The following is a 60,948-nucleotide window of genomic DNA, read 5'->3' as shown; positions in this document are numbered from 1 at the left end:
GGTTGTAGTTTATTACATGCTTTTTATGCCTGTTTAAGTATTTTTCTTCAGTTGTTAAAGTGGTGAACTGCACTTTCCTCATGTTGACTCTTGTACTTGTGATACAAATCCAACTTGACAATGGTATGTCATTTTTAATTCTTGCCTATATATCACTCACTAGCTCATATATATATACATAAACTATTGAGTAAATTTGACTTTCATTACTTCTCATACCATTCTTCTCCGAGTTTTGGTATGCTTAAGCATGTGTTTTCTCTTTCTAAGGTCTTGGAAGAGTCTGTATATCCTTGAAAGGTATTTAATTCTCAGTTCAAGATAACCAGCAGAAAAATTCTGATCCTGTTGTTTCCTTTGCACTTAAAGAAAAGTCTTGTGATCACTAGTATATGGGAAGTTCAGCTAACATCTTCCTGTGTGCTTATTTCTTCCACTTACCTGGGCCTTCGTTCTCTGTTGCTTTTTTTTTTTTTTTTCCCTTATTTCAATTTTCCTCTACCAACTAGGTATAAACACCATTGATTTTTAGCTATTACAATAAAATTTTATTAGAAGTACTTAAATTTTTAAAAGTCATAATGCACCATTTGAATACAAGGACCTTGGGGACACTTTAATTTTGATTACCCTTCTAAATTTACTGGCTAATCTTGTTTAATATTTAATCTCTTAACTAAATTAGACATTGCTTAGCAATATGGTGTGTCACCTTTAAAAATATATCTGGAGTACAGTCTTTTCTAAAATCGACACCAATTATATTTTATGAATACACAGGCCAAACTTTAAAATTAAGTTTAATTAAATATATGAATTAACTTTTTCAAATTCTTTGTGGACGACAGAACATTACATTAAAAGAAGGGAAAAACACCTGCTGTTTCCTTTACAGAATGCCAGTCTTACAATTTTCATTTTTGGTTTTATACAATAACCATCCAGTCTATCACCTCTAATCCAATCTCCATGTTGCAGCCTAAGTGAGTTTCCTAAAGGGACTTTTAATAAATTTTCAAAATGCTGAATGTAGTACAAATTCCCAGTTCCTTTGTATGATTTATAAGGGGTTCTGTGATCACATCTCCCTTGCTTTTTATTTTTTTTTTTAGTTGCAGATGGACACAATTCCTTTATTTATTTTTATGGGTCGCTGAGGATTGAACCCAGTGCCTCACACGTGCTAGGCAAGCGCTCTGCCACTGAGTCACAATTCCAGCCCTTCTCCCTTGCTTTTAACTGTGAACTATAAACTGTGTTTCCTCACATGCTAGGCTATATACTCCAGTCTCTAGTATTTACTGTGAGTGTCCCAAAATGTTTTCTTCACTTTTGTATAAACCTTTGAGTGCCAAGTATGTGCAAGATGTCAGAAACACATCTAAGAGATGAACAGGATATATAGTTGCTCTGCTTAGGGGCTCACAGGTTAACAGAAATACACCTTGCAGTAGCAGCACACTACAAAGATCACTCGTTCAATAACTAATTTCTGAATGAAAGGTCAACATATACAAGCAATACAATATCTTAGAAAGTTTTATGAATGTAGACTTAAAAAATGTCAATTTCTGGCAACTGGTATCATTAACTATAGGAAATATTCTGTGTTCAAAGGCAATTCAAAGTATTTATCTGTTGGTAACAACTTTTTCATAAGATATTAAAAGGGTTGGGCAATCAGTAGTGTAAGTATGGTTTCAAATAAATTCAGACAAAAACCATTCAATATATTAGCTCAGCACACACTAAAAAAACCCCCAAACTCTATCCAAACATTTAATAAAACACTTATAAAATATTCATCATATCCATAAAGTTTATTTTAAAAAATTGTTAAAAACTAACCATACAGGAATATTTAATATACTTAAAAAGTTTGCTCCCCATGTTGAAGGAAAATACATTTGCAACATCTTCCAGACACCATCTTTATAAAAGTAAAACTTCTAGATGCTGAAATGTACTACAGTAGATTCTATAGTTTACAATTTTAATCACAGGATTGGAATTCATTCTTCCTACACCCCCCGCCCACAATGTGGCAGTTGTTATTCTTAAATTAATGACATTCAATCATGTTATACTACCACAGGTCCTTAAATAGAGTACACACTGCATTACTAACAGAGCAAGTCTTCTCTATTTGCTGTCACATAATTATTTCATGTATAAGCATTTGACTTTAAGTACAAATAGAAATACTACATCCCATGATTGTAAACATTCACCAAGAGCTTCCAGAGTACAATGAGTAATAGAGGTGGCCCAAGAGTCGGTCAAGTGTTCCTCACTCATTTGGATACTGCTGAGATTAAGAAAAATGTTTTGAAGGCAAATATTATCATAAGCCTTCCTTACTTATATTTCCGTAAGAAAGTAGTTCTGGATATATATTTTTAGTCGAAAACCTGAAAGTCATTCTAAAGACTACATTAAGCACCATTTTCACTTACCTGAAATATATTGAGTTAAATTCAGCAGTATGTATGATCATTAATATCAGAAATAAAAAATAACAGTGGGTCTCAAGTTCCCTTTTGTGTATACATATGGAGTATCGAGTTCCAACTGAAGCTAATAGGAACCACTCATGCATACCAAGGGTAGTAAGTCCCCCAGGGCCACATGCAACCCATAAGTCTGAGGCACAACTATTACTTCTGTCCGTGGATGCTATACAAGCAGATTTAAGGCTGTATTCGGCTATAAGGAGTTCAGTCTCCTGCTTAATATTCTTTCTATGTAGATCATATACATGATTCAAAATTTTGTAGAATGGGAGATGAAAAGTCCCCAAATACTTTTTAAATACTATTCTCCATACAATTTATTGTCAGCATATTTACATAAAGAAGTGGGGAGTATTCATACTTAAAACCATTTTAAAAAATGCAACCAGAATTTTCAAATTCTTGCCATGACTTCCCTCAGATTATCCTCATTTTCATATTCTGACTTTTGGCCAACTTCACATTTGTCAGATTGTTCACTGCAGTTCTTAAGAAAATCTCATGTTGCTCCCAAGAATAATAAAAATTTAAAAATATTCACTGCCACCCACTTTGGGACAGGCTTGGCTGCAAAGAAAATGGAGTTCCTGGTGTTGAAGGATAACTAGGAAACCCATCAGGCTGAGCTGGATAGCTTTCCAGAGCTGAAGCTGAATGGACCTGGAAGAGAGAACAACACACAGTTTAGCACAGGGCCAAGTTCTGTTAAGCTCGACTTGCTTTCACCTGTGCCACACTTCAGCTTTTCAGAATAGGAAGAACAAATTTGGGGCAAGAGAACATTTGCTCAGTTTTTTAAAGAAATATTCAAACTTCTTCGGGTGGAGGAAAGACATAGAAATGCCATTGAAATAAAAAATATTCTTGCAAAGAAAGATGTACAGGTTTTCTACAATTTGTTTTAAAACCCTATTATAATTTTGACAGTAGAAGACAAATTAAAATTTAATTTTCAGGAATAAAGAATACATTTTATTAAGTAAAATCCCCACACAGGTATTAAAAAAAAAAAAAAATCTGTGAGTGGGAACAACTACTCATGCGGATGGACTTTATCCAACCCTTTTGGTACCCTTCTGAAGGAAGACAATAATTTGCAACTCTGGGGATAACTAAACATTAAAACTCCAGGCATTTTGATAAGAGCCACTTGTTGCCAATACTGGGAAAGGATATCACAACATTAACACTACAGGTTACTATTACAGAGGTGACCATTTCATTCATGCCAGACATTGCCTGCCTACCTGCTGTAACAATGCTGACTGTGCCGCTGCTGCGTTATGTTGTAATTCTTGCAAGGATGACTGTGAAGGATTCTGGGAAAACCCAGGGATACCTGGGAGGGACAGGAGGCCTGGAAAGACAGAGCTGCCTGCAGCTTGAAGTCCAGACGATAAACTAAAACAATTGATAGAAAAACAGGTCAAACTGCACAAAAGATAGCAAAACTCTTTTTATATTTGTCAACTAGTATCTTAAGGTATGAAAAACAAAACAAAAACAGAATTTATTCTTCTGTTGGAAGGAACCACAAAAGTCATCCACTCACTAATATAAAACTTACTGTTATAGTGTGTTATTCTGAATTCATCAGTCTGTTTTATATATAATACTTCCTATTTTAAAATCAAGTTAAATTACCAAATATATATCTTACGATTTTGCTAATAAGTATTAATATTTATATATTTATCTAAACTAAAGATTGAAGAGCCTTAAAACATTTTTTGAGCACTGACATCTTGGCCCAGAAAGACATAATTCGGCACCACTGCACGACTGCACTGTGACTTTCATTTGAGTAACACAGGACAATGGACTACATGTTAGGTGAAGAACGATTCAATCCTGTTTGCAAACTATTCACATACCCAGCTTGTGCAACAAGAGCAGAGTTGAAATTAGAACTAAATGCCGAAGCGAATCCCGGGAGGACAGGAGCCGGTGATGGGGCCGTAGCCACAACAGGTAGTTGTGTGACAGCTGTGACTGTGGAGGGCGCCTGCAGCCCCGGGAACGAAGGGAGAGCAGGGGTAACACTTGGGGTGTTGGAGACAGAAAAGCCAGGATAGGAGGGATTTGAGGGGGGCAGAGGTCCTTGGGTAACTGAAAAAAGTGAGGGGACAGCAGTGGATAAGTTGAGGGGGAAAGGTGCTGCCGAGCCTGGAGCTGAGGCAGAGAGCCCTGAGAGAACAGCTGCTGTGGAGCTAGGAGGAGGCATGGCTGCGGAGGTGGCGGTGGCAGATGAGGTGGCTATTAAGGACCCTGGAAGAGACACTGATGGATTAAGAGACGGGTTGCCAGGTAAAGGAAAACTATTGGTCAGAGAAGTGAAAGGAGGAAGAGCCGTGAACACGGGAGCGATGGGCGTGGAGGAAGCGTGCGGCGGAAGGGAAATGGAAGAGAGGGGATTCGAGCCGTTCAGGGGAGTGCTCAAGCTGGAGAGACCTGATAGTGCAGGGTTAAGGCAAGTAGACAAACTGATGGGCACGGATGTTGAAGTGTACGCACGCCCCAATGTCCCTGACAAACCTAAAGTGCCATGAGAGGGAGTCACGGAATGAGATGGGCCTTTGAAGGCCGAGGGAGTAGGACTTGTGGGCTCGGTTTTGATCATAACGGGAATCGTTGTTACGGCTGGGGTAGGTGAAATATGCAGGTCTGAGGTACCTGGGTGGGGGCCGTGCAAAAGGGAGGCTGAGGAGCCACAGCTAATGGGCACTGATGTCGAAGAGGAAGTAGCAGTAGCCAAAGGGGACTGCACAGGGAGCGTAGGGGGAGTGGAAGTTGTGTTAGGGACAGGAGATGGCAGGCCTGGGAACATGGCCAGCCCAGGAGTGGAAGATCCCTGCGGGGTGGGGATGGCTGCGGGGGCATAGCACTTGCTAGGCGCTGAAGCAGGAGAATCAGAGTTTCGCTTAGTAAGAGAGGACAACGAAGCCAACCCACTCGTGACAGCAGATGACAAAGCAGAGGAGTTGATTAAATTGGTGTCATTTGATGTCAGAAAGCCTTTTAGAGCAGACAGAAGAGGATTATTTACACCGAGTGGACCAGCAGCACTGGGGGCAGAACCACCCGCAATTACAGGAGTTGGGTTGGATACACCTTGGGAGGCTGGTGTTAAGGGCAAAGGGAGACCTGCAAAAACTGATGACAATGAAGCAGAATTTGGATTGTTGGCAGAAGCAGCAGTAGAGTTGGCAGAAAAGGAGAGGCTAGTGAAAGGAGCAGAAGTAGAAGCAAATGATTCACTGGAAGCGAGAGTAGCCCGAGGTGTGGATGTGGCCTGAGGGGCTGGGGTAGGAGTAGCAGAAGGACCTGGCAGTGGCACTAGGCCAGAAAAAACAGAAGGAACAGGAGCAGATGTTGTACTGTGGATGGAAGTAATGGGTGCAGCAGGCAATGAAAGGGTCCTGATAACCGTTGGGTTTGGCGTTGATGGCTGAGGAGTATGAATGGCTGAGGAGACCTGCCCTGGGAATACAGGAAGGACAGTATTCGGCATGTTCATTCCAGAAACGGTGGCAGCTGCTGATGCTGATGAGTGATTTACTGTCTTGACTGGAGATGCAGTAGGAACGGGAGTTGCAGCAGGTGTTGAAGGATTAGAACCATGAGGAGAAAAGAGTTGACTTGCTGGGGTAGAAAATGCTGTGTGAGGAAGAGAAAGAGGCAAGAATTTATTGTTTTGAAATGCCCAATGTGAATTCAAAAGAAATGCATAACGATTTTTGTCACAAATATATGACAGCTATAATCAGCTCTTGTAATGTCTAAATTGCTAGATTCCATTATCCTGATATTCAATCTGGAGCCTCACACAGAATCAAGTGTCTTCCAGACGCTGCCCAGAACAGCTATCAAGTCACAGTGAGGAAGACTTGAGAAGCTCGGAAACTTTCATATGTTTCCACTTTTTTAAAATAAAAAAAAAATCATTTAATTGTGATTAGTGTTAGTACATTGACTTTATTTCTTTCAAACCGTTTACCTAGAGTAATAATCACAAACCAGTTCTCCTCTCAAGAGCTTTTGGGATATCACTTCCCTTTCAGGGATATACAAGGTCTTCCAGGATTCATGCCCCTCTCTCTCAGTACTGTTGCCACCCAGAGAGTTGAAATTAATATACATGTTATTAATATGTACAGTCCACCACCACTTGCTGCATCTGCTTATGCTGACCAATACTATACTCACTGTACTCATATTGTTTTACTGTAAACAGGGAATGTTCCTTCTGCAGTGATAATCAGCTAAAAGCATTTTTATGGACTAAAACAGACATTTAAATACCTAGCATATGTAAAACTTTTGATATGAGAAGCTGACATGGTCAATGAAATAATGCCATATGTTAATCATGGGACTAGGACATCCAGGAAAAATAGAGGTAAACAAATATACATGATTATTTGTACTAAGTAACGGTCAAAGAATGCACTGGGCTGAAGAATTATTGCAGTTGTTTTACAAAAGAAATCTGGAAGGAAAAATTCACAAACTATAATACATAAATGTATAAAACTGCAAACTCAAAAGGCCAGGTCTACACCATAGTCATGGGTGCTCTTTTGAGACTGCTTTGAGATTGAACCCATGGTGAGCACACACTCTACCACTGAACTATATCCCAGTCCCACCATATGCATGTTGTAAGCAGTAATTTAATTTCAAGAAAGCAAGACTACCATTTTAGAGTGCCTACGAAAATGGACTTATTCTTGTTTTATAAGAACTAGACACATAAAGAAATATATATACTTAATTTAGATTTTGCAAATTATGTATCAAAAAGTATTTAAGCCCCCAATGTTGGAAAAATTTGAAGAATCCACTATCCAATTTAATAACATGCTGAAGACTATATATAGTTAATGATAAATCTCAAGAGAAAATGAAGCTACCCTAAAGTGATCTTTATACCATTTCTACAGGTAATTATTTTAAATAATAAAGCATAAGCTATGCACGGTTAATAATTTTGTCTACATTAAAAACAAAACAAAAACCCATAAAATCCCAAGTGCATGCCATGATAAACATTACTTTTCTGTTATCTAATCTAGTTAATCACTAAAACACTATCACAACCCCTGCTAGTAATCTACAGCTATCATTTCATTTGTTCTTACATTAATCTTGAGATAGATAGTAACACTTCCATTTCACAGGCTTGGTGTGGCTAAGCAAGCTGTTAAAAGATCATGCAGCTATTAAGTGGTGGAGCCAAAATCTGAACCTAGTCCTGTGAGATATTTATTCTTAATTATTATGCTAGTTTGTCTTTATTACTGTTTCCTAATATGGTTTAAAAAGAAAAAAACTCTTAAATCATGTTCTCATAACACAGCATAGGAAATCAAAGGAGGCTACTCCTACTTATGGTATTTAATACAGCGTGGTTACATAAGAACTTATTCCAGTTACTGTCCCATATCTGAAAGCATCTTGAGCACTCATCCTCCAGGAGAGGAAGAAAGCAATGTTACCAGGCTGCTGCCATACGATGGCACTGTCCAGGCCTCACTTCAATTTTACTTCCTGCTTTGACATCACTTACTCTTTTCTACATTCAGTCATGCTTAGTAATACTGAAATAATTAAAAGTAGAAACTGAAATAGCATTTGTCAAAAAGAATTTTTATCATTCTATTTATTATCAAAAAAGAAATGAGGCTTTCAAAAATCAATGTAAATATGGACCCACATGCCACACAGCACTTAAGATTTCACTGCAAGTTTTGCAAATTAAGATTAAATTCATAGGGTTAATTTTAAATGCAGTTATTATGTGCATTTCATTAAGCCACCTTTAGCAAGTATTAATTACATCCTTTATCCGGAAGAACTTTTCTTAGAACATTCCAAATATAATCAATTCAAACTGTCCCAGTGAGTAACAAAGAGCAGACAATCATGACAGACATGTTATCTCTGGAACAAATATATGGTACTTACTTTGATTTTGTGTAGGTTTTGACTGATTGGAAAGGTCTTCATTTTCTATGTAAAATAAATAAAAGTTGATTTCAAACTTTAATTATTCACCACCATAACAATCAGAAATTGGTGTCAAAATGAGAAAAACAAAGGATATAAACATACAGAGTTAGAAAACACAATGAATACCTATGGAAAAATAAAGGAAATAAACAAGTCATAACTATATGAACGTGAGAGGGTTATAAGTAATTGCTCTTTCCTTTTTCTTTTTTTTTATTAAAAATCATAAATTTACATAGGGCAATGTTGTTTGATTCATTCTGTTATTTTTTTTCCCTTCCCCCCCACCTCTCCCACCCCTCTTTTCCCTCTATACAGTCCTTCCTTCCTCTATTCTTACCACCCTCCTTATCCCTAACCCTAATCTTTCCTTTTTCTTAACCTCTTATCCTCCCCTCCTGGTCTCCCCTTAACTTGTCAACGTTTAAACCCATATTGTTGTTTTACTTAATACTTTTTTGAAAAGAAGCCAGCCTGAGTGTAAATCCAGGAGAGAGTGTTGTCTGCAGCTAGAGTGCAGAGACCATTTTTATTAGCTGAGCTCCCAGCCAGCCCCTCCACACTGTTGCCTACAGGAGTGGAAGACTAGGAAGCAGGAGGTGGCCACTGGGTGACTGAGCACAGAATCCACTGCCATGTAAGTGGGCAAACAGATTAAGAGCTATGTATTTAAAAATCAATATTAATCTGAGAGAATATAAGGTATTTTCACACTTTTGGGTTGGGAAAGGGGGTCCTGATCGAGGCACAAAACATAGAGCTAAGTAAATAATAATTAATCCAAATACAAACTAAACTTTTATAAAACACACACACACACGTAAACTAAATCAGTCTATTAAATTGGCAAAGTTAGAAAATTGATAATCTACTATGTTGAAAAGGTGTGAAGAAATTGTACATTCCTATGTGTTCATGGGTACCTGCTTCAACTTAATACATTACTGAGTCAACAATGTCTAGTGAAACATGATACAAGCAGCTCACATTTATTTTAATGAGACTGGTTTGGATGCTCTTCCTGTGAGTTTCCACACCACCTGTACTTTGTCACAGTAACAATCATTCCTTCTATCTCAGAACCTGAGCTATAATTTGCTGTAAAGCACATCCTAATTTCAGAGAAATTAAACTACAAAAAATGTGCAATTTAGAACCAATGAAGTAAAATACACTGAAATTGAATTCTCCTTCCTTGTATTTCTCACTGATTGCAAACTCTTTGCAAACAGAACCTTGTTCACCTTTCTTTCACTAGCATATATAGCACACTGTAGATCATCTCTCTAATGTGGGCTGACTATTACTGAACAATAGTTTTTAAAGTAATATTCTGTATTTCAAATGGGGAGATGGAAGTCATTAAGATTATGAAAACTGCCCAATTTTACCAAGGATTCACACCCACATCTCTCAGGGTCTTGAGCTTGTGTTCCCATTGATAGGACATGCCATGCCAACAACTGCCCCTGACAAGTAAATGTCTGTAAATGACTACTTTATTTACTTTTATCACCCCAAATATCATGACTTTACCTGTTCCTACAGGATTCGGAGTATATGGAGACGGAGGGGGTATGCCTGGAGCTATCACATTGGCGAGTGGTACCAGACCTGCATTGTTGTAAGCACCTAAAGTAAACATAATAGAATAAATATAATTTAGTATTACTTTGTGGCTAGGAGTCCCAACTGTATTAATGCAGCTATCCCATTTATTTTTTTAAAACTTACATAATGCAGTTGCAACTTACGTGGAAGTTTGGGTCTAGAGTTAAATGAAAACTGAGACAATGAGATAACAGGAGATTCCTATTCCCATGACTTATTCATTGCAGGCATAAGCTCACTGAATAGCATGGCAGGTAGAACCTGCCACACTTAAAATCAAGTACCCATATTCGACAATATTTTAAGTTAAACACATTAATGACACCTCTGGACATCAATTCCTGCTATGGTGTTGCAGACCTGGATATTAGTAGCTGACTGTGAATAAACTCTCACAGAACTTCGTAAGTTCTGCAGGTTTCCTGATTACATAAATTAGAACTTACTCTCAAATTAATAAACAAAAAAATGGAAAAGGAGTAAAAATAAGAGAACTCCTTACTTGGTGCAATAGTTGCATGTGGCCGGCATGGAGGTATTGGATAAGGAACAGGTTTATGTGGATTGTATGTTGAAGGAGGCTAGACAGGACAAGAACAGCAGTTAGAAGAAAGCCAAGTAAGCTGTCTCCTGGTAAAACAAAACACAACCTGCCTTTTAAAATGTTTAGTCCTAACAGGCTGAAAATGTCCCAGCAGATCAAACGCTACTCTCCTAAGAAATGGCACAAATGAGAAAAATTTCTTTGCTTTAATAAAATGGTTCCTAGGTAAAAGTAAATTCTGCCAAAGACAGCAATGCATTTTTTATTTCACTACCCAATCATCTCCAATGAAGGGTGAGAACTTATCCTAAATAGCAAACTTCTCTCTGACCCAGTCTAAGTTAATCCAAGAATTCCTATTTCCTCTTATATTAATTAACTCCAGAAATCCACAAGGTTTTGGAATCTCAGTTACATAAAAACCCAATGGCAATACCTTTCTCAATTCATTAGGAATTCATCTGATCATTCCTACCCTCTTCTTTTCTTCTGAAAGATAAATGCACTGTTTGTTTTAGCATTTGGCATTCTGGCAACTCTCATACAAGGTACACTAGAATTAGGAATTGAGTATTTCAGTTTTCTTACTTTTTAAATTCATAAATCTACAAATACTTCCATAGTTGAAAGTACTACGTAAAAAACAAATATTCAAAGAATTGGTCTATAGAGAACCACAAGTACCTGAAGCTAAGTCAAATGCTGTACTTTTATCTAGAGAGAGTGAGCATGCATGCCTTTAGTGCAGAAGGGAACCACTGGGGGAAAGGGACCCAGCTTCTTTCTAGCTGTCAGAAAAAACAGCCACTGGCATTCTTGCCCTATGGATGAGCAGAGATTACAAGGTTGAGTGCAAGCCTCTAATGCTTCAATTCTAACAATCCTTTACCCACAGGGCTGTCTCTGCCTATCCAGTTTACATTGTGATCACCATAATCACACCCTTGAAAAGACTCTCAACCTCCTGGTTTCATTCTTGTTTCTCTAATATTAACACTAGTTTTGTCAAACCAGAATCTCAGTTAAAGCAAACATCACACTGCTGAATATGTCTAGAGAAAAATATAAAAATAATTTGATTCAACTCACTTTAAAATAAAATGCTAAACTTCAAAAGGGCTCTTAACATTGCTAACTGATTACACTATATTTCTCCAGGCTATTTTCTCTGACTCTTCTAACATTTCTAACATATTTAAACTTTGCAATACAAAAATTTAATAGAAAACTACGTGTAGGAGTTAAGAATTATTTTTCTCAACATACTGGCTTGGAAGGTCCAAGAATCCGTGCAGCTATTCCTTTGCCTTCATTAGTACATTCTTCACCATCCTTTTTCAAAGGAGTTCCCTGTGTTATTAAAAAATAAATAAATCAAAAATTAAAATTAGGCAAAAGAAGAAAGGTAACTGAGATTTCAACCAAATCCAAGCCAGAACAAAAAACCACCACACTGTATTATATTAAAAAACAATAACAAAACCAATAAGGTTGGTAGGAATAAGACTTGGATTCCAGACCCAGTTCTGCCTTGGTTAGCTGCAAGACCCTGATAAGGTTCTCAAGCTTCCTCTATGCATGCAAATTTTCCCAAAAGAACTTAACTGTGAAACTGAAAAATACTGGTTAGAGAAATTTTCCTTTACTAAACGTAAATCAATTCTTCTAAAATACACAAGAAAACAAAACAAAATCTCCTTTTTTGTTTGGCTTGAAGATTTTACACAAATGTTAATGGAGTTTATACATGATCTTTCAATCAATGATGAATTATGAATTATGCTAATGATATGAGGAAATTCCTTCCCTTTGCAAAAGCAAAGCTATTTTCCCTTAAATATCATTAACTTGGGTTACATTTCACATTAAGTCACGAGAAGTTTCATATACAGTCATAAAAGTATGCTTACTGGGAAAATTCCATTTATACGACTAGGTCTTCCTTTGGGATATGGATTTCCTGGGATTGTTCCACAAGAAGATATCATAGCATGAGGAGCTTTGCAGCCCCCCTTAAAAGCCTGTAATATAAAAAAAGAGTGTGGTTAAAAAAAAGGTCAAATCCATAAAATTAAATATTTAATTAAAAATTTTAATTTAATCCAGTTTAATTAAAAAATTAAATATTTTGGATGCTGGGAATCCCAGCTAAAAACCATCAATTAAGAAACAGTATCACATTTAATCTGTTAACACAGCAATCAGCACTTACAGTGATGAACATGTTCAACGGTAATAAGCAAAATCACTTATGTAAGTGAAATTATTAAAATGGTATCAGAATATTCTTAAAGTTGCAACTAACAGACTCAAAGAAATCTTCAGGATGCATTCTATAAATTATGTGCAAAAAAAGTCTATTTAGGAGCAAATCTGTTCCATTTCACCAATCAACAAGAAATAATACAGTCCACCAAGCTCATTAAAAGCAAGGTAAGAAGGACCCAGGGGTGAAAGAGGCTCAGTTCTTGGTCTGAAGAAGTTTACATCTTAGTGGAAAAAATGCAAACAAACAACAGGATGCTACTATCCAAAGAGCTGCACTGCCGAATATGCAAGAGTTACTTGGACACATAATGTCCAAAATAATGTTTCACCATTGAGACACAGTGGTGGAAGGAGTTTCTGCCTAGGCTTTTCATTACTGGATCTGTACCTTCTAAAATGATGCTTTGCATATGCTAAGTTTGTGCTCAATATTTATTAGGTGAATGATAAACACTGTATAAGGCAAATACATTCCAATGAGAATACTGTATTATAGGACTATTCAGTTATATATAGACATGTAGAATATAGTACATATGTGATTATATGGTTTTATGTATGTATAAAACATTTTACAAGTATACATGATATTACACACATTTTTGTAGTTATACTGGTTTTATAAATTCATTCACAACACATATAATCATATTGGCGATATAATCCAGCCCCTTACTGAACACTTTGGTCCTAAAAATCATCCTGATTTTTGGTTACTATAAATCTTATTGTATAAACACATTCAGTTAAGACTGTATATTTCTAGTTGTTCCACTGGAAAAAAATTCTTAGATGTGAAACTTTTCTGTCAAAAGGTATAAACATTTCAAAGGCTCTTCAAGTTTACCTTCTAGATAGGTTGCACTAATTTACATTAACTAGAAGGCCTACTCCACAGAACACTCAGTCCCAGAATATTTCTAAGAAAAGTGACGTCAACAAATGCTTTATAAGAAATAAAACTAGAGTGGCACAGGCATGATACCATAAAGATTTTAGTCAAGAAAAACAATGAGGAAATTAAAAAGTAAAAGAATTGTGGTCTCAGACTTTCTCTCCACTACAATAACAGAACTAAAGCAAAGTTGCCTGCCCTCCCTAAGCCCAGAGGAAGATTATGAGAATTAAACAGGACAAAGTTGCAAAAGTAATCTGCACCTTCCTCAAGGAGGTTCCTGTTATTAATTCCATTTATAGATATCATGGTCCCACGAATTTACTAATTTAGAGATGACATATCAAGTTTTCTAGGCTTAGACAGGGACTGCTTCTCCCACTTTGTTAGATTTAAATAAACGGGAACTTTGCTTTGGTATTAATCTCTTAACATAAATTTGAAAACAAAGCAAATTTGAAAAGTCAAGTTCCTGAATACATGAAATTAAAGACAAAAGCTTGGTGCCATGGCAAAGCTATCAAAGGACCAAGACATAACAGCTTCATGGGGCACAAGGTGATGCTTTTTCACTCTCAAGTCATCTCTACCTGCTCCAGCCTCCCCTTCAATCAGATCTATTTCTACTCCACAGACTGCAGGAATGTACACTCTTAACCCATCACATGTTATCAAAGTTAACATAGGAAAAAGACAGGTACATTTTCATCTGCCACCATTCAGATAAAATGGCACACCATTTTCACAGCAATCTTTAGAAAATTACCTGTTCAAGTACTCTTTTGCACCGTTTCTTCTCAGACATATTTATCCTGAATAAATCTTCAATGGGACGAGAATTCTGTGCATCAACAATGTTTCTACCAAGAAAACACAATTGAGTTCTTAACTTAAGAATCTGGACATACACACAGAGCTCAGCAGCTTTTGATTACCATGCGGACATATCTGAGTAAAGCTTCCCTGTGACACAGGAAGAAAATGTGATTATTTACTTTAAATAGGTCAATTTATATAACAAAGATAAATGTAATAACTGAACTGAGGTTTATCTTTCTAATTACTGGAAAATAACAAAGTAATACCATAAGTAAAAATAATTATTTTGAGAATCTTGAAAATACGCCCTCTCCAATGTGTTGAGTCTTATAGCAATAGAACCAAACCATGTATTAAATGCATAAAAATTATAGCTGATCTAAAAATGTACCACTTGCTTTAATTTTGTATATTCATGGGCATACATAAAGATACAAGGGACTGTAACATATATGCTCCATGAATAAACACACTTTTCAAACATGCAAAGAATTAGGTTAAGTCCTTTCCGTTTTCCTTCAGGCTCATGCTCACCATGATCACCTATCAAAAGCTGCACTAGGTAGAGACATTTTAAGGGCTCTTCAAGTTTACCCTCCAGATAAGTTGTACAAATTTACATTAACCAGAAGGCCTATTCCACAGAATACTTAAAATATTTATATATTGCTCATAGTGTTTAAAGTTCATTACCGGGGCTGGAGATACAGCTCAGTTGGTAGAGGGCTTGCCTTGTAAGCAAATTGTAAGCACAAGGCCCTGGGTTCAATCCCCAGCACCGCAAAAAAAAAAAAAAAAGAAAGTTCATTACCCTACGAAGTTGTTGAGGTGATTATTTTTATAGTTAAGGAAAATAAGTCTCAGAAAGTATAAGTATCCCAAAATATGTTGTTGGTGAGCAGTAGAACCTCTGCTAAGTTTATTCTACTGCCAACTCTTAAAGTCCTATGTCTTTACCAACTTGCCTGTTAAGTCGTTCAGAATAGGAAGGCAAAGCAAGTTACTGAAATGCAGAAAAATCCAATTAAATAATCTTGATAAGCCCCACTGTTTTCTAAGTTACAACCATGTGTGTAATAAATACATTGAATGTTTATCCACAGAAAGAAATCTGAATTCATCACTCTGCTTTCACAGACCATATGTTATAAGAGATTTGTTTACTTATATAATTCAGACACAGTAACATACATCGAGTTTAAAAAGTTAAAAGGCATCCAAATTTGAAGTAATTTACTTACGAAGCTAACAGTTCAAGAGCAACTAGCTTGTCTTTACTGAAGGTGAAACAGTTGAGTATATTGACCACTTCTGCTGGGTGAACAGCCACCATTTTCTATTAATATAAAAAATAATTTTATTTTCAATGAGATTTTTATGCTGGAAATTGCCCTATTTTTGAAATACAATTAAAACTCTTAGTATAAACATTTTAGGTGAAATATTTACATTTTAGATGAAACTACTTATGCAAAAGTAAGCTGCAGCAACTCAAATGAAAGTTCTGAAAATCTGTGCATTATTCTTGGGTTCATACAAATGTGATATTTGGAGTTAGAAAAAATTATGTTCCTGAGCAGGGCAGTGGGACTAGTTATGCCCCAGATCACTTCCCAAAAAACAGTTCATGGTGCTGGTGTTACACAGAAAAGGACAGAAAAGGGCACACTAGTTACAAAAGCTAGACAAAAACTGAGTTAAACTGAGCTCCCTCTGAACAGCTATTAAAAGAGTGATATGTTAATAATACACAGTGTGACAATCCAAGGTTGTGTGAGATGTTATGTAATTATTTGTCTAGAAGAAGAAGCATGAAGCGCATTCAAAAAATTTGGTTGATTGATAGAGTTAAGTTACATTAACAGTTACAGAAATTCAAATGCAAAATCAATGTATGAATTAAGATTGATTAGGATTAATACCCATTAGTTCCTAAAACTCAGAGCAGTGATTTTCAAACACTTTTATTAATGTACTACCAAATAATTGATTTTTGTACCCCTCTGAGTGTTTTTAAACTGACTCAGAAGTTTAAATACTCATAAAAATGTCAATTTTATTGTATCTTTATATATTTGTAAAAAGTGCAGAATTGCTAATTTTGCTCATTTAGTTTCTAGAAATGTTCATTATACAACCTTATTGGCAAAGTTAAGTCTTCCTTGTGAAAATAACCAGTAAAATCTGATTTGTTTTTATCTTTTATTTGTCAGAAAACATGAGATTTAATTTAAGTAAGTGTATTGAGTTGTCCATGCAACATACTTCTCACCTCTGAATCTTAACTGTAAAGTAGGTAGACAAGCAAGCAGGCCTCAAAGCTGTCATGGGTTTGTTGCCCTGATAAAACAAGGTAAAGCCCTCACAGCCATTTCTTGCTGAATAACTCTACTTTGCTTAACTTTTTTGGTTCACAAAGAAAGATTTTCACCCTTTCTTTTGTTAAGCAGAAAGCAAGCAGTTGTTAAAAGAGGCAGATAGTAGCAATAACAGACCTAAATACTTTCTTAGGCGGATCAGTTAAGGAAGTTAAGGTCTTGTAAACTGATTCTACTAAAGTTATTCACACCAATTACTTCTTGGAAAATCTTCAGCTATCACTGCATGATCTACAACTGTTGTTGATCTAGGCTTCAGGCTACGTTATCTCCTGCAGTCACCACAAAGCACACATGCCCATTTAAGCTAATTACAATAAAACTAGAACAGTTCCTCAGACTGACTATGCACACTAGGTGTTCAATAGCCACATGTGGCCAGCTGCTCCCAGAATGGACTGTGCAGATATAAAAATCTGTATCATCACTGAAAATTCATTTGGACAGTGCTGGTCTAAAGACTGTAAGTGTAACCTGATGACTCTTCTAACACTAAATATGAGCATGTAAAGATAAATATTGAACAACAGAAGGAAGTGCACAAAAATACTTAAAAATTCAAAACCTTTATTTTTTTTTGCCAATGAATACGTTTCCCCCTCCAAGATTTGCCACTAAGGACACTGTGGCATACAATTTAATAATACAGCATATGCAATTTAAATTTTACACTTTACAAATTTTTCTAACATAGTTTTGAATAACCAAAGTATAAAATTTAAGGCTAGTTTTTCTGATTCAAACAAACTACCAGTTGAGATGAATTCAAGAAAACAATTAAAAATAAACTCTGTATTCTAAACAAAAATAAGTTACTTACATGCTGTAATGCTTTCATTGCTTTCAATTGAGGCTCAGCCCAGGAAAAATATCTCAGTAAATCAACTACCTGAAAGCAGAGAATTAATTTAGCTTTAATTACAGTGTGGTTTACAAACATTTTCTTATCATTTATTTCAATATGTGAAATTCTATTCAACACAGCCCAAGTCTAGGGGATGAGCATGGCACCAGAGTCTCTACCTGCTGTCAAACAAAGTTGGGTGGCTATTCAAATTTAAATCACTTAAAAAATCAAAATTTAAAAATTCAGTTCTTGCCTGAGTGCAGGGGTCAGAACTATAATCCCAGTAACTGAAGAGGCAGATGCAGGAGGATCCCAAGTTCAAGGTCAATCTGAGCAACGCTGTCTTAGAATAAAATTAAAAAAGGGGCTGGGAGTGTAACTTAGTGATAGAACGCTGGTCTAGCATGGGTTTATACCCCAGTTCCCGCCACCACCACCACAAAATTCACTTCCTTTTTAGTACAAGACACATTTTAAGAGCTCAACAGCCATACAAAACTGATGGCTAACATAATGGACTGTAGCTAGAGAACACTGTGTCATTACAAAAGTTCTACTGGATAGCACTGGTCTAGAAAGAAAGGAAAATATTCAACTGGGGGGTGAGGGTGGGACTGTCCTAATAAGGACAAAAAATCTGAAAAGTACTTAGATGGAGATAAAAATGACAACTTATGAATACAAAAATATATTCCAATGGAAAACTTTAAAACAGTAATGGAGAATGGCATAGTTTTAACATTAACAAGGGTGTAATAGTATGATTCAGTGTAAGTCCACTAACTTCTACCTTTTTATTTGGATCCATAATACTCATAACATAGCTCTACTCCCTAACACGGTAAGAACCACCGAGATTTACTCTAGCAGTTTTTAAATGGTACATCATTTTCAGAGTTCAGAAAACCAGGCGTCTACCAGTTCCCACCACCACCACCAGAGAACTTCAAATGAATGAGGGGAGCATTGTGAGATGGCCAGTAAGAGGTGGGCAGGGCTTCCAGATCACAACTGTGAAGTCTCAGCATGTCAATGCCACCCTGGTCTACTGCCTCTGAGGACACTCCAATAGGGGGATGAATTAAATAGGAAGGGTCATAAAATCTGGTTATTTTACCATTCTTGAAAACGTGCTAGGGATTTAATTATTCCACAAGAAACGGTCAATGGTGTAAACTAGAGTGATTTGGGAAGAAAGTGAAAATACTTTTTATTGCTTATAAAGAGATGCACAGATATTATATTAGGCATTCCCACCAATTAATTTGGGAAGAATTTAAGCCTTGGTTTTATGGGAACAGTGTTCTTACTATGGTGAAGGCTGTACTTTACAAACCATAAAACTTAACTATCAATCTTCAATAAAGTAGACTCTGAATGTTTCATTTAGTGGTTTAATAAAGTTTTAAAGGATGTTAGCAAAGGCACCACTAAGGGAAGAAGTTTCCCACAAAATGTCACATGTATGTGTGTGGGGAAAAGAAGCTGTTAGCTGTAAAAATCATAAATCTTTCAAAACATTTAGATTTTAAAAAGGGCATAAGAACTTGTGAAGCAAAGGAAAAGCTAAAAAACTATCCTTAAAAAGGCAGTAACAGATGCAAATCCTAAGAAGCTTTTAAGAATTCAGCAGGGAGAACTTCTTCAAGCGTAAAGTTATTCAAGCAGACAAGTTTTCAAGCTCTGGAGAAATGAAAAGTTGGTACTATCTCAGAGTTTGTAGATTCATCCATGAATGACCTTTTCCCAGAACTGCTATCTAGATGTACATTTCTATGTCTGCCTGATTTTGCTACCAAAAATTTTCCTAGTGTCCTTCAGAAATTATTCTTCTGTGTTTATATATGTACACATATTTATTTTTCTTAAAATTGATCAAAGTCACCGGTACAGTGGCCGTACCTCTAATCCCAGTTACTCAGGAGCCTGAGGCAGAGGAATAATGAGCTTGAGCCCAGTCTGAGCAATATAGCGAGATACCATCTCAAAAAATATAAAAAGAAAAAAAGAAAGAAAGAAAATCAAATTCCCCTAATGTGGGGAATAGTTTTCAATAAACTATTATGCTTAAAACCCTAGTCTTCTGGCTATAACAAAAGTACTTATTAGACGCTGTTTTTTTTTTCCTTTATTGCTAACATTCAGTGGCTTCACATAAGAACACATTTCACCACTTATTCATGTTTCCTTTTGAATTTTGCCACTATTGTCATTATAGTTTAAATTTACAAATTTTTGATACTGTGTCCAGACTAATACACACTTTTTAACTACTTTTTGGCTCTGTCAAAACCACAAGCTTCCAAAGTTCCTAAATGAATACAGGAACAAAATAAAAGCAATTCAAGTTTGACCAGCAGGTAAATTGGCATTAACCAGAACAGTGGCATAAAAAGGTTTGTTTAAAAAAAAAAACAAAGAGTACCTGTTCACTAGAGAAGTATCCATGCACATATTCAATTGCTTTTAATTTATATTCTGTCAAAACAGCCTAAAAAATAGAAAAACAGCATTAATATACATAAGTGCACAGTAATATGCACATATCAAAACTGCCCAAGCAGCTCAATGGTGGCAGGGCCCCTTTAGCTCTGGCAAACAGCAGCAAAGGTGATATGGTGACAGAACAGTCTACCTTTCCAGGATCCACACTGTAACGGAGAGAGCAGGAAGGCCTCCCCACTCATTTCTACAAAGAAAGGGAATAAAATTGTAATAGATAGACTTCCACATTAGAGAAATTACATGGAGAATTTCTGAATATGTAATTAGAGTTTCAAAAACATCCAAATCCAAATTTTCATTTTTTAAGAGTAAATGTGTCATTTATCTATTATTTGTCGAGTACCTATTATGTGCTAAGTTACAGGGAAACAAGAAGACAAGGTATAGTGGAGGCTCAGTATTTTTCCAAGGAAATGAGAAAACAAAAAAACCCCAAATCCCTGAATTCAAGGTCTGTGCCTGCCACTAACTGTAGTGTGGCCTCTGAGAGGCATTTTAATTCCTTTAGGGCTTCCTAATTCACAAAAGGGAACAGAATTCACTACCTATCTCAAAGAGTCACTGTGAGGATTATAATAGTCAACATTAGACCTGACATATAATAGACATTTAGTTAATTGTTTCTTTCCTGCATAGAATCTATCAGTAGGTGAGAGAGATATTAGTGGCCCTGACCTGTACGATCTAGAGCCAAAAGAAATCAAATATGCTCCCCTTGCAGATATTTGCAAAGCTTAGAGATGAAAACACCAGGCTATCACAGCTTGGGGGCCACTAATTATTAAAAAGAACTAATCCTTTTGCTCTTACTACAAAACAATTATACCTGACACAGTGTGTCATCCAAAAACAGAAATCTGCAGACTATTTTCTCATAAGCAGTATTTACACATTAGCTCATGAACAAATTGTGACAAAATCTAAGTATATTAGCAAATTGGTATTTGTTTCAGATCTTATAGGGCAAACTGGATTTGCAAAAGTAGAAATTTGTATAAAACATAAAAAAATGAAACATGTCAATTGAAATTTAAAATAAAGGTTTTATAAAAAAACAAAAACAGCAGCTCCAGAAACAATTTCAGTAAAAACCTTATAAACTGATATAAATAATAAACATGGAAACACACAGTAACAATTCCTTTGGTGTCAGTTAAGGGGCACAAAAATATGGAAATATCAAATAATAATGCCCGGAAGGTTTAAGCAAGGCATTCTGTGTTACAAGAATAATGGTACCAGAAGTCCTCTCAGTTCTAAATAGGTAACTTATTTTTGAGCTTCAGATAACACTAGGCTCAAAACTACATTCCCAATTTTTTTGCTGTGCTCACTCCTAGAGGAAAGATACCCAACTGCCTAAAAGTGAAGCAAAATCATGGAAAATAAGAAAAACAAATTGAAATTCAAGTTATTGATGGCCAATTCCCAAAAACGTGTCTAAACCACACTTATCAGAACACTAAGTTTGTTCTGGACAAGGCAACAAATATATTCTGCCTATCTTTAGACTTGGGGGGAAAAATATAATTACCATAAAAGAAACTTTCTAAGTGGTACTTCTAGTTTTCAGTCACTTTTGTGTTAGGGGAAATGAAAAAATAGACGCAGAAAAATTAAATTACTCATCCGAAAATACACAGCTATTAAGAAGGATTTGCACAGCTGGCTTCACCACTGAGGACTGAATACAATTTCCACAATACCGCAGTGGCTCTCAAACTGGGGTAACATAACCTAATTTCTCTTTGTATCGTGAAATGTATCAAGATGCAAGCTCCTGCACTACACGTGAAAATCCAAACCGATTGGGCAATGCTCCGACTCTTACTTTGTGCAATCTTCACACAGTACCTCAACGAAACTAGAGCGTGATGACTCCTGTTACCCAGAAAAATTGAAGACATCAAGTGTAATTACCTTTCTAATTTCATCCAGCACCGTTTCGAAGGACTTTTTGTCCATCTTGCCTACTATTTCGACGTGGTTTTTAACAGTTATACACTTTCAATCACAAAACGTTCATCCTTGGTCTGCTCCACGGAGAGTAAAAATGTTCACAGCTGAGGAATAAAAGCGCTCCCGGAGCAGGAGAAAGGAGGCGAAGAGGTAGAGTGTAATGCAAACTCCGCGGAAATTTCTGAAGACGGAGACTTTAAAAACTTTATTATAAACAAAAAACCCTCCTGTCGGCTTCTCCTGCTGCTTCACACAAAGCTTTGGGGAACCTCGGGGAAGAGCCAGGTCCTCTGTATACCGCAGAGAAACCCGGGGGCTCGGGCCCGGGCTGCGCGCCGTTCCTTGGCAGCTGAGGGCCAGGAGCTGCCCGGAGAGGCCGGGAAGCCACTTTCCCCGGTGGAGCGGCCAGGAGAGTAGAGGCGCCAGCGCCCGGAGCGCCGGCCTCTCGGCCTGCACCAGCGCCTCGGCCGCCGGCCGCGCCCCTCACCGCAGCGATCTTGGACTCATGGCCCCGCTCGTGGTCATCCCCAGCCACTCCGCCTGACTTCTGGGTCCCCCAGCCCCGGCAGCAGGCGGCCCGGCAGGCTCTTTGTTAGCAGTTTCCGTGGCTTCCGGGAGCGGGCCAGCGGCCGGAGAGCACCAGGAGCCGGGCGAAGGGGGACACAGGCTCGCACAGGGGGGCTCGCGAAGAACGCAACACCTACAGCGCCAGGCGCCCTGCCAGATTACCCCTGTAGCCCCCACCAGCTCGTGGGGACCTTCAATACAGCCCGTCGCACCCAAGGAAACAACTCTGCGACGCCAGCATGGGCCGCATTTTCCTGAAAGCCAGCGGAAGGGTCCTGGTGTGGGAATGTAGGCATCCAGAGCGAATGCCTGTATATTTTGGAATCGGGTGCAGCTTAAATCTTTCTCAGAGCCTAAGAATCATTTTTTTTAGGGCGACTTCTCCCTTATCTCTCAGGTTTTCGATGTGACGCTTTTATCATTCAACCTTAACTAAAAGGAATCAACGACAAGTGGGTAAGGCATATCTAAGGGAGCCCCGATGTGGGTGGCTAGGAGAAGTCCGCTACACACACCATCCAGGAGGGTGGGGAAGGATGGTCACTGGTTTGGCCCTCTGGCCACCTGACATGGGGGCGGGAACCTGGAAAGTCTCTAGAAACCCGGAACTGATCTTCTGGGACTTACTTTCTTTCAAGTCTTTGTTCTTTTGTGCCTCTTGGAAGGGGATAGGAGATAAGGGTCTTCGCTGTGCAGCGACCAGGCTCTCAGGCCTAGGGTTTGTCCGGCCGCCTTCCCCTGTGGACCCTTCTGTCTCCGAGCTCTGGTCATGGCGAGATTTTGGGTCTGCGCGGCCGGTGCCGGCTTTTTTCTTGCAAGTCTGGTTTTGCATTCGCGTTTATGTGGCTCCCCGGTGAGTTGAGTAGTGAGGAAATGACTGTCGGTTTTGTGAATGGCACGGTTGGAATGAGGTCGTGGGCCCTGTCTCCCGCACCAGCTTGTCCCCAAACCTGCCCTTGAGGCTGAACCACTGACGAGTCACCTCGCCTCTAGGTGTTAAAAAGCTATGTGGATAGTATTTTTGCCTCCTCCCCAGCTCTAGAATAATTAAGTTTTATTGTGTTCGTTTTGGTCTTTAGATGTATAAGCGCATTTGTTTGGAATCTTTTTTTTTTTTTTTTTTAACCTGGAGGGCACACTGAATCTTCATCTTTATTTTACTTAAGGTTTTAAGAAATTTTGCTTTTCGAATTTCCTGGAAATCGGAGAAAGTTGCTTCTTACCGGTTGGATTTGAGTTGGCCTAAGTACTCAGACTACTTTACAGGAGCAACATTTTGTGTTGCAGTTGACTCACTCAACGGATTGGTTTATGTAGCCCAAGTAAGTGAGGATTTTTTTCTTTTTTTATGAAGACAAAGGAAACAGCAGACTTCCTGTTTTACTGTACTACGTATACATATACATTTATATTATTCTAGTTATGCAACTTTTTTGAGTTGGTTTAAGAAGATAATTTGGTTTAAATGTGATAGATATTAGTAATATTGGTAGGTTTTGAAATTGGTTTTTAAACATTACTAAATTTCTCAATTAACTTCATTTTTGTTTCTCTCTGACAAAATAAAGATTACCATTCCTTAAACCGATGCCGTCTAAGCAGTTATTTTTGTATACCTTCAGAGAGGGGATAACATCCCAAAGGTATTAGTGTTCACAGAGGATGGATATTTCCTACGAGCCTGGAATTTTACAGTTGACACACCACATGGTATGTTTGCAGCCAGTACACTACATGAACAATCCGTCTGGATCACAGATGTAGGAAGTGGTATGTGTAGTAATATCTATTAAATTGCCTTGCTGGAAATCACATCTTTGTCCATGTTCTTGCTTGTACATTTTAAAATCAGAGTTGCCAAGTCTAATCGTAATTTCTTTAATAATTCATTGAAATCACTGGTTCCTAAAAATCTTCATATTGTACTCCTGCAGAATCTAGAAATTAAACAAGGAAGTTGTATCATTATGATCTTTTAAACTTGTCAAGGTCTTTTCCTCTTTAAGTATTTGGTGGTTCTTCTCAGATTAAATGAGAGTACACCTCTTTAATAAAGCCAAATAAAATAGCGATCTTTTAAAAGGAATGAGTGAAGTTCTTAGTTCTTACTTTTCCATGCTAGATCTTTTTCAAAAGAGGTTGTTCTAAGAAACCATCGTTACTTTGTTGCCCAGAACACAGAGCTTTGCAGAAATTGGTGTTAATGGTTGTGGAATTCTGCTGACTGAAGTATGTCTGAAATCTTCTGTCTCAGATATTTTCAGTAGACAGTGCTGAAAAACAAAGTAAGCATAATTTAATTTGCAGCTATGAGGAGACTTTTCAGAGAAAGCAATTCACTTGTGCTGATAGCTAAGACAATACCAGAGATAGCCTGTCATTACCTGAAGAACTCAGGAAGACATGGGATCATAAATAGAATATTTGTAGTGATCCAAGGTCCAGTTATGTTCTTGACTTGAAGGATGTCCTACTGTTTCCCAGTTCTAGCTAGTTAAGATGTCATTTTTTTGGAATTAATGGGTTTTGTTTTTATAAATAGTGCCGTTATCACACTTGTTCTCAGAACCCAAAAAATCTCTGGACCTCAGATAATGGATAACTTATTTATTTTAAGCTGTATTTTGGATGGCAAAATTCTGGTTAAAACAAAAACTCTAGAATGCCTCTGAATTTGCTGTAAGACTTTAATGAGATTTTACTGTTTTTACTCTTCTTCCCCCCATTAATTCACTGTTAAAAATCTTTACTTTTTATTTATCCCATTCATGCCATTCCCCGCCCCCCCCGCCGCTTTTTTTTAACATGACTTCACTTGTTCTCGGAAATAAAAGAGTACAGATGAGCTTATATTTCCATGTTAATTTGTTTTTCCACCCACAAATCTGGAAAACAAGTTTTTATGTTTTTTTTTTCTCATTTTTCAAAGGAAAATACTTTTCTATTGAAAATGCAACTGCGAATGAGTCATTAAAAATTATTTATTAGTGTTCTATCTTCTTTGTCAATTTTTAAGAAACCTTGAGGTTTGCTTTCTCAAATGATACTGTTCTTATTGCTGCATACTTTGGCTCAAGGATCCAAAGCATGTATAATAATAAATACATTTTTTAAGATAGAATTGTAATGCAAACTGATTCACTTTATTTCTGGTAAGCTTAGGGTAACCAGTTAAGTTTTTTTGATTACCTATTAGTTGGGTCTTATATGCCTTTAAGTTGATTTCTGTTAAATGCTTTATGATTTTCCCTTGCTTATTAATGTTCTACATTTTTCTTTTGCTTAGATCATTTTAACTCAAATTTCAATGTATGTCAGAAAATAAGATGCCTTGCTTTGGAAAGAGTCTTCCTAGGAAAAAAATTAATGGGTTCAAATTTTTTAATTTGTTTCGATTAGGAGAAAATGTACTTTAAGAAGTTTGTGTTATAGAGAACTTTTTTCTTGACCTAATAAAATTTAAAATCTGTACGTTTATGCCTGAAATAACAGTTTCCCATATACATTATTCATTTTAAGTTCCTTCTGATTTTCTTTTATAAGCCATGCTTTTTCAAGGTCATAAGATTAAAAAAGAAAATGATACACAAATAATTTGTTAACATCATGAGCATTCTTTATAATGAGTCAGTTTTTTTATTTATTTGAATTTAGAATTCACTTATTTTGGAGTAACTAATTTAATTCATGAACAAATTTGTAACTTACCAAAAAGCATGGCAATTATAAAATTTAAGTATTTGAGCCATTCAACGTTGCATTGCTATTTAATTCTATCAGAGTTTTGCCCTCGGTTTATTTGAAAACTGAATGTTGTGCAGAAATTTAATAGTGAGACGTTTATGTCTATCTTTACAGGATCCTATGGTCATACTGTTAAAAAATACAATACCTTTGGTGATCTTGTTCAAGTTTTGGGTACGCCTGGGGAAAAAGGCACAGGTTTGAATCCCCTGCAGTTTGATAACCCTGCAGAACTATACGTAGATGACACAGGAGATATTTACATTGTGGATGGGGATGGAGGATTGAATAACAGATTGATCAAACTGTCCCAAGGTACATGGCTTATGTTTCTATGGCATTAAGATAATAATATTTTTTAAGTTGGATACTTGGTATAATGTTGTAACAGTGATTTGTAGGAAGCTGTTTGTAACGGGCTAAAATGTATTTCTGGGATAAAACTAGAAAACTGATGAGTGGCATTACCAACGAGAAATAATTCTACTATCAGGTCTACTTTTCTTCACCAAGGGTAGGATTTTCCTCCAAAAGGACCTGGAGGTGAAATGGGAATGTATCATAGGTTCAAGAGATAAGAGCAGCTGGGTGCAGTGTCACGTGCCTTTAATCCCAGTGGAAACTGAGGCAGGAGAATCACACATTCAAAGCCAGCCTCAGCAGTTAGTGAGACCCTGTCTCAAAATAAAAAATAAAAAATCAGACTGTGAATGTGGCTCAGTGGTTAAGCACCCCTGCATTCTTTCCCTGGTACCCCACAGAAATAAAGAGAGAGCTAAGTGGAAATCCTATCCAATTAAGAATGGAGAGTTAGGAGCCTGGAATGCCAGAATCTATTTTAATATACAATAAAAATTAGGAAATGGAGAAACTAAATTGGTGGCAGAACAAAATTTCAAGAAGTAGTTCATGAACTACACTGGTTTGGGTGGGAGGCAAAAAGAGGGATAGGCAGGGTGTTCTGGGAGACTTTATTTTGCAAGATCTCCAGGTGGTAGATCTTAGCAGGAAAGGAGCTTTGTGTCTCAAATCCCCACCTCCTTTCTCTTGCAAACTGTGAGAATACATTTCTGTTGGCCACCTGTTTGTACCCATTTTTAAAGGCAGCCACGGGAAACTAATACACCCATATTCAATCTGTCTCCTGAATTTGGTTGGTTGTTTTTTCATAGGATTTTTTAGATTTACCCCATCTTACCTTCCTTTAACTGTTACCAAATATATAAGTAAGTGATAAAATGATTATATACCCTCCAAATTATGGAACTCACTAGAAATATATCCTTATATAGTCCTACTCTAAATCCAGAATAATCTTATTTCAGTATCCTAACTTAATTGCATCTACAGCAGCCTTAAATTCAAAAAGGGTTACATTCACAGGTAGAAGAAGTAGGATCATGGTTAATCCCTGTAGAATTGATAATAAAGGAGTCAGACTATAAAACATAATGTCAATTTTTAAGCTCAGGGAAATGATAATACCAAATAAAAGATATATTGGGAAGGGGAACCAGTTTGAGAGAGAGAGAGAGAGAGAGAGAGAGAGAGAGAGATGAACCCTGAACAGTGATTTTGAAAACATCATAAAAAATTTGAATGGAGATAATGGTTAAAGTAGAGCCAAGTGTGGTGGCACATGCCTGTAATCCTGGTGACTCAGGAGGCTGAGAGTTCAAAGCCAGTCTCAGCAAAAACCAGGTGTTAAGCAACTCAGTGAGACCCTGTCTCTAAATAAAATACAAAATAGGGCTGAGGATATGCCTCAGTGGTAGAGCACTCCTGGGTTCAATTCCCTGTACCCAAAAAAGAAAAAAAGAAAAGTAGATAATTGCTTGAAGCATGGTAAAAATTAGGCAAATTGATGTATGGATAGAAAGCCAGGATAGCATAGTCAAGTCAATGAGGGTATATAATTTTGCAATTTTTATTACAAAATACAATACACAAATATATAAAGACATTCCATATATTACACTGACCACATATATTTACTGTTTATAGATTTCATGATCCTTTGGCTGCATGGAGAAAAAGGGACAGGGCCTGCTAAGTTCAACATACCTCACAGTGTTACACTTGATTCATCTGGTCGGGTAAAATACCGTGTCATTGTGTCTAGGACAATGTGTCTGCATATGTGTGTGTGTGGGCATGTGGATCTGTATGTTAGTAGGTATGTCTGGGTCAACTTCGGAGCCGGGTACGCACTCATACTCTCTTACAAATGTTGGGGTCCTTTACCAAGGGGGTTCCCCAAGTATTTAGAAATGAACACAGTAGATTAGAAGGAACAAATAATGGATCCTAACATAAAGTTAGGTGAGAAGAAATGTTGCCCTAGTGTTGAAAATAGAGGAAAACTTTTCAATTCTTGGGAAAAACATGTTGATCATAAAGGGGATGGGAGAGGTTAATCTTGAAAACTTGAAAGAGCCACATAGGCAGACTTTTTATCACTAGTTGCACTCTGAGGAACAGAAAGCTTTAACCAAAAAATGTCAGTCTGTTCCTGTCTTTTCTACCCTACCTATGACCACCTCCTTTAGCCTTTACTCACTTCTGATGTCACTTCTTTGGTGTTACCTTTCTACCATCAAACCTCCATCAAAAATTTTTGTATTTGTCTTTGTGTTTTCCTACAATAAGTAGCCTGTACTTCCTCATTTTAGTAACTATCCTGCTATATTATCATTATTTAATTGTTTCCCCTAATAGATTGTAGGCTGTGAAAGCACATATTGAATTTCTCTTGCTTTATATTTTACTGCCTAGCACACACTAGTCATACATACTTGTTAGATAGCTAAACATCTTGACTCATAGTGCATCAGCCTTTTTGCCTTCATGCCATTGGACATTTAGTCCATTTTCCATTTCTGATTCTGTGTGCAGTAAACAACCATCTAATTATAATTCCATTTTCCATGTTGATGAATGTTTCGATCATTAAATCTGTCTACCACAAGAACTTAACTGACCACATGAACTTTGAATATGAATTGAGAACTACAATGTTAGAACTCTAGTTTTATACATTATCTTCCTGAGCTTGGTTAATTTTCCCTTTGTGGGCTAAGAAAAAGGCCAAATTTCAGAGCATGCAAGACCTGGACCCATGTAAAGATGGTGAGGAATGTTCTAACAGACATAATGTTCAATGGGAGTACTCTGAACTGAGTGATAAGAAGTGAGTGTTAATTTCTACACACTTGTATTTTTATAACAGCAGCAGTGCTATTCCAAGCATTTTACATGATAAATTCATCATGACAACTCTACATAAGTTAATTCACCCTAGAGTTAAAGACTTAGTATTTCTTAAACAGGATTTATTATCATCAAAATTTGTTGAGTGTGAAGAAGGAAAGAATTTGCTAACAATGTAGATTGTCATTCAATCCCAGAGTGCTAACTTTATTTCCACCTTGGTCATTTGTCTAAAAGAGTGATTCCAAAATCCTTAAGCAGACCTGACCATAGTAAAGAATAGAAGATCAGGAAAATACCATGAGAAATTCCTTACTTAGACATCATGTTTCTGCCTGACAATGAAGTCAGTAGCTACCAAAATTCATAGATCAAAGAAGATAAAATCAGTTTCCCTGCAGAAAAAGTTCCTGAATCCATAAACCCAAGAAATCCAACTGACCTGAAATGTGGGGCAGGGGACAAAGGTCAGCAAAGTTAGCTCTCCCCTCCTGTTCATTCTTCCTACCTCTCTACAGCCCCTAGACACATGTCATCAAAAGCCATTGCACTTTATGCATGCTTTAATTTCACACACACATGAAATGCCATTTAGAATGAATCTAACTTCCTGTTCTGCACTAGCAGTTCCTTAATAACACATTACCTGTAGCAAACCTAAATTAAACCTATTATCATACTTTATGTGTTTCAAGTATATCCCACTCTCCTCCTTTAAATAGTTTACTTTGGACAACACTTACTTACTTGTTGCCTGCTCTGGGAACAGGCAGGCTGGCAGTGCTCAGTGAAGGTGGATACTTCTTGGAGGACTAAATGAGTGTTGTCTTTTTCTGTACCTCTTAATTCTAATCATTGTATTAGAAGTGGTAGACTTGTCCAGATTTTAGTTACTTGCATGTTTAGTTCAGTAGACAGACCATTACAGGCTTTGGATTAAGACACGTGACCATAGAGTTTGACTTTTTGCTTGTAAGGGTACTCCAGACAAGGATTCTAACCTTTCTCTCCCCATCTGAAAATGGACTTGATACTCCTTAGTAACTGTAAATGCTGAGATAATGTATTTACTGATGAAACTAAGCATTGATTTTCTTTTTTATTGTATCCCAGAGCTTTTCCATTTTGTATGTTTTTGGTTTCTCAGGTGTGGATTGCTGACCGAGGAAATAAAAGAATCCAAGTATTTGATAAGGACACTGGAGAGTGGTTAGGAGAATGGAAGAGTTGTTTCACAGAAGAAGGACCTTCTTCAGTTAGGTAATTATTCCTTTTTATTTTAAAATGCTTGTTTTAGTTGATTTATATTATTGACTTCCTCTGAAGCCAGCCGAAAGTTTAAAATATTTCTTGTTAACTTTGATCAGGTGAAAATGGACAAAAAAATATATATACAGAAATTTGATATCTAGGATTTTTAAATCCCAGATAAAGTGAAAACAGTTATACTTCCAGTGCTCTATGGAATTTCAGTATCAGAGATAATAAATATGTGCTAGACATCTCCTATAGCCTTTGGCAAATTTCTAAACAAAGAAGAAAAGTCTACAGCATTGGACCCAGCCTAACTCCAATTCTCTATTAGTTTCTATTTGTTTGCTGCTATCATATTGATTTTGTTTAATTTAAGCTATTTTTGGCTACAAGTACCATCATAGATGTCTTACTCCTTCATCAGAATTAAACCAAATTAAAATTTTCCTTAAAAGAATATTTCTCTGAGTAGGTGCCTATTGTTTAATGCTGTAGGGGTATAAAAATGTTTTAAAAGTAAGCATTTATGTGGCTTCTATATGCATTTATGTAAAATGTCTTCCTCCTCAGATTTACTCCAGATGGGAAGTACTTGATTGTGGCCCAGCTGAACCTCAGCAGGCTGTCCCTTCTGGCAGCACCCCCTGTGGGAAGCATTGGTGACTGCTCTGTGATCAGCACAATCCAACTACCAGATCAAGTGTTGCCACATCTCTTAGAAGTCGACAGAAAGACTGGAGCAATCTATGTAGCGGAAATTGGGGCAAAACAAGTTCAAAAATATGTCCCTCTGAATAGCTTTGTTCCTGCATTTGGTGCATAGAGTTTTGTTCCTGGAGATGCTTGATGGCATGGCAGTTCAGATTCAGAGATTCATTAAGGGTTTCCCATTGGTATCCAAGCACAAGAATTTGTTTTTACTGGATCTATTTGATCAGAAGTATTTATTTTTGATTTTATGCCATTAAGAATCATGTTTTGTTGATATTCTTGGGATTTAATTTTACTTACTAAGTGCATAAGGACATTTTAGTGAAAGAAATGTAACTTAAAAAAACGGTGTCAGAAAGAGGAACTAAGATTGTAACCTAGTTATTTGTCCTAGCTAATAACTCCTTTGGTTTAGAAAAAAGAAAAGAAAAAGTGGGACTAAAGATGACTTCATAATATAATTTATTGAATATTGTGAAAAACTGCAAACCTCCAGTCCATTCAACTAAAGTAAAATGGACCGCTTGAGAAATTGTTAATAAAATGAACTTTTCAGTAATTTGAGTACCTGCCAGGTCCTGAAGATTCAAAAATGAGGAAGCAGTGTTGTCTGCCTTTGTGTAGCTCGAGATCAGTGGGGAGACAAGCAGACAGTCACAGCACAGAAAGCAGCGCACAAGTGTAGAGGGACATTAGTAGGAGCACAGTATGTAATTGGATTCAGGGAGTCTGCCCGGGAAGTCAGCTTGAGCTTGAACTTCAAAACCAGGAGGAATTTGCCAGGGCACGCAGAGGGGGAAACATGTTTAAAAGCCCAAGTTGGGTTTTGTTCTTTAGCTATAAAAGGCTTAATGTGATCTATAAATATAGGAGTATCTGACATCCAATAAGCACTTTACTGAGAGGAGTTTTTATAAATAAATAGAATTTTTAAAGGTTAATGTTAAAAATAAGGCCTCTCCTCAATTCTTTCTATACATATTTTCATTTTCTTTTTCTTTTTTTTTTTTTAGCACAAACTCAGTTCTTTTCTAACATTTGTCTACCTCAAAAAAATTTTTCAGGAGAATTATTTATATGGAGGTGTGCCAAACATTTGGAGCAATTAAGATGAAAATTTTCCTGCCTTTTATATTTCTACTTCTGTTTCTATCCTCTTCCCTCACACTAGTCTGAATATTAGCTTAGATTAGGTTTTGGGGGAACCTTATTATGTTGTGATCTTTCAAAATTCTTCACCTTTCCTTCCAGCCCGTTTATCCCAGTGTTATACTGTGAATTGTAGAGCATATGAGGAGTCTTGAGCTGACTTTGCTCCTCCCCCATTATGTCTGGAGTCATACTGAATTTATGACTGAATCCACTTGTTTAGATACATGGATCATAATGTGGTTAGGAAGGTAAATCTTCCAACAGGAAACCCTAACCTGTATTCCACGGACTTTAGTCAATGTGTCTGTGCAGCTATTTGATCTTGAACACACTGTCTTCATTTTGAGTAATGTGGGAGTATGGTGGCATTTCCTTTTTCATGAAGGCTGTGAGGATGAGGTGTTCACCAGGTACAGATGTGCCCTTCAAGTCTTATAAAACTTGCTGAAAATGTTATTTCTGTATATCTGCAAAAAGTGTTTGATTGGTATCCTTGCAATCACAGCATTACACTTTTTTCTTTTGGATTCATTGATTGAGTGATAAATGTGTTTTCCATTGAAAATATGCATATTAAAATTTTGAAAGAAAAGTCCATATTATCTGGCTTTCCAATTAAAGATTGATTTTATCATCATAAAAAACAGTTTATGACTTCTTACTCCATTACTCAGCAATTGTAATATCACAGATTGGTGCTCAGAGAATGTCCCCATCTTTATAAAATGTAAGGTGCTGTGCATAAATATTGATGGAGGTTGCTTGGAGGATTTAAACAGCCTGGCTTTGTTTGAGGTGTTGAGTGGTTACAGCTGAGGGTAATAACTACCTATTGTCTTATGTTTTTACAGTAGAAGTGAAACCTCTTTATGCCTCTACTTTCTGGGCTCATTCATGGAGTAGGGAGGAGAGGGAAGGGAGGAAGTGTTCCAATCAGAAACCAAAGGCTAAGTTTTTTTTTTTTTATTACTTCCTCTATAAGAGTGAATCTTTAGATGAAATGTTTGTCATCCTGAGAAAACTTAGGTGCAGTCTAATGTGAAACAAAGAGGACCTGTTAAATTCATGTGTAGGTCACTTAGCAAAAGACTTCTTCAAGCTCTGCTGCTATGAGGTTTAAACAACAAAATCCTAACTTACTGGGCTTTTGCTGGTTTTAGATACTTAGTATTTGAAAGCAGTAGTGTATCACCAACATTAAAATTAGGAACTCCTAGGGATTTACTTGGCATCCTAAAATATATCAATCTTTTTTTAAAAATTCTACATTTATATGACTTTAAATTGCTTTATTTTCAGCAATAATCAAAAAAAATTTTAAGTCAGAACAAATTAGCTTTATTCATTCAGCAAAAAATATTAAGACCAAAAAAAAAAAAAAAAGGATAGAGTTACTCAGGCAAGTGTCCTCTGCCATTAGTAGTTGACTGCTAGTTGAAAACCTACTTAAATCATTGCCCTACTTCTGGAAGTTACCCTGTTTTGCACTTGTGTTGCATTACATTCTTCATACAAAAGAGGGCACTAGAGTTCTGCATATAGTAAGCATTTCCTGAAATAAATGGGCAAATGTCAATCTTCTCTATAACTTTGACTTTAAAATTGAATCTACAGTGTTAACCATACCTATGTTTTTTCTGCATCTTGCTTACATTTTGAGGAAAATAGGTTTACAGATGACACATTTTTCAAGGGTTGGAAATATACTGTTTAATTGAACTTTTTGGCATTGAAAAAAAAGTTTAAATCTTTTCAATAATTCAAACTGACAGATTGAGGTGAATAATTCACTTTAAACAAAGGAAAAAATGATAATCTGATTATGTGAGTGAAGTACAATAGAAGATGCATTTTTATCAACAGAATTCTTTTTCTTAGTACTAGTTTTTAAAAAAAAAACCATTTTGCCTTGTGGTTTCTGATTATCTTACATACATATAAGAAAAGTGGGTTATTTATAGCAAAGTCAAATCATATCTGTACCTAGCACTTATCCATAGAATCTATGAGTTGATAGAGCAAACCAATCCTCTAACATGTAGATACTCCTCTAAAAGGAGTATACAAAAGAACTAATTAGAATTGGAACAATAAAAATAGCATTTCTTAAAAACTTTTACCTCCTGCATTGTAAATAATAATAAATAAAATTTAATTCTGCTTCTGTGTAATTCATAAAGAAAAGATACGTGTTTTGTGTCTGAAGTCACTTAGTTGAACATTTGCATTAAGGTGAAAGCAGGATTCCTAAGAAACATAATATTGAATGAAGCTGCATTAATTTGGGAAAGAAGATATGTTTATGGTTTTAAGATTCTGTCTGGGAATATAAATCATTCTAATGCCTTATTTTATATCCTTTAATAAGATTTCATCCTTTTTTCTGTTTATATTCTTCTGTGACAAATTTAAATTCTTGTATCAAATTTTCCTATACATTTTTCTATTTCTAATTAGTCATTGATATTAGGAGAGGTCTTAATTTTATCTTCTATTTACCTTAAAAATGTTACTTCTTTTAATTAGTATTATGTATATTTGTATTTTCTTAATATTCCACTTTGAAAATAAAGATAACTGCATAAAGATAGCTTTCGATAGTCATATTTTTGTTATTAAAATTTTTATTACAGTAGCTACACCATTCAAAACTGTTGAATAATGGTGATAGGGATATCCTTATTTCTGACTTTAATGGACATATCAGTATTTTACCAATAAATATTATGTTTGCAATTTTATTTAAGTATTATTTCATCTCTTGGAGTTTCATTTATACTAATTATTTAATTTCACAAAATGGCTTTTGGTGTTGATGTATACTATATGTTGATGTAATAAGTGTTAGACATTTTTTTTCCTTTCATTTACCACTGGAAAAAACTTGACCATAATGACTTGTTTGAAACTTTTATTCATGAAACAAAGAGGGCAGTAGAGTTCTATTTATATACAACTTACTATGTTCTACCTATCACCAAAAGGAATTGTTTCCTTAATATAAAATATTTAGAATACATTGATAGACTAATGTCAAACGTTGTATGGGAGAGGGGATAAAAGTACATTTATTCAAAACCTAGGTTAATAATGGTTACAGAGATTACGCATTGTTTCTGAGTAGCTGTAGCAAAGAAGGAAATATAGATATATAACTCTTACCTGATTAAAGCAAATGGATTAATTCTTTAGAGAGCAAGGACTTTTTTTTCTCTTTTCATTGCATGCATCTTACAGGTGAAACAAAACAGCACTATCTTCGAATTTTAATAGAACACAAAGAAACTTTTATTTTTTACATGATGCGGAATCAAGGGCAGTGTAAGAAGGGGATAGAGTCTTTAAACCAATAATGGTAAATATCAAGCGTTCGTATTTGATGCATACACCACTAATTGCATGTAGTCTTCATCACTCAGAAGTGATGGTGGGCGATGTCCTGTATCTCTACCCTTCAATATGGTAGCCCCTTGCTCATGTGGATACTGAGCACTTCAAATGTAACTCGTGTGTCTGAGGAACTGAATTTTCTATATATTTTAAATTTAGATATCACGGGTGGCTATTGGCCACTGTAATGGATAGTAAACGAGACAACTCCAGCTTTGTCATCGTAACTACTATTTGTTTTCATTCAATTCCTTTGTTTATTTTTGTAATGTACCTTTGCTTTCAGAGCCCCCAGCTAAACAGGGGTTGCAGTACCAGAGCAGCTAGCAATCCTGCCCTGATGGGCTACAAAGAGGAGCTGGATGTGGGTGTTTCCAGTGCCACACGCAGCATACACTTCAACCTGGTGGATGGCCTAATAGTTCTCAAACCAGAGACTGGGTGTTCTGTCACAGGAGAATCTGTTCAACCATCAGATGCCCTTGTGGCTCTTATCTGACCTATATCCAGCTATGCCTGCCTGACCATCATTCTTGCATTTGGTTCCCAACCCTATGTTCTCCCTGGTGTCCAGGAAAAATCCAGCCTGGCACAATCCCTGGTTCTTCAGGTGGAAGCCACCACCATAATAGGAAACACGTTCGAGGAGATCCCGGCAAAGAGGGCATAATGAATCAGGGAAAACCTCTTTCCTGGATTGCCCAGGTCACTTTCAATTTCAACAAAATGTCAGAATGTTCCATTTAACCAAAGCACCAGTCTGCTAGGGGAGGAGAGGCCTCTAAATTTTCCTCTCTGGCCACTGACTTGAGCCATTTGGGTGTGGTGTAGAATTGAAAACTGTGTCAAGAGAGACTGAGCCCTACTTCTGGTATGAGAAAGTTAAATTTGTATCCAAAGTAGATGCTGACGCAAAATAAAATTATAAGAATTCACTACAGCCATCTCACAACCCCTCGAGATCACAGATTATCTAATATGACCCTCCCACTTAGATATTTGAGTTGCAGCTGTTTGGATTTTAGATTTTCACTGGATATGAACCCAAGAGAATGCCAACTGACAGAAAGGACCAAGAATCTTCTCAAATGTTATTTTGAAATCTGAACCAAAATGACTCTAAATTACCATGCCGGAGTATAAACAATACAGATCTTTATCTTCTAGATTCCTACCACATCAATTTTAACCAAGAAAAATTTAAGAGAAGATGGTGTCAACACCCCGCTTCACTTGTTCAAGGAACTCTGCTGATTTGAGTCTTTCAAATTGAGTTAGCTACAAAAAAAACCACATGTAACTGACCAAATGACCTTCAAAAGGGTTCTTCAATATTTTTCATTTGAACTTCACAAAATACCTGCCCTCTTCTCTCCAGTGATTTTCATCTTGGCATGTTTAATATTGAACCCTATTGCTGAGAGTAATCACAAAACATTTAGTAGTTGCCAGAGGCTGATTATATCTGATTGTAAAATCGTGTTATCAGACTTAAGGAAAATTTTTTTTTATTTGACAATTTCTGGCATATGCCCTGTGCCAAACCCCGAGGGTTTTTTACTTAAAAAAAAAGAAAAAAAGAAAGAAAGAAAATTTTTATTATTAAAAACCACCCAATGTAAAATCTCCTTCCTAATCATTTTTAACTGTACAGTTCAGTTATGTTAACTATATTCGCAATGTGGTCTAACATCTCGAGAAACTTTTCATCCTGCAGATCCGAAACTCTACAGAACAAACAGCTCCCTGTCAGCCTCCAGTCCTTGGCGACCAGCATTCTGCTTTGTGCTTGCCTGACTGTGAGTACCTCAGATGTCTCACGTAAGTGGAATCAGAGTGCTTATCTTTTTGTAACTGGCCTACTTCACTTAACGTATTGTCCTCAAGCTTCATCCACCTTGTAATATGTGATGGGATTTCCTTCCGTCTAAAGGCTAATATTCCATCATGTGTCTGTATCACTTTCCTTTGTCCATTCACCTGTCAGTGGTCCACTGGCCTACTTCCTCTTGGCTGTAGTGAATAACGCTGCAATGAGCATGAGTGTACACATGTCTCTTTGAGATCCTGCTTTCAGTTCTTTAGGACCTACACCCAGAAAGGGGATCTCTGAGTCTATTTTTAAGTTTTCAAGAACCTCCACGCCGTTTTGCACAGCAGCTGCACCATTTTATGATCTCACCAGCCATGCACATGGGTTCTCTACTTTCTTACCAACACTTGATATTAACTTTTTTTTTTTTTTAAGTAGTGGCCTTCCTGATGGGTGTGACTTCTGAGCTAGTTATTATACGTCTACAAAATAGTATACTTTGAGTGATATTCCAAAGTAAATACATAGCTGACATGTATTGAATACTTAGTACTAGAAAGGTACTGCTCTTGCACTTGACATCCATTAACTCTCTGATCCTCACCACGGCCTTGAGGGAAGAAGGCATTATTGCTTGTTTCACAGCAAGGATGAACAACTTGTCCTAGCTGGTAAACCACAGAGATGGAATTCAAATCCAGGCAATCTGGCTCCATATCTGTGCTCTAACGACTATGCTACTGTGCTTTTTTTTCTCTTAGAAGGACGCACATATACATGTGTCCAAATGTATGAGTATATTAAGAAATATTTAGGACTGTGATGTTTACTAATTAAATAGCAAAAAATTAGAATTCCCAGTATAGCAAGACAGCAATGGTTTGTTTATCCTACATAGACCATCAGGTGGCCTTTAAAAATAGTGGTGAAGAAGAGCGAATCCACATGGAAGACGATTGAGAAATAACATGAAGCAAGAAAGACTTGGAATACAAGAGTATAAGATGTTTTTTATGGTTATGTGGTTACAACTAAATAACATGTAAAACTTTCTCTGAACCAAGTACTGTTCTAAATGCTCTGTGAACTACTTAATCCTTACAGAAATCCTGTGAGTGGGCATTGTTTCTGTTCTCATTTTATACCTGAGGTAACTGAGCTGCAGATAGAGGTCAAGGTCTCACAACAGGATGCAAAGAGGCAGGATTTCATCCCAGGCAGTAGCTTCAGGGTCTACATATTGAAAGAATTTCCATGCATTCTATCAACAAATGCCAGGAGAGATTGGAATGATAATAATGGTATTGTTTGTATGGTAGTATTATGGGAAAGATGTATTGTCCCATGTACTCCCAATAGATTTTGATCTCCTTTATAGTCACACCCAATAAAGTAAAAGGGAAATCACCTTTTTAGATTGTAACCCTCCCAGGCCAACGTCTTCAGGCTACTTTTTTGTTTTTCGTTTCTGTCTCCTTCTTGAAAGTCACTGCAGTCTACACAATCCCTAATCAGTGCATATTTATGCTAATTTTAAATACAGTATAAAAATTCACGGGACTGGGGTTGTGGTTCAGTGGTAGAGCGCTTGCCTTGCATGTGTGAGGCACTGGGTTCAATCCTCAGCATCACAAAAAAATAAATTTTAAAAAGGTACGTGTCCATCTACAACTAAATTTTTTAAATTCACTAGTAAATATTAAAAGTTGTGTGTCCGATTGTCCAAATTGTGTACCCTTAAAAAATATTTTTCATATGGCTTCCAGGGTTCCACATTCTTCTGGACTCTTATTTATTCTTCACCAGTATCTTTATCTGTGGCTGCATATCCCTTCCTGACTCATAAATGCTGGAGTGCCTCAGCACACAGGGCTTGTTCCTGCTCTCTATCTGTCCTCATCCCACAACCTCCAGGCCAGTTAAATTAATTATCATCCAAACCCAATGACTTCCAAATTAGAATCTGCAGTTCTGAGTGCTCTTCTCTGTTCTGGACTTCAATAGACAAGTCCTTGAAATTTCCACTTGGAACTTTAATAGTTATTTCAAATATAACAGGTCTAAAATAGATATTTGATTCCTTTCTCTCCACCTGGAATAGAATAGTACCACCATTTATTTGCCTATCTGTTCCTCTGCCTCTATCTGGAACATCTTTATTCCAGATCTTTACTTGGCTCGATCCATATCATATATTCTTTCTTCTTCTCAAATATAGCCTCTTCAAAGAGACATGTCTTTTCATCTTAAATGTTCCCTAAAGGTTCATGTGTTCAAGGCTTGGTTGCCATTCTGTTCCACTATCCGGTTTGGGAACCTTTAGGAGATGGGATTGAGTGGGAGAAAGTTAGGTCACTGGACATGTTCCCCTGAGAGGGATATTGAGACCACTGTCCCATCCTATCTCATTTTTGCTTCCTGGCCACCATGAGGTCATCATGTTTTCCCACCATGACATGCTTTATCACCACTGACCCAAATTAATGGGGCCAAGCGACCATGGTCCAAAACCTCTGAAACCACGAATGTTACAAAATACCTAAGATAATCAATGCAAATGGTGGAAGGTTTTATTTTGACTTATAAGCTCAGTCTATGGTTCCTTGGTGCCATTGATTTGGGGCTTGTGACACAACAGCCTATCATGGCAGGATGCATGTGGTTGAACAAGCTGCTGAATACATAACTGTCAGGAAGCAAAGAGAGGAAGGAGGAGTCCTTGGAGTCCCAAAATCTCCTTTGAGGGCATGACCTCAGTGACCTAAGTTCTCCCCATTAGACCCCACTTTTGAAAGTTTTCTCACCTTCTAATAGTTCCACAGTCGTTAACGCTTGCCTTTAACACATGCACATTTAGGGACATTAACTATCCAACCTATTGCAAGGTTTGACCAGAATTTTGTTCTAAATAAGTGTCTACTCCTGCTATTCTCTAATCTCTCACTCTGTTTCATTTTCTCCATTGCTCTTATAATCCTCTGACACTACTCATTTATTTCTTACTCTTTGCCACCTGTTGCTCTCACTGGAATATAAGCTTTGTCAGGGTTGAGATGATTTTCCTTTGTACAGTACCACAGTTGCACATAGAAAGAGGTCAATAAATACTTGTCAAGTGTTGACTACATGAATGAATCTTAGTACCTTAACTTACTTTCTCTGTTAAGTTTCATGTATTTGAATAGTTTAGTATATCATTTACCAGCTTAAGCATTTCAGATCAAATGATCTCTCAATTTATCCATTTGGATCCCATTTGAGGCCAACCTTCACTAGCCCTATTCTATTTTCTGGAGACCTATATTCTTTCTCTGTTCCTTTCTCTCTGCCTTTCTTTGTCACTGTTTCAGCTCTGTCTCTCCCATTTCTGGATTTCTCTCTCTCTCTCTCTCTCTCTCTCTCTCTCTCTCTTTCTCTGAAGCCTAAGCATCCAGTTCACATGGTGACTTTCAGCATTGCCCTCTCTTGTGTGTATTATTTTTATTGTGAAGATATGACTCTTATGCCACCTCCCACATTCTCCTCATCCAAATATATACAAGAATCCTGTCATTTCCCAAACTCTGAATTTCAAAGAAACTTCAAAAATACCCTATGCCCTACACAACATTTTACACAGATATCTTCAGCCTGCTTTCCTAGTGTTTCTCTCCATAAATCCACCTTGGGAAGCTATTTCCTTACAATTGCAGATGTTTGTGTGTCGGAATGACATGCAGTGAAGCTGGGAGGGAGAACAGGAACCATTGCATTTGAAATAACGGAGGTTATTATAGGATGAGTCATGCCCCCCTCCATGTCCAAATCTCTGGAACCTGCATTTGTTACATGGCTAAAAAGAAAAGGTTATTAAAATTATCCTGAATTCTCCTGGTGGCTGTAAGGCGACCAAATGTATTCTTGAGAGGGGGAGGCAGGAGACTCAACACACAGAAAGGAGTCAATGTGGCCATGAAGGCAGAGGTCAGAGTGGCAGAGCCACAAGGCAAGGAATGTCAGCCATCACCAGAAGCTGGAAGAGGTAAGGAATGGATTCTCTCCTATAGAGCCTCCAGGCTGGGCAAATGTGGGCTTGCCTCAACCTTGATGTTGGCTCTCTGATAGCGATCTCAGTCATTTGGTCTTTAGTATTGTGAAAGAATAAATTTGTGTTGTTTTAAGTCCTGAGCTTGTGAGAATTCCTGAGAGCAGCCACAGTAATCTAATAAAGACTTGGGGCCTAGAAGTGGACTGCTCCCATAACACACCCCAGGGAAGGTGGAAGGAACTTTGGACTGGATGGAAGGTGGAGGCTGGACGAATTTTGAAGAGCATAATGGGAAAAGTCTTAGATGTTCATACACAGTGTTGGTTCAAGCACAGACTTTAAAGGGCTGCAGTGAGGCCTGATAGGGAGTGAGCACAGAGGGAAAGTCCATATCACCTTGGAGAACACCTGCAACACAAATGCATTTCTAATAAAAATGTGAACACCAAAAGTGCTGCATGCAGGGGTGTGTTCAAAAGAAAATGGGGAACATATTTTTGGAAAACATGTTTTTTGTATATGATATAGAATAAACATAAATATGAAAACAAAGATTATGCAGGAATAAGTAAGAATAAATGTAAATCATAAGATAATGGAGTAATATTTTTAAATTGCTGAAAGAAATAAAAAGTCAATCTAGAATTCTATGCACAGCGAATATTTCCTTCAAGAGTGAAGACAAGGAGGTGGGGGTGTAGCTCAGTAGTAGAGCCCTTGCCTACTTGCCTAGTCTTCACATGGCCCTGGGTTCAATCCCTAGTACCACACCAAAAAAAGAGAGAGAGAGAGAAGACAAAGATATTTCAAGCAAACATAGGTGAAGAATATTTACTGCCATCAAATGTATATTTCTTAAAATATTAAAGGAAGATCTTCAGACTGAAAAGAATGGAAATGGTACCAGTTGAAAAGCTGGATGCACACAAAGGAGTAAAAAGGACCCTGAGTAATAAACATCAAAGACATTTTCTTTTTAAAAGTTTTCTTTTTATTTAATTTTTTTATTTATGACAGTAGAATACATTTATACATTTTGATATACATAAATGGAGTGTAATCTCTCATTTTTCTGATTATACATATTGTAGGATCACATCAGTCATGCAGTCATATGAGGCAATATTATGTTTCACTCTACTATCATTCCTTCCCCCATCCCCCTTCCCTTCCCTTCTCTCCCCTCTACCTAATATAAAGTAACTCTATTCTTCCCTATCTCCCCACCTTATTGTGAATTAGCATCTGCATATTAGAGAAAACATTCAGCCTTTGGTTTTAGGGGCTTGGGTTATTTCACTTAGCATGCTATTCTTTAATTTCATCCATTTACCAGCAAATGCCATAATTTCATTCTTCTTTAAAGCTGAGTAATGTGCCATCATATATATATATATATGTACATATATATATACATATATATATATATATATATATATATATACCACATTTTATTTATCCATTCATTGTTGAGGGCATCTAGGTTGGTTCTATAGTTTAGCTATTGTGAATTGAGCTGCTATAAACATTGATGTGACTGTGTCACTGTGTCACTGTAGTATGTTGATTGTAAGTCCTTTGGGTATAAACCAAGGAGTGGGATAGCTGGGTCAAATGGTGGTTCCATTTCAAGTTTTCTGAGTAATGCTCATACTGCTTTCCATAATGGTTGCACCAATTTCCATTCCCACCAGCAATGTATGAGTGTACCTTTTCCCCCACACCCCTGAAAGCACTTATTGTTGCTTGTATTCTTGATAATTGCCATTCAGATTGGAGTGAGATGAAATCTTAGAGTAGTTTTAATTTGCATTTCTCTAATTGCTAGAGATGTTAAAAGTTTTCTTTTAAGTTGAATATCTGTTTGAAGCAAAACTAATAACAATGAATCAATACATTTAGATAACACATAAAAGCAAAAATAAATGACAAAAATAGCACAAAGGATGAGAAGTGGGAGGTGAAATCATGCTGTTATAAGAATGTAAGAAGTGGTATAGAATTCAAAGTTAGACTGGAAACTTGAAGAGGAGCATTGTGAATCCTGTACAAGCAATCAAATCGAATCAAGAACATATTGGCAATAAGCCATAGAAGAAGGTAAAATGCTATACAAATAGTCAATTCCAAAAGCTAGAAAAGAGAGAAAAGGAACAAAGAAGAAACAGGACAAAGCAAAAATTATAACCAGTCATACTAAATATTACATTAAGTATAAATGATTTAAATACCCCTCTTAAAAGCAGCGATTGACAGGACAGATTAAAACAGGAAAAGCAAACTGTGTGTGGTTTACAAGAGATGAACGTTATACATACAGACAGTTAAAACATGAATGAATGAGAAAAGATATATCATTGCAAAAGTGGCTGTATTTTTACCAGTTAAAGTAGATTTCAAAATAGGAAACATGGTTGAATTCAAATAAAATTTTATTTACAAAAATTATACATCCAACAACATAGATGAATGCTGAGCACAAGAAAATGGAAATCAAAGAGTGCATACTGTATGATTTTATTTATATAAAATTCTAGAAAAGGCAAAAGCTAATCTATAATGACAGGAAGCATATCATTCTTTGTCTGAAGCCGTGATGGACATTGTAGATCAATTGAATGATATGAGGTAACTTTTCACACAGTGAAAAAAAATTATCTTTCTTCCTTTTAGTTTCATGGATATATACACATCTGCCAAAATTCATCAGACGGTACTCTTAAAATGGATATGTTTTATGAATAAAAGTTAAACTCCAACACATTTTATTAAAAATAAAACAGAATATTGGAGAATAGGAATAAAAACAGAACAGAAGAGAATGAAAACGAAAAGGAGAATTTTAGGTGGAGAAATGGTAGGTGGGAGAATACTTGCTCAATTACCTTGACCTATAAGTCAAGGTTAGAAGGGGGTAAGAGGAAGTAAAGGGGGTTTGGATAGCTGTTGCATAAAGCATGTTAGGAAACACAAAAATCAATGAATTCCTTGCTAACTGGAGTCACAGAGCAAGAATATTGAATATGACAGGGTCTGGTAGTCTGCTTGTAATCCTGACCACTTGGTAGGCTGAGGCAAGTTCAAGACCAGCCTTGGCAACAACATAGGAAGACTCAGTCTCAAATAAATTAAGTAATTATTTAAATAAAAAAACACGAAGTGTTGAATGTATCAGGTATTCTCATTTTCCTTTCTTTCTCTGGCCATAATTTTCAGCCCAGAGAAAGTGGAGCAGGAGTTGCTAAGGATTAGGGATTGCAGAAGAACATATGGTCAGTAAGAAACATCTTGTGTTAACAAAAGCAATACAGATATGACTCAAGAGCTTGAACAGAGCAGGGCATGTTGGCACATGCCTGCAATCCCAGAGATTCCTGAGGCTGAAGCAAGAGGACCACAAGTTCAAAGCCAGCCTCAGCAACTTAGTAAGGCCCTCACCCAGTGCCATTCACTATTTCCTGGATTCAAAGATCTTTCAGTGGTGGAGAATAGGAAAGCAATAGGGTGGAATTCCCCATGTCCTCAGAGTCCAGCTTGGAATCACAGTACTGTGTCAAAGGGTTGATTGACTCTCACCAGTTCCATGAGTGCCGGGGACAGGCAGTTCCCCTAGCAACTAGGTAGCTAGTTCCTTTGGCCCAATGGACCCCTCTGTTGCTAAGACAGCAGTAGAGTCATAAGCAGGTTTTCCCCTCACATTAACACGCAAGAATAGGGAGACTTACTCCTTCTCACCAGGAAGAGATGGTAACAGGACACAGAGGTCTGCAATGGGCATGAGCAACTTGATTCCCTGCAGTCTCTTATCTATGGGCCTCCAGAACCAGGGATGCCATCAGCTACTACAATTCCTACATGGGATGCAGAGGAGAAGTGAAGAATTGGACAGAATTCTTCCCAGACGTGATGTCCCATTCACTGGTCTTCCATCTTGCACCTTTGTGCTTTTAGACCTCAAACCATCAATACATTTTAAATAAATTGCCAGCTAGCACAGGTAGAGAGCAAAAAATGTCCTCAAGGCTCTGCTCCCAGCTGGAGAAGAATTCTATTCAGGGATATCTCCATGTCCAAAGACACCTGGAAGTAAAACTTGTCATTTTAACTATACAAATCCACTGAACAGTTGATTACTTCTGAGTAGGAATCAGCCATTCCTCTCAGGGAGTCCTTCATCTTGAAAGGAAAGAATTTGTAAAAGCAGTGGGTGATGGATCAAATTTCACCTATATTTGAAGGACATCTCAGGAAAATCACTTAACTTCACTGGACACCAGTTTTCTCCTCTGTAGTAGACAATAACCAGGCATAGTAATGCACACTTGTATCCCAGTTACTCAGGAGGCTAAGGAAGATCACAAGTTCAAGGCCAGGTTTGGACACTTAATAAAACCCGTCTCAAAATAAAAATTAAAAAGGGCTGGAATGTAGCTCAGTGGTAGAGCACTTCCCTAGCATATGCAAAGCCCCAGGTTTCCATGCTGAGCCCCACAAAAGAAAGAAAGAAAGAAAGAAAGAAAGAAAGAAAGAAAGAAAGAAAGAAAGAAAGAAAGAAAGAAAGAAAGAAAGAAAGAAAGAAAGAAAGAAAGAAAGAAAGAAAAAGAAAGAAAGGAAGGAAGAAAGAAAGAAAGAAAGAAAGAAAGAAAGAAAGAATAATGGTGACTTCCTAAGGATTCAATGGAATGCTGTACTTTAAGAACTTTGAACACTATGTGGCACATAAAAACCACTCAATAAATATGAGTGATTATAATAACTATTACTGAAAGTTCAGCAGATATGGCTACCAGGACAGAAAGAAGTTTGCAGAAGTTACAAACTTTGAAATTCCCTTGAATTCAGGTGAGTCTGGAGCCTCTTATTTGGAAGACCCCACCACATGTCATCATAAATGAAATAAAATATAATTTTACTTCCAATGGCTTTTCATTTTGAAAAACAAATGTTTAGGTTTGAAACATTTTAAAGTGATACTTTCTACTAGGCATTGAATACTTCATATCTATGAGACACAGATCAACTCATCTCCTTTTCACAATAACCATAAGGCAGGCACCTTTATTAAGTCCCTTTTACAGATGAGGGGAAGGAAAGGCACAGAACATTTTTACACAGTTTCCAAAGATGGCACAGGTGGTAAGGTGGAGCTCAAGAAATGCCCTAAACACAGCCTGTTAATGAGCTTCAGTAACTTCCCAAGATGGCACAACTAGTAAGGGCAAGAGCTTAAGTAGTTCTCTCATGGTGGTACTAGAAGTGGGGTAGATCTCAAATAACTCGCTCAAGATGGCAGAACTAATTTGCTGTGTGGCTAAGGAAACTTGTCCAACATGGTACAACTGGCAAGTGACAGATCCCAAGTACCTTACCAAGGTGCCATAGGCAGTCAGGAGCAGACCTCAAATAACTCCCCCAAATTCCACCTCTAGCAAGGGGTAGGGCTCAAATAAGTTGCATAGCACAACAAAACCAGGAAAGGGAAGAACTTGAGTAATTTGCCCAACATGACATAACTAGTAAGGAAGAGACTTGTCCAAATGGCACAACTAGTAAAGGACAGTACTTAGGTAACTGCTATCACACTGCAGTGAGGGGTGCAGAGGGCAGATTGTCTAGCACCATGCTCTCACCCTCTCCACCCTCAGCCTGCCTGGCTCAGCAGCTCAGTGGCTCTGTGTAGGTGTCTCCTAACAGATGCAGTGGCCTCCTTCAGTTTACATTTGTTTTATCCTTGTTTCTTCAAAGGGGTCTGCCAGTCACAAAGGGCCTGAACTTCAGAGGCTGCCTCCCACTGTACCTCCAGTCTCGGGTTAAGGAGCCCTGAGACTAGAATATCAGATTCCAAGAGGAACGGAAAGGATCTGGAGACATGGGGCCTGCAGGAAGGAAGAAGCAGGCAGGGATTAGGAGGAGGAAAGAGACTCGCTTGGCTCAGGTATAAAATGTAATGATTACCAAAAAACTCAGTAATTAATATAAATAATATTTAAACATTTTAAAATGGAAATAATGTGAAAAACCTATGCAAACAACATATCAAACTAGCAAGACAGAATTTGACAGAACCAGTGCTACAGGGAGGCAAGTGAGGCTAAGACAAGCAAGCAGAGGGCTGGATCCTCTCTTCATATGAAATTTTGATATTGTCTTCATCATGGATTTTGATTTTTAAAAATATTGCATTATCATATTATTTATCTTGTTTGACACATTTTTCACCATGTCCTTAAATTTTGTGTCTAAGTGTCTCACTCTCTTCATCGGGCACTGTGAACCCAGGACCTCTCTAAAGCAGGAGAAGGGTGGAATGCTTCACTAAGAACACTCCATGCCAGGCTCCTTATACATTATTTCATTTATTCTGGACAGCCACCCTCTAAAGCATTATCATTTATAAAAGGAAACAGAGTGCCAATGTTCTAAGGGGTGGAAAGTGACCTAGCTGGGTTTCAGCCAAGGTCTCACTGCCTCTAGAGCCTTGGCTATACCCATCGCTGGCTGGAACATGCCTAAAAACTTAAAAGCAGAATTCTTGACATTTTCTCCATCTTTCAGGTCACAGGCTCTACCACATGAAGACTGGGATCAAGGGAAATTGTTATTTCTCCCTTCTCGAAGATGCCTAAAACGCTAAATCACAGCTCTCCTTTACTGAGGTTCTTGAATAGATTCCCATTCTTCCTGAGTCACTCATATGCTAAGACAGTAGGAGTGTTGATGGAAGGCACTCTCTTAAACATACCATTTATTTATTTATTTTTTGTTTTTACTTTTAATTTCATACTTAGAGCAGAGAATAAGCCTACCAATATTGACTTTATTAACTCACCACCATTATTCATAAAACTCATCCTTTGCAACTCATACTAATTCACATGATCAATGCACTTGGCAAAAATATGAACAGAATGGCAAGCAATAAAATCTAATTCATGCCAGAACACCAGAGAAGTTACACAGGAAGCACACACATATACAATTTACAAAAGTTGGGAATACTGTTAATTTCAAATAAATGATGACCAAAGTAGGACTTTCATGCCAAAAGTCAATTCAATCAAAATCACGATTTGTAAGAACAAGTGGTGCCACTAGTGTCCAAACATATAGCACGATGCCAATCCAACTGGACGATATTTTCACCCAGACAGCTGTCCACTGACTCTTCATCTCACGAGAGGGCACATACCTGTACCAGTTGGTAAGGGTCATCATGATATAAAGAGAAGCCAGGAAAAGCATGAAGTGAAAGAAGGAATAACTGTAGGTGACACCATCCCTTTCATTATCTACAACTCGGTGAACATCATCACCATCCTCCAGTGATCCATCACTTCTGGCTCCACCATCTTCTATTAATGTTGATTCATCACTTGTTAGAGTCAGTTTATTAACCTGACTATTGTTTGAGGTACGGATGCTTGAATAAAACACACACAATAAAAAGAGGATTAGTCCTATAATTCCTTGAGCATGCCACCACTGGACAGACTGCCCTTCCTTTGGGATAGAGCTTGTGATATTAAAGCCAATTATGCTTAGTAGACTAGGGTTGCAGTCTGTTTCTGGCTCATTGGTCATAGCAGACCAAGTCAAATACATTGTATAGATTGTAATTACTGAAGACTGTAACAAACCGGATCTTGGTTGTGATTCCTGAATTTTTGGCAGAATAGACATTATAGAAGCACCAATGCAGAGGAGCATATTGACACTGATGAATGCCTTATTTTCTGAACAACTGGCTGGATGAGTATAGTAGACAAAGAACAAAACGATGGCAACCAAAGAAAGCAGATAATTCAGAGCTGTAGCTGATAATAAGGCTGCATACCAACATCTTGAGTTCCCTTCTTCCATTTTTTCAACCCATGATTCGTTCCATGAATGGACAAAATCAATAAGTAAGACTAGCTGTATGAGGATGAAACAAAAGGCCCCTGCCATGCCTACATAAAACCACACAGTTGTAAAAGTTCTTTCTGGAATGAAGAATGCCCCAATAATAATTGCAAGTGCTGCTGCAAATTTAAAGAACCAAAATCCATTGTGTATTGCAGCTCTAGGATCACTGCTGCTCTTCACTTTGATCATGAGCAAAGAAAGGAGAAGATAAAACGTAGCCAAGCCAAAGCACAAATGATATACAGCTTTATAGCCAACCAAAATATTACAGGGAACAACACCTTTCTCATTCTCACAAAATCCAGGAATCTTATTTAGTTGTTCTTCCATTCCTGGTATTAACATTACACAAGCTACACATACTCCAACAAGCAAAAAAAGTGCATAGATCAATCTGGTTACTGTGGAGTTGTTTCCACTAGGACAGCATCGGCAGAGCAAACATGGGGCACTACCACACAGACATGGTATCCAGCTCGCCATGGAGCACAGCCCCAGGACGCTGCCCATCTTCACAGCGTCGGAAGAACTGCGGGTGCCGACAAAATAAACATACCATTTATTACAATGCTTGATTGGTGTATTATTTGCCACACCACAGCATGTTCGAAACACAAAGGATCAGTCAGTGAGGTGGATTCCATAGCACTTTATCCTCGTGTTGTAAATCCAGTCAATTGCTTATGGTAATCCAGTCTGGAGTATCATAGAAAAAGGGTGGGCTTGGAATTCAAAGTGAAATTTCTTGCCAATATGTCACTTTGAATTATTTATTTTAGTTGCTCTGAAGTGTTTTTCCCCCCTTTTTAAAATAACAAAATTATTTTTCATTAAGCTAACATTGTATGAAATTCTGCCTAAAGTCAGCATGGTCCACTGATGAAGAAAATAGATTGTGATTTCCACTTTCACACCAGGAATTCAAGTCCAGCCAATACCTTTCCCCATTACCAACTGTAATTAAGGCTTAGGGCTCTCCTTGCTCTAATAAATGAACCACTACACATAGATCTGGCTCCACTGATTACTTCATCATTGCAATCTGTTATAGCCCCTATTGGCATGCAGCATGGTTTGGGCTCCTGTCCATAAATAGAGGGCAACTGTTAACAAATGCATTATTGTCATCTTGTTTGTACATGTTCTACGAATAATAACCATTTATTATCTAAGATATTACTTTTGGGCTTTCCAAAAGCCAGTGTTCTATGAATTCATGGTCTGAGCATAGTCATTTAGGGGGAATTAAATATCTCTGTGCTGCATAGAGATTTGGGGGCAAAACGCCGACAAGTTTATTTCATCTATTTAATGCCAAGTAAAATGTCTTGTATGTAATAGAGTCCTTAATAGATATAGTAGTTGATCCTTGATGGAAATACTTCAGATAGTTTGTTTTTGTCCCTAAAATATAAATACTATAAACACTTGGCTATCAGAGCTTCATCACATAAACATATCTATTCTTTAACAAATGGTCCATGAACCAGAGAGCAGCAGATTAAAGAGGAAGGATTTGGGACTAGAAAGACAAATGATTGATGCTAATCAAACTTTTTGAACATTTGAACTCATTTCCATCAAAGACTGCAAAATTTTTGTCATTTAAATTCATTTATAATATTTGGGGATTCAATCTTTTGGGGATATATTTGGGAGGAATTCATTCATTCAATGTATCTAATGTCATATATGTGTTATATATTGTTTTGGAAATTCAAAAATATCTAAGATATTATCTCTGTCTTTAAGAATATCAAAGGCTAGCCAGGCACAGTGGCACACATCTGTAATCCCAGTGACTCAAGAGGCTGAGGCAGGATAAGACATTAGTTTCCAGGATATACAAAGAATTCAAAACACTTAAGACTGGAAAAATAAATAACCAAACTGATGAGTGGAAAAAGGAACTGAACAAACACTTCACAGAATAAGAAATACAAATGGTCAAAACACATATGGAAAAATGTTCAACATCTCTAGGAATCAGAGAAATGCAAATTAAAACTACACTGATATTTCATCTCACTCCAGTCATAATGGCCATTATAAAGAATATAAGTATCAATAAATGTTGGCAAGGATGTGGGGAGAAAGGTACTCTCATACTTTGTTGTGGGACTGTAAATTGGTGCAACCACTATGTAAAGTAGTATAGGGATTCCTTAGAAAACTTGGAATGGAACCACCATTTGACCCAGTTATCCCATTCCTCTGTCTATACGCAAAGGACTTAAAAACATCATACAATAGCAAGAAGATGTTTGAAAGTAGTCTGAGGGATGGTTAGGAGTTTTCCAGGTAGAAAAGACATCCCAGAACCAGGAGGAACATCTGCAAAAATACAGAGGTACCAAATACCATCATGAACTTAGGAAGTTATAAATAGCTCCATGAGATTGGGACACAGAATTCTTAGAGAGGGCTGGGAATTAAGAGAGAATTAAGCCAAGAGCCAGATTATGGGGCCCCTCTGTACACGCTAAATTTTTACTAGATCTACTGATCAATGGTTCTCAATAGTCCTGAGAAATATAGGATACTACTTGGGTTACAGTCCCACTAGTAGAAGTGGCTCTTTGAGAGTGATCAATCCCTTTTGACCAAGTGATTTTGGTTCGGCCCCTTCCCCTGAGCATTTCAAATCTGACAGCGGTTCAACAGAATCACATGATGGGAGCTATTGACAAATGGAATTGCTTCTCCTTTTCTGTGTCATCCCTTAAATCAGCTACACAACACAACCCAGCAACAATTATCGAACTCATGTTTGGGTTATTTCTGAAGTGGGAAGGTGTTAACAGGTGTTAAACAAGAATATAATGCAAGGGTAAATCTTCTACTAGGACAGGTCACATTGGTCACTTTGGGGAGAAGGGGAAGCGAGATAAATGGCACAGATGATCAATGGCTGGGATTCTTCAAGTCACTAAAGTAGTTAAGTCCATTTAAGAAGAGGAGCTGAACTAAGGCAGTAGGGTAAAAGGAAGAAAAAGAAACGCATGGAACTGGACCAAGAGAGTGAGTGACAGTAAGGAGTTCAGAACGACTCCAGATTTCCAGCTTGGGGTTTCTGGCAAAGGAAACAGAAGAGTGCCAGCAGGTTTGGAGAAAAATCAAAACAAAATAGAAAAAAAAAAAAAAAAAAAAAAAACCAAAAAAACAAACAAAATAAAAAACCAACCCAATAAACTCCATTTGGAACATGGTTTGAACTTGAGATGCTTGTGATGTATTCAAGATGAAATGGCTCGCAGGCAATTGGGTATTCTAGGCTGGAGCTCAGGAGAAAGGTCCTGGCTAAGAATGGGGATTTGGGAAATGGCATTGCTTAAGTGGGAGTTGGAAGATAAGCCCAGTGGGTAAGATCACTCAGAGCAGAAAATGAGACACAAAACAAAAACAGAAGAAGACTAGAAACCAAAGTCTAAGAGCATTAAGTTTTGAGGGGATGGGAACAAGAAAGAAGTAGCAAAGGAGGATGGGATGGAGCAGCCAGAGGGATGGTGGGAAATTCAGGAGAGAATAACAGGACAGCAGTTACAGAGGCTAGGAGAATAATTTCTGGAAGCAGATGTGACCAGCCCTGACACTTGTTAAAGGCAGTTCAGAATAATGAAATGACCATAGGGTTGAATCAAGAGGAAATTCTTGGTAACTTTGGTAGGAATGATTTCTGTGAAACGATTAGGAAAAATTGGAGCCTATTTGCTGTGGGTTGAGAAATCAATTGGAGGTGAAGAAGGAGAGATAAGGAGTATAATTTTTCAAGAAGCTTGACTGAGAAACTACAAAGAAATAGGCTGGTACCTAGCTGGAAAAGGCTACAGGGTTGAATGCACTTAATGTGTCTCATTTTAAGATTGAACAGAACTGGAAATACTTGCTGTGAGGAAGACAGAGATTTAACACTGGGGCAAAAATGAGAGTTGAAACAGGAAGAACTGGGAGACTACAGAATGAGGAGTGGGGCTTGCTCCAGTTTTCTTTATGCAAAGAATAGATGATAAAGGAAGGGGATCTTCATTTACTCCCTGTATAATCATACCTTATTTTCTGCCATTATCCCGACCCCTTTGTACCATCTCAAAACAAGTAACATTTATTCACAGGAATTCTGTGGCATAAGAATATCATAAAAATATAGCGTTGATTAGTACAAATATGTGGCTCAAACCACACAAAGCTTTAACACCTCGACTTCGCTAATGGTACAATAGAAGTGAATATTAATTTTCTTAACCTGCACCTTTAGTCTTTTGTTGTATTGCAGAAAATTGGCAGTTGCCAGCTCCCAGACATGATAGCTTCTCCCGTGAACCCTGTGAGTTTTAGTTTAGATACATCAGAGGGGAATTTCTATCCCTGAACTATGCACTCCATTAGGCAAGTAGAGCTGAAAGCATTAATATTTGGTCCAGTTCTCCATCTTTTATTTTTGAAGTGAGGAGACAGATAATCGTGGAGAAAATGTGGTCCTACTTTGAAGTTTATTTTCAGGCTCTGCAGAGCTTAATGAGAGTACTATGCATGTGGGTTTTAAAAAGGTTTTTTTAAAGCACTTTTTTTTTTTTTCCAATATCAGGGATTGAACCCAGGGTTGCTTAACCACTGAGCCACAGCTCCAGTCCTTTTTATTTTTTATCTTGAGACTGGATCTCACTAAATTGCTTAGGGCCTTGCAAAGTTGCTGAGGCTGGCTTTGAACTAGTGATCCTCCGGCCTCAGTCTCCAGAGCCACTTGTATTGCAGGCATGCATCACCCCACGAGAACAGCACCTTTCTTTAGCATACATTATTCAGAGACACTTCTGTTGGTGTCATTTTGGAACGGCAGTCACACAAAGCATGTAGACGGCAGTCACACAAAGCATGTAGACATAAATAGCACATAATGATAGAAGTGATGCATCACAAGAAATCAAGATTTTACCTCAACAGAAGTCAAATAAGAAAAGAGACAGCATTTTGACTCAGACAGACCTAGATTAAGATTGCAAAAGTGACAGCTACCAAATGTCCTGGGCAAATTCTTTGCCTCTGCAAACCTCCCCTGTGACGTGGGGGTGGCCCTTGTGGTGAGCCAAACGACTGCAGAAGCTATGTTAAGTCCATCCACTTCACAGCCGCAGATCCTGAGCCCTCACAGGACACAAAGAGAAAGAACATCTATTTTCCCCAGGTCTCTGGAGCTGCATAAATAAAATAATATTCTTTCTGTTCTAGAGATTACTGCAGAGACAAACCTGGGGAAAAGTAACCTTTAGCTGGCTTTAGGGACAATGAGGACTGGGATTAGAAGGGGTTATACAAGGGAACCCTGTTTGGAGGTGGGAATTGTGTCTCCTTTGAGCTTCTGGGACTGAGTCCTTCAGTCTGTTTCTACAACCCTGTTGACTAGAGAGATGCACAGATTTCATAGGTACAGACCCTATAGCCTAGAAGAGGAGTTTATACAGAGAAATGGAAAGGTCAACTTCAGAGACTAAAATATCAGACAGAATGAGTCAAAAAAGAAGCAGTCATTGAGGAAAGGCTGAGGCTCAGAATCTGAAATGGGCACTTCCTAATACCTCAAGCAGTCACATGCAGTGGCATCCGACACTTCACTATGTGCCATACTATATTCGTATCCTCTTTTTTTATTCCCAATATTGCTTATTTGAGCTTATATTCTTTAAAAAATATATTGCTAGAATTTATCCATTTGTCTTTTCAAAGAACCAGACGATGATTTTGTTGATTCTTTCTACACATTGCCTTCTGTTTTATTAATTTGGGTCCTTGTTCTTTCTTTTCACTTTCTTTGGGTTTATTCTGTTCTTTCTCAGACTTCTTAAGTTAGATGCTTGGCTCATTATTTTTAAACCTATATCCTTTTATCTCATACATCTATAAATGCCCCTCTAAGTAGACATTAGTTAGAACTTCCAGATTTTGATAGGCAGCATCTTAATTATAACTAGGCTCCAAATACTTTCTTGTTTCTGTAATGATTCTCCTTTGAAGTCTGTTAAATTTACAATTTACGAGAAATTTTTAAGTCTTTGTATTACTGATTTCTAACTTAATTGTAGAGAAAGTAGCATGTTTGATATAGATTATCTGCTATATTAAGAGTTGCTTTATAATTAAGTGTATCACCAATTTGAAATGCTCCACTTACCCATGAAAAAAATGAATATTGTCTAAATATATTACTATCTAAAATTAGCTAATTGCATTGTTTTATTTTTATTTTTTGATTTTCATTGAGCTTTCAATTAATGGGAAAATGTGACTTAGTTAATTTTCTTTGGAATGCTATCAATTTCTGTTTCATGTATTTGGAGGCTATGTTATTATATGCATAGAGTTTAGAATTGTTACATAGTTAGTGAATGTTTCTTTTTCTATCCTCATAGTAAACTGAACTTTCTCTTCTTAATAAAGTTGCTGCCTTAAAGTTTATGTTGTGCCTGCGATAACATTCCATCACTATGTCAAAATACGTGAAATAAATGAACTTCAAGGAGAAGAGGTTTATTTTGGCTCACAGTTTCAGAGGTATTCAGTATTCAGTCCATGGTTGCTTAGCCTTGTCACTTTCGGTCTGTGGCAGCAGAGTACCTCATGGTGGGAGTGTGTGGCCAAGAAGGCCTCTGCACTTCATGGCTTCTGGGAAGAAAAACAAGATACAGGAAGGGGTTGGGGTCCCAGTATCCTCTTCAGAGGAGTATCCCAGTGACTAACTTCCTTTCACTGATTCCCACCGCCTCCAATAATGTTACATGCTGATGACTAAGCCTTTCATACATGGGCCTTTGGGGGAACACCCCAGATCTGAATTATAGCATGGTGTCTAGAATAAAGTTCGATACATTGCCTTTAATTTTTGTAAGTGTTTCCTGAAGTATTTGGTTCTATTTTTTATTTTCAACCTTTTGTGTTAGTTCGCTGTCTCTCTCCCTTGCTCTCTCCTTTACCAGCATAGTTCATTAACATTCTATTTCATACCTTTTGAATGGTAGGATTTTAAAAAATTACTTATTTAAATTTTTATTTGTATATTATAATCATCCATAATAGTGGGGTTGGTTATGCCATATTCTTAAAAGCACATAATATAATTTGCTCAATCTCTTTCCCCAGTATCTTCTTTCCCTTCTCTCCTCCTTCCCTATTTTTGTTAACATATGAAGTCTATGTATCGGGTTAGAAAAACTTGTTTCAAAGTATCTTTATTGCTCCCCTAAAAAGTCCATGGCAACTTACATAAATCACATTAAATCAGGGGAAAAATTCACATATATTAAATCATGAACATCAACACTCTTCTATTGTTAGCATCGTAGAACCAAAGACCGTGTAAGGAAGTTCCACGTCTTCATGCCAAGATCCTATTTCCTTTTATCATGAGTGTATTTTGTTATTGGTCACTCAGATCATCTCGTGTGTCTTCTTCACAGTTTACTTCAAACTCTTCAAAAAAGAAAACAGATGAGTTTTTCTTTGGGGAGGGAGTGAAATGACTTGTCCCTTGGTCATATGAGAATTGAGAAAGTAAAAGCAATTCCTGTACTTCTTCTTCACTTTACATCTGAAAGGCTGTTTTCAGATTTGATGTCAAATATTATTCTCATTTTGTCCCTTGTATCTTTGCCTTTAATTAGGTCAGCAGGTGACAAGAAATTTAGGCTATACCATCTTATTGCCTCAGACAAGACCACTCATCTTTCTGGGCCTCATTTTCCAGTGAAAGACTGGAGCAGATCATCTCTGAAGACCCTTTTAGCTCCAATGGCATGTTCTATGATTTCTCCCCCATATTTAAACTTGTTCACTCCTTGTATCTACATCCACCCTGTTAAATACTATTGTAGGAAATTGTGAGGAGCTCATTTACATTTGTAGTCAGAGGTCAAAGTGTTCCTATATTCTACCCTAATTCCCATTTCACCCACATATTGCAAGGAGAGTAGCAGCACTTTCTAGAGCAATCAGACAATGTTATTCACCACTTTTATGTTTTAAAATATAAGAGAAAAAAAACTGCAATGGTATTAAAAAACCTAGAGTAATTGATTTATAAAATTGAATATATCATTAGTTGGATTTGATTCATTTGAGTCTTATAAACTCCTCCCATTTTTTTCAGCCTCTGAAGTCCACGGTTTATTCAATGGCTTGTTGTTTTTATGGTTCCCATTAAATTCACAATTCCTACCTACAGTTGAGTTAAAGGAAGTAGGAACCACTCCCAGGAAATTTCAGGCCACCTGCAACTTTGATAATAACAGCTTTTCTGACAACTTCCTCCTGGTGTTTACAATGCCATTAGCAGTGACTTGTCACTAACTGGTAACTTTAGCAGCTGGGAAGGAGTGAACGGGCACTGTGCCCACACACCCTCTTACATAAAGGTAGCAAAGAAGGAGAAAAAGAGGCCCCACCCACACATTAGAGTCGAATGTAATAAAAAGGTTCAATGGCCTTCCCCCCCCCCCCCCCATTTCTTCTTCCTCTCGTTCCATTTGTTTTTTCTTTTGAACTCTTTTATAACCACAATGAGGTTTCTGGTACCCATTTTTCTGTTGGTTTCTCTTTTTTCAATAGTTAATTTTTTGGAGATGACTTTTGATTTAAAGAATTGCAATCACAGCATAGAGATCCATAGTTCATTCCTTTGGTAACCTCTTCTGTGACTACATACAGATTTGCTTTATTAACATAAAGCATCTTAATCATAATACATGTATCAAAAAAGTTAACCTCATGCTATGGTTTGGCTATGGAGTATTCTCCAGAAGCTCATGTGTTGAAGGCTTGGTCCCCAGTGTGGTAATACTCAAGGGAGGGGTTTTAGGGAAGTGATTGGATTATGACCTGAGGGTATTAATCCATTGGCAAATTAACACTTTGATGACATTAATGAGAGATGGTAGAAACTCTTAGAGGTATAACTTGATTGGAGGAAGTGGAGGTATGCCCCTGAGGACTATATCTTGTCCCTGTGCCCTGCCTTTCTCTCTACTTGCTGACTGCCATGAAGTAAGCAACTTTCCTCCAACATATCTTTCCGCTATGTTGCTCTGCCTTGTCTCAGGCTCAAAGTAATAGAGCCAGCTGACCATGGACTGAAACCTCTGAAACCAAAACCTCTCAAACTATAAGCCAAAAGCAAATCTTCCCTCCTTTAAATTGTTTATGTCAGGTATTTTGGTCACAGTGATGAATACCTGACTTGAACACACTCTTTTACAATATTGATACCGCCATTTACCCGTGAGGAGTTCTGCTCCCTCTAATGTTGAAGTCTGAACACTAGAGAAGCATGCCAAGGCAAGCATATTAAGCAGGTTTTATTTAAAGGTAATAATACAGACTTCTCCCGAGGGGGAGAAGGGGGCCATGGCTGATGTTCTAGAATCCTAAGAAGTGAGCGCACCCTACATCTTTTATAGGTTAAGGTCTCTTGTTCTCCAGTTCTCTCCCCCCTTATCTCTCCTTCCTGCCTAGGTGACTAGGCCTGGTTTTGCAGGTGAGATGCATAAAGTGAGAAGCAAACAGAGGCAGGGGCAAAGTTATTCAGCCAGGCTAGGGCCGAGGGAGCATTAATTAGCAGCTCCTTGCCTACAGTCCTTGATAAGGGCAGGTAAATTTGATAATCAATGGGCTCTGGAGAGCCTTGACATTCCATTCTCCCAGGGGCAGTCTCCAACTTCCAGAGGCAGATGACTTTCCTGGCCTCCATTTCCTCGGTTTGACCCAATCCCCTATTTCTACACTAACTGCTTATCCCCAATTCTGGCTTCAATATTATTAACTAAAGTTAATAAAAGGAAAAAGACTTTTTTTCCCCCTGCAATCTACAATCTCACATTACATTTAGTTGTCATGACTTCTTTGTCTCCTCCAGTCTGGGACAGTACCTCATTTTTTCCTGTCTTCTCTGACTTTGACATCTTTCAAGAGTACGTTTAATTATTTTGTAGAATGTCCAGCAGGTTTGATTTTGTTTGATGTTTTCATTATCATACTGAAGTTATACATCACTGGCAAGACCTCTAGAGAAGCGTGCCTCTCAATACATCCTATTGGAGATAAATATATATATATGTAATGTTGGCCCTTGGTATCTGAACTGAATTGTTTCCAGGACCTCCTACAGATTCCACAATGCACAGATGTTCAAGTTCCTTATATAAAATGGCATAGTTTTTGCATATAACCGACATACATCCTCTTGTATCCTTTAAATCATCTCTATGTTAATCACAATACCTCATACAATGTAAATGCTATGATAATAGTTGTTATCTCTATTGTTTAAGGAATAATGACAAGAAAAAAGTCTGTATGTGTTCAGTACAGGTGTACTTTTTTCCCAAGTGTTTTTGCTCTGTGATTGGTTAAATCTATGGATGGGGAAATTGAAGATACAGGGACTAATGGTATTAAATGTGATCTCTGGGCTAACGTGATATCTGCCAGGATGCTCCACTGGAAATTTACCATTTTTCCTTTTGCAATGACTACACTTTGCGGGGGGGTAGGTACTTTGAGACCACGCAAATATCCTATTTGGACTTGAACTTTTGTGTCCAACTACCCAAGGTCTAGTCTTCTTTGACATGAATCTGAAGGCCTTAGATTACTTAAACTAACAAGCACCCTCATTGCCTCTCTAAAGCAAACGCCTCCCATAGGGTCAGTTTATAAGATCATTTCACATATTTTCAGTTTCTTTTCCAGGTTGGTCCCATAGGAATGCTTTTAACTATCTTATAAGCTCAGTTAATACACTTAATAGAGTTCTCTTTGTATTTTATCAGCATTTCTCTG

General features: G+C 37.4%; 3 protein-coding genes across 3 annotated transcripts; 1 reads left to right on the top strand and 2 right to left on the bottom strand.

The window, feature by feature from the left end:
- Positions 1-1,801: 1,801 nt before the first annotated feature.
- Positions 1,802-23,200, bottom strand: PROSER1 (proline and serine rich 1). The gene is made up of 13 exons (XM_079135889.1): positions 22,313-23,200; positions 20,313-20,378; positions 17,861-17,929; positions 15,904-15,998; positions 14,610-14,703; positions 12,591-12,701; positions 11,947-12,030; positions 10,639-10,717; positions 10,062-10,157; positions 8,481-8,525; positions 4,388-6,170; positions 3,761-3,914; positions 1,802-3,173 (listed from the first exon to the last, which is right to left on the bottom strand). The coding sequence occupies exons 1-13, from the start codon at positions 22,355-22,357 to the stop codon at positions 3,051-3,053; spliced, it is 2,844 nt and encodes a 947-aa protein (XP_078992015.1). The 5' UTR covers positions 22,358-23,200; the 3' UTR covers positions 1,802-3,050.
- Positions 23,201-23,413: 213 nt separating this feature from the next.
- NHLRC3 (NHL repeat containing 3) lies at positions 23,414-35,037 on the top strand. The gene is made up of 7 exons (XM_079135890.1): positions 23,414-23,771; positions 24,085-24,240; positions 24,541-24,688; positions 26,777-26,977; positions 28,667-28,758; positions 31,020-31,132; positions 31,697-35,037. The coding sequence occupies exons 1-7, from the start codon at positions 23,688-23,690 to the stop codon at positions 31,947-31,949; spliced, it is 1,047 nt and encodes a 348-aa protein (XP_078992016.1). The 5' UTR covers positions 23,414-23,687; the 3' UTR covers positions 31,950-35,037.
- Positions 35,038-48,980: 13,943 nt separating this feature from the next.
- LOC306659859 (serine incorporator 1-like) lies at positions 48,981-50,666 on the bottom strand. Its single transcript, XM_079137698.1, has one exon. The coding sequence runs from the start codon at positions 50,632-50,634 to the stop codon at positions 49,273-49,275; it is 1,362 nt and encodes a 453-aa protein (XP_078993824.1). The 5' UTR covers positions 50,635-50,666; the 3' UTR covers positions 48,981-49,272.
- Positions 50,667-60,948: the final 10,282 nt, after the last annotated feature.

Source organism: Sciurus vulgaris (genome assembly GCF_902686455.1).
Source record: "Sciurus vulgaris genome assembly, chromosome: 4".
NCBI classification, from domain to species: Eukaryota; Metazoa; Chordata; class Mammalia; order Rodentia; family Sciuridae; genus Sciurus; species Sciurus vulgaris.
The sequence above is the reverse complement of the archived record's forward strand: the minus strand, read 5'-3'. Positions and strand labels throughout refer to the sequence as shown.

What these genes read in the sequence shown, in the direction of transcription:
- PROSER1 (XM_079135889.1), bottom strand. Translation starts at nt 22,357, where the DNA reads ATGGACAAAAAGTCCTTCGAAACGGTGCTGGATGAAATTAGAAAG. An exon ending in CAATGAAAGCATTACAGCAT is followed by an intron (nt 15,999 to 17,860) that starts GTAAGTAACTTA and finishes TTATATTAATAG; the next exon opens with AAAATGGTGGCTGTTCACCC. An exon ending in TCCGAATCCTGTAGGAACAG is followed by an intron (nt 8,526 to 10,061) that starts GTAAAGTCATGA and finishes TATTTTACATAG; the next exon opens with AAAATGAAGACCTTTCCAAT.
- NHLRC3 (XM_079135890.1), top strand. Translation starts at nt 23,688, where the DNA reads ATGGCGAGATTTTGGGTCTGCGCGGCCGGTGCCGGCTTTTTTCTTGCA. An exon ending in GATTGGTTTATGTAGCCCAA is followed by an intron (nt 24,241 to 24,540) that starts GTAAGTGAGGAT and finishes GTATACCTTCAG; the next exon opens with AGAGGGGATAACATCCCAAA. An exon ending in ATTGATCAAACTGTCCCAAG is followed by an intron (nt 26,978 to 28,666) that starts GTACATGGCTTA and finishes TACTGTTTATAG; the next exon opens with ATTTCATGATCCTTTGGCTG.
- LOC306659859 (XM_079137698.1), bottom strand. Translation starts at nt 50,634, where the DNA reads ATGGGCAGCGTCCTGGGGCTGTGCTCCATGGCGAGCTGGATACCATGT.